This window comes from Gavia stellata, chromosome 6 (genome assembly GCF_030936135.1).
Source record: "Gavia stellata isolate bGavSte3 chromosome 6, bGavSte3.hap2, whole genome shotgun sequence".
NCBI lineage: Eukaryota > Metazoa > Chordata > Aves > Gaviiformes > Gaviidae > Gavia > Gavia stellata.
In genome coordinates this window covers 34,716,835-34,788,923 of record NC_082599.1, presented here as the reverse complement: position 1 = coordinate 34,788,923, position 72,089 = coordinate 34,716,835, and the positions used below count along the sequence as shown (strand labels likewise).

Genomic DNA, 72,089 nt, shown 5'->3' with positions numbered 1-72,089 from the left:
CCCAAACCAACGCTCCTCCCATCCACAGCCTCCCGAACAGATCATTTTCCTGACTTCGATGGATGACCCGGGGCAGGGATTGTCTTTTTGTTTGGGGCTTGTGTTGCCCACAGCACAACGGGTGAGTAACCGGGGTCTTGGCTGCTCCTGCAGTGTAACTAATAACCTCACTTTTAATGGAGTTAAAGTTACACACAGAGTTATTTGGACCTACAGAATCCACAGGCAAAATCAGCAGTTTTTTGCTGCCTCTGAAATCAAAGCTTTGCGGATAAAAGTCTTCCATTCTGTATATTTAGTGCTTATTTCTCATAAAGAATTTAAAGCAATTGTCAAGAGAAAGGAGCCCATAGAATAAATATACTGTAGGCCCCTAATTTGTTCTCAGAGCTTTACTGATGCCGCAACCCACAAACAGCAACAAATCCCTTTGTGTGAATTAAAGCTTATATTCAGTTACAACCATCTGTTTACAGTGCATAGCTTTGAGGCCTGATTCATGATGGCATAACTCCAGTTTTATAAACGGCGTTTAGAGTAACATTAGAATGATGTTTGGATGAATCTGGCTTTTTAATGTTCTAATAGTTTGCTTTTCTTTAACTGTCAGAGTTACTACCTGTTGAAAAAGTAACGGTTGAATGTAACTTTCATGGCCATGAGTCCACTAGAAGAAATGCACCGCAGGTCTCCTACAGCTGCCTAAGAAAAGGACTGTGACTATGGACTAAGAATTGGAATATGTTATAAAATGGAAGAGTTGGGCAATATACTTGGGGGAGGAGTTAATATTTTTCCTGGTGTGCTAATCTGTCACATGAAAACTGAAATGTGTGGTAGCTTTGTGGGACATAAATATGACATCTGTAGGAAGTTTATGAGTGCATCTGTACTGGCAAGCTGGTGTCTTGCTCTGAAGCCATGTTCTCCTGGCCACCCAAATGGTACATGTCCACCTGAAACAAGCCAAGCAGCTCCTCAGGAGGGGAGGCAGCGTTACTCATGGCACACTGCTGTCACCTTTCCTGCAATGCCAAAATGACAGGTCTGTGCTACACAGTTTACATGTGAACAACCCGTATGTCCTGGCTGGATGCACAAAGGGCTCTTCTGACACCAGTGACAAAATAGTGAAAGGAAATCAGTGTGGGTTGCAACACTGAGTTTCTTGTAAACCTGATGAAAGCACAGTGTTATTGACATCAGAGATCTGCTACTGATTTAAGCCCTGCCAGAGTTCACCCTTCCCTTTTACTATCCTTATGCAAAGTGAACCAACGCAAACATCGGAACCTGCACCTTGCCATTTTGGAGAACACTGGTCTCAGGAGTGGTTTGTGTCCGTTGTTCCCGGGTTAGTACATAACCTATTGCAGGATTAAGTTGTAAGTGTTCTTTTTCTTTTTCTTTTTTTTTTTTTAAGAAATACCATCCCACCTCTGGGAAACTTCTAGGATCTTAAACTTCCTCATATTCATTAAAGAAAGGAAATATCATGGACTGCAACCCTGTGGTTTGCCATCACCATGACCTGCTTATAAAGATGTGGGTCATTGTTCACCTCGCTAAGTCATGCCGTTGCAAATCCTCCCCAAGGAAGTATACACTGAGCCATTAGCCAGGAGTATCTAAAAAGGGACTAAGTTTTGTCAGATGTAGCTGTTGCACTCATGCTTGAATATGTGGGAAAATATAAGACAGTAAGTTGATGATGTATGATTCTATAAATATATAGCCCATAAAGTAATTGAAATTAGGTCTGGTTTATTTTAACTTTAAACATTGCAAAGTTAATTGCAACTCTATTTTTTTGTTAGTTCCATTTCCTACAGGTATATACGGTATAAAATCTTGACTTTCAAGGAAGATTAAATTAATACGCATTGGTTTAGAATATATTTTAAAGACCATTTTATTGGAGTTATAGAAATACATACTTTACAAATCAAACTAATAATGCATATTTTTGGAAAATATTCAGTTTGTGTCTTAATCTAGGACTTCTACCTTTCTCCTTGTTTGTTAAACAAGTTAAAAAGCAATCTCAAAATATCAGAGAAGGCACAGATGCAAGAGTTAAGAAGTTAAACTCAATACTACTTTTCTTTAGCCTCATTTTTGACATTTTTATTGCACAAAATGGGAAATTAAGACCAGACTGAGGAAATTTGATTCTTTTTTTTTTTTCTTTGAAATATCAAGATTACTGCAGTTTCACTTTAGACTGTCAATCAGTTCATTTTTTGACAGGAAAAGAAAACAATTAATAAAAATATACATATATCTAGTGTCTTTTCCTTTTTTTTCCCTATGAAATCAATCTGCCTTCACTGCTGTAGTATCAGAGTGCCTTCCTAAAGTTATTGTGAGTGGCATTACATTTTGCCTTGTTTATAGAATCTCTTTGTTATATTCCTCTGTTTAATATTTAAAATAGCTTGGAGCCTGCAGATTGATTCTGAAATGCAATAAAATATTTGACAGTGGATTAAGCTTTCTCATAATCATACTTTTCCCTGCCAAACTCTATTTTTTTATGAACTATCAGTCAGCAGTTAAGGGCTTAAGTGTCTCCCTCAGTTATAGTCATCCCTGCAGTTGTTTTCACCTCAAAAATTTATGAGAAGTGTTTTCACCTTAGGATCCCAATTTAATAAGAAAAATGTTACTGCTGCATCCCACTAGTTTAGGCAATATTATAGATGCCCAGAGGGGGATAACCAACCAAACAAAAAAGAAAAAACATTTCTGTATGACCTTGAGCAACACATATACCCATTTTATGGTTTCTATTGTATTGGTTCAAGGTTTTTACATGGAAAACTCAACTGTTTTTTTCCTAGTCTGTTCAGTGCATGTTAGTAATGACTTGTGGCCATACAACCCTGGGCTACAATCTCCTAATATCTTAACAGGGTCACACCTGCTCAGACCCTAGTGAGAAACCTCCAAGGAAAGTGAGAGTTTGGGAGGAGGTGGCCCTGGGGTCCCCGTCCCCGGCGGAGCAGTGGGGACAGTGCCAAGGAGACATGAACCAAGCTCTTGCCACCAGCACCGAGGCACTTTGCTCTCTGCTCAGCCGTTGGGCTGTTAAAGCCAGCGTGTCACCAGTATTTCATCTTGTGGCATACAATCGCACTAGTTAAATTCCTGCAGCAATTCAGCCAGGAGAGCCTTTCTTTGTAGGACCCTCTCCTCAGGCGCAGCAGAGTGTTAGGCTGCATTAGGTGGCTGTGGTGTTTCAAGATGAACATGGCTATGGTCAGCCCACAGAGACAGTCATGTCTCGGAACAAGCTTGACACAAGCTTTGCTGTCATTATTCCACTGCAGACAGAATATGCTTAACAGTAAATTACTAAAAGTAAATTTTAAGTTAGAGTTTGTAAATACACTTCAGGATCTTCTGGGCTAAAAATGTTGCAATTGTAAACAAGATGGTGCCGTAGCACGAAAGTGGTCCATGCCGCATTCCCTTCTGCACTGCAAAGCGGAGGCACTTGCTTGTTGGGCACAAGGGAAGTGCTGAGATGCTAGAAGATGGGATACAGCATCTCTCCTCACTCCCCAGTACTTCCCAGCGCACTTTGTGTTGGGCAACCCGAGTAAAGCACGGGCATGTGTGTGTGTAACCGCATCCCCTCCTCTCCCTGCCCTCTGCCCCTACCTTCAAAGGCAAATCAGACCTGATTTGACACCATTGCAAACACTATGGCAGACGGACAAGGCCAGGACTGGTTCAGAACAGCTGTAAGGTTTGATTTTCAAGTTTTTATAGTCGTATGTGAATAATTCTGCACAATCATTTATGCATGTCTAGAAAAAGGGCTTAGATGCCATATTTTATAATATTTTATCTTGCTATCTCTATGGGTGCAGTCTGTACCTGGCCTTGGATGCTGCACTTGGAACAGATCCTGGGTACATGCGAGGCTTTCCTTGGGGAAGTCAGAGGAGCTATCCTGTCCGTGGAGCTAGTCCCAGCGAGATGAGGCCTGAGCGCATTTTGTCCTGTGGTGTTATTTTCTTATACCTTATGGCAGTCTCTACTTCTGGCCTGTGTTGATACTGTAGAGAAAATTTTTCACTCTGGTACTTTATGCTTTGCTGACTTACGGTGGACATCATTCTGTTGTGAAGTTTCTCGTACGTGTGCCATAAACCCCCTTTAAATTCTCTATAAATTAACAATAGCCTTCGCAGTATTTCTAAATCATAGTGAGCGAAGTTATGCTTTGCAACTTCCTGGACAAGAATGATATTACCCTGGTGTAACGGACAAACTTTACCCTAATATGGGAAGGGGAAGATTGTGAGAAGGGACATTTTCCATAGGAAATGTGAGAATGGACTATATGAGGAACATTTGGCACTTCTCTGATATGTCATATATATTCCATAAACTTTTCAAACCCAAGTCATGAGTGGGAAGAGAGTATGAACTACAGAACAGTTGCGTAATATTTGGTCTAATATTTCTGCATGACACTTTTGGCCTGAAGTGATCTTATGAATTTGTATTTCAGATTACCCGTGGTCTTTCTCAAGAAATCTAATTAGACTTCAAAGATGTTCCCACTAAATTGAACTCTATAACTGCAGCAACAGGAATGACATCAGAACCTTTGGAAAGGAAAACGATGAATACTGCAAGAAAAAAAAATGTAGGAAAAAAGCTTTTAGGAGGCTATTGATCACGGGCCAGACCATGCCCTCAGCTATGTATACTCTATTCCCATTGAAGCTAAGGGGATTTGTATATGCCTCAGAGCAGAATATGGTCCCTTGCTTTAGATGGCAAACTTTTCCATGGCCAAATGAGAAATACACATTCAAAAATCAACATATGTTACAAATTTCAATGTATTGAGTTACCTTATATAGCTATTTCTTCAGTGAAGAAGATCTATCTATCTGCTTTGTAAAGCAGTTTGAAAATCACCACTTTTCCTTCCCAGCAGATTTTTAGTAAACCATTGCTAGCAGTACCACTTACCACTTGCATACAGCAAGCCTCTTGAAGTAAATACAGGTAATACAGAAGGGAACAACAATGTCTTCGTGGGAGTTAACCAAGTTCCACATTTATCACAGACTCACAGACCTATTCAGGTTGGAAGGGACCTTGTGAGGTCTCTAGTCCAACCTCCTGCTCAAAGGAGAGTCAACACTGCATCAGACTGGTTTGCTCAGGACTTTGTCCAGCTAGGTTTTGAAAACACTGAAGGGCAGAGAACACACAGCTTCTCTGAGCAGCCTCTTCCAATGCTTAATTACACTCAGAATGAACATTTTGCCTTATATCCAGTCTTAATCTCCTGTTTCAATTTATGTCCATTATCTCACCATGGACCTTGGTGAAGAGGCTGGCTCCATCTTGGTAACCTCCCCAAAGGCCCTGGCAGGCTGCTCTTCGGTCGCCTGAAGCCATCTCTTCTCCAGGCTGAACAAGCCTAGCTCCCTCGGCTTCTTCTCACTGGGCAAGTGCTACAACACCAACCATCTCGGTGGCCCTCCACTGAACTTGCTCAAGGTTCTCAATGTCTTTCTTGCACTGAGGCCCCAAAAGTGGATGCATATCTAGACGTGGCCTAATGAGTGCTAAGTAAAGGGGGACAATCGCTTCATCATTTTACTTGCTATGCTCCTGTTAATACAGTCCAGGATGCTGTTGGCTTGCTTTGGTGGCAGGGCTCCCTGCTAGCTCACATACAGCTTGTGTCCACCAGGACTCCCAGGTTCTTTCCAGCAGAGCTGCTCCCCAACCAGGCAGACCCTGGCCTGGATCGGTGCAAGGGGTTAGTCTCCCCAGGTGCAGGACTTGACATTTGTCCTTGCTGAATTTCATGAGGCCTCTGTCAACCCATTCCTCCAGTCTGTCAAGATGACTGGAGAGAATAGAAAGGCAGAGCTGTAATGCTAGGAGGGTAGTATCTGGAGGAGCTTTCTGCTTCACTAGGAACGGGGCTACTTGCAGACTAAGCAGAAGCTATGAAGAAGAGAGAGATTCTACTTGAACCAAAGGGGAACCAAACTGGTAGCGTTTGCATTCAAGACAGCTATGAGTGATGAGCTTTACTTCATTCCGTGGTTTCAGAGCTAAACATGGTAGGATAGTAATTCGGTATAAGACCTCTGTTAAAGGGAAAGACATGAAAATTCTGTATCAAATGAAGTCGTACAAATGTTAGGAAGTTTTATAAAAGGAATAGGAAAAGACTCACATCAGTATGTCCCTATGTAAATAGGTGGTTCATCTGCATTTTGAATCTTGAAAATAGCTCTACTCCCTCATCCTTAAGGAAGAAAAGGAGGATGCCTGTGATAGGACAGGATCAGAAACGGGCAGCAAAGATAATCAAAGATAAGGAAAGGCTTCGGTATAAAGAACGACCATGTATGCTTGGACTCTGCACTCTGGGTATGGTGACTTGCCGAGATGTGACAAGTTCTACAGAAGAGAGCGGGTGGGTCTCAGTGTCCACTCTGAATGCAGGAGCTATGGGCCACCAAGCAAAATGCTGGGTTCAAAACAGAAGGAAGTGGTTCTTCATGCAACAATTCTGACCTCAGTGGACTTTTTTTTAAAGTAAGTTCAATGGCACATACCTGAAAATAAGGATTACTGATTAAAGAAACTAATCAGATGTAGGAAATTCCCTAAGCTGAAAAATTATGGAGGCTGGGGAAAACCCAGGGAAGTCAGGTACACTTGGAGTGTGCTTACGCTTCCCATGGCAGCTCATCTCCACTGTTGGAGACAGCTACACTGGACTAGGTGGACTCTAGGTCTGAAAAATTCTAGCTGTTCTCATGGAGGACTGGTATAAAAAGTAAGTACTCTTGTCAGAACATGGTTCTGGTGCTGTGAGAGCACTCGTCACTTCTGTAAGGAAGACACAGTACTGCTCACCTTCCTTGTGAATACTGTAAATGAAATCCTATTTTAACATCTTGTAGGGAGGCACCCTAGGGAAGTGAAGTATCTGAAAAATATCATTCCAAGGGACATCTCAAAAAGATTCTAATTAAAAAAAAGATTCTTTAAGTAAGTCCCTCATACAATAATCCTTAGAATTAGCAAGATTTCCGGTATGTTATACTGGTGACTTCAGGAGTAGCTGTGTATACATTGACTACAAATTTTATATCCAATAAAGCTGCAATAATCCAGGTGGTGTAATCATAGTAAAATTATAACACTGTCTTCTATGCCAAAGCTTGCTCAAGAATAACAATTCCCTTATCTCGCTGGTTCAAAGGACATTGCAGCCTTCACTTTGTTGGAAAGCACCTGCATTGGCCTGGAGAAGCAGTAGTAACTGGGCACTGACCAAAGAGGGAGTAAAATCTGGCAAGGTAAAAGCACTTGAATTCCATGTGAACTAGGTAACCAAATGTATCAAATAGCTTAAATGATAGAAATTAAACTCAGTAACACACCTTCCTTCATGACATTTCAAGTGATGTTGACAGCCATTTGCTAACTTTTCTTTTTTTCCCCCGAAAATAACTGAGTAAATTTTTCATTAACACACTTGACAAAAAGCCAGCTAACTAGACAAGCAAAATTCCTGGGTAGCACAGGAATTTACAGTGCATTATACATTGCATTGTTTTCAAGTAGTTCAAATCCAAACTATTTTTTTGGTGAGTGGAAAGGGGATAAATAGAAAGAATATAATAGTTGCTTGCATAAATCCGTTGTGATCCAAGAGGGAACATCAGCTAAGACAATAAATAAAGCCTCTTATGTTTTGGCTTGCCAAGCAGGTCCTGTAAGATACTGTTTTTTTCAAAGAAGTCATATAACACATGTTACATCTTTTATATATCTAATCTCAAAGGGGAGCTTATGGACTTGAGATTCAAAGATGCTCAGCGTGTTCATTCCTAACATGGTCTTCAGCTGAACTGCAAGGGCCCAGCAATTTCACAGAATTGAACCTTGGACAAAATTGTTGAAACCAAAGGTTTCTTTCTTTTTTTTTTTTTTTTTTCCCCCTGGAAATTAATCTACTTGGTTTACATTTTAGGCAGCATGAAACACTCTCAGTCTCTCATATGACAATAAATCTTCCTTCTGAGAATGCCACTTCTTTTGGTTTGCAAAATGATCTGACACATTATCTTTTCTTTCTTTTGACCTAATGATTCTTTCTTTTTTAAAAAGCAAGACCTCACTTTCAAAGGCATAAGGAATAAATTGGCTAAAGAAATATTCATTTATTATTTTTAACATCATGATTAGAACCTATTTGTGAACCAAGAATCCCCGTGTAAGGTGCTGTGTCTGTCTTCCATGATTTAGGTTTAATGTGCAAGGCAGCAGTCAAAAAAAGATAAAAACATAAATGCTTGAGGAGATGAACATTGGGGAACACTTCAAGTTGTGGTTTCAACATGATAGCAGCCTAGCATTAACAGAAACTAGGGTATGTATAGGGATTTTTAAAGGAAGATCCTGCTGTGCATGAGAAATTAGGGGAGGAATCCCATTTTAAATATATATGAGAAAGGTACGTAAGACTATATCTGTATATATAGTACATGTATGTACACAGTTTGGTCTGACAGGTTATTTAGCAATTAGAGGTGGACTTCCTGATGCTGAAGAAAAGTGAATTTGGGTGGAATATGCAGACACACACACACATAAAGGTATACATGAAGAAATATTTACAAATAATAAAAATTGTCATCAGAATGGTGGTACTAGAAGGGAAATGTGTCTTTGGGCTCAGAAGCTGTGAGGGTATCAGATTTAAAGGTTACAGCAGGAGAATGCCTGCGAGTATCTGAGGACTGCCTAGTTCACCAAGAAATAGCCCTGACTTCTTAACATTGGAAAAGAGCAGAGGAATGTGACTGCATCTGACCAGGTTCAGAGATGCTCTGTTTAGCTTCACACTACAGACTTGAACTTGTTCTTGTCTGCCCAAAAAATAAAAAAGCTCTCCTCATTAGCTGTTTGCTGATGAAGCCCTCTGATTCAGTGTCTGCAATTTTCAAAGAAGGCACAGTGAGGAAAATTTTCTCTGATAGCCCAATTTAGATATGGAAAGATGCACAAGAAGCTGAGAAAGATGGGAAGTATTTATTTTAGCTGGCTTTTTTTTTTTGTACAGGAGCCTGGGTGCAGCTGCAGAACGATTCAAGGACAGAAGCCAGACCACAAGCTGTACACCTTAAACACTTCTGAAGACAAGGACAATCTAGGTAGAGAGCACCGTGTTTACACTGCAGAAGTCTTTAAAATTCCCGCTTTGTCTAAAGCAGAGTAAAGCAAAGGTGTGTCTAAAAATTCTGTGGAAGACCTATCTACTGACAAGTCCCCTGTCTCCTCAGTGGTTCAACCATGTATCTTGCACCCTCAGTGATGCTTTCAGATTGGATGTTTCAAGACTACGATCAAATGCTAGAGTCAGATGGGGGTTTGTGGGAGAGGCTGCTCCTGTATGCAAGTTTGAGAACAGACGAACCACGCTCAGGAACAGGCCCTGGGCTCTCCATATTGCTGTGGCATAAACAAGAGTCTTAGGATGAGGTTTAGGGCCCCAAAAGGGGGACTTGGCGAGCTGCAAAGCTGAAAGAAATACATCACATGCACTGATTTCAATAAGCATATGTGGCATAACTTGGCAATATTATGATTTTGTGGTTAATCATTTAGCTTTATCAGCTTGCATACACATCATCTTTATTAAACAGTAACTGTCCTTCATGAATCATGCAGTTCAAGGCCAAGAAAATAATCAGAAGCCATATTATGCTGTGGGCTGTGTAGATGATAGAATGGTCTGCAAAAAGGAAGACACTGCTTTCTGCCACCCACCACAGGTTCCCTGGGATGACGGGCCAGGAGATGATAATGTCAGGGCCTCGCTAGTGCTAATAAATCAGACTGGCAGCCTGTGTCTAGGTAACATGAATTCTGCACAGGCCAACCCAACTTGGACCGTCCCAAGACTCCCAAGCGGAAGATAAGCAGCCAGAAGCCCCTACGCCACACTGATGGTACCTGTGCTCTAAACACAGTTTCAGACCATTGGGGTTTCTGTAAAAGTAGATTTTTTTATTTAATTCATACAATACATTTAAACTGTTTGGTTTTAAACCCAGGGTAGCAGGAATGTATTTCCAAGGTTCTTGTCTTTGTTGTAGACCTGAAAGCAGAAGAAACCACCCACTTTTCAGATTAACTCCTTACTAGTTAAAATCAGTCTGTTAACAAAGTTTTTATTCTTAATTCTAATCATTGCCTTTTGGTTGTCATCATGATCTTCACTCAAACCAACTGTCCCTAATGCCGAACTGTTCTCCTCCCATCCTCTCTGTATATTGGATCAAACTCTGCACCTACCACAAAGGGAATCATGCAGGGAGAGAAATTCTGTAATAGGGTGCACCTACATGACTGGTGTCAAAAAAATGGCTGAAATCAGGATCTCTTTCCTCGTCCAGCTTTAGAGGCTGTAACTTAGGTTTCTTTCCTCTTCGGAGAGATTGAGCAGCAAGCCTTTCTCTTGTCAATGGTATCTGCAACAAAATAGCAGTTGCATTACAATAGAGCCAAATTAGGGCACTGTTGTGCCCTCACCGACAACTTTGTGGATATGAATAAAAGTTGGCTAAATACAATGCCACTAGTGTAAAAAACTCTATCATTACCCGGACATTTTAAGGTATATAGGCATGTTTTAATTGCTGGATTTTAGGACGAAGGAAGAAAGAAAGACTTCAAACAGATAACTTACCATCATTCCACAACATATAGGGTATGCAACACAGCTTGGTGCCAGGATCACTGTCTATAGGAGACTTAAGTGTTAACACTAACCTTAGTTTCAAGATTCCTATCAAATGGCAAAATCAAGCCTTAAGTCTGTAGCTCAAGTTATATGCTTAAATGATATGTCTGAAATTCAGATCTAGGTTTATGTTTACGCTGAGTTGGTGACAACCTTAATGTTCCCTCAATTAAGAGCTTTCAAGGAAAATGTGTATTTCTCAGTTTGTAGGACTGGTTGCACGTGCTTGCTCTGTGTGCCACTGAAGGCTGATGACTCCTGCCTCTGTGGAAGGAAATTTCTCAGCCTCAATCTCATCAGGCATATATTGGGATTATGTTCTTTGCGTTGATAGAAGCAGCAACAAAGATGAACAGATTGTCCTTGTGATACTTACTTACTTTTCTTTCTAGTTTTGCTGTACACGTTTTCCCAGGTTTTTCTATTGTATTGTTAAGTCCCAGACACTAAGTCACGTGATGACTGAGCTTATCAGCTGTCACTTGATTCTAGCTCACTCTGTCATCCCCAGAGCAAAAACTGGATCATGTTAGAAGCATGAACAACTAGTTTTACCAGTGACGTCTGTCAGGTGTCTTAGTGCCATAGATGTCTCTTACTGAGGCATCATGGCCTTACAGAACAAACTTTGAATGTCCTTACACACAGCATGTCTGAAGTCCTTTTCATGAGAAATTTTGTGGCATTGTGCAAAGCAGATGCTGTTATTGATTCTGCTTGAGAACAGAATGTGTGCCACCTTCCCAATCTAGTGATGCGTTTTCACCAGTACTCATAAAGCAACCTAAGCCTGCAGTGAGTGGCATAGATGAGGCATCTGCAGAGATAGTCACCCATTCCCAGAAAACCAGCTCCTCTACCACCCAACAGAGCAAGCAGAAGAGAGGCTATCGTAACCACCTATCAATCTATAGATTATATTTCTACAAGAAGTATCTTCTTGTCCCCTACAAAGTGCTAACACCTCCTGGTGCATTCATGTTGCAGTTGGGTTGGGCAAGGTAAACCAGCTGCACCTCCAAATTGTTAACTGCTATCGTGTTCCTTCCCACCTTCTCAAAGTTCAGCCTAAATATGCATTCATCTGTTTGCCTACATCTGATAAACACAGTATTCTTTGTATGTTATCTCTCCTGACACAGTATCATTCCATTTAAAAATGGCTGTAAACATATGCTTCCCTTTGCAGACATTCGTGCACCTTAATGAAAGTGCTTTATATTTTTAAAAGGAGGTGAGCATCTCTTCCTTTACTTATCAGACAAATTAAGAATTAAAAATATGAAAAATCCATATGGATTAAATACTGATTTTATTTTTTTAGAGAGCAGGTACAATGATGTTGCATTAAAATAATGCTATGTCATAGTTGTTACAGCTCTGATAGAAAAATAAACATCTCAATATACTACAGTGTCAACTCATTAATAAATATCAAAATAGAAGTTAGTAGTCAACTGAAATTAATAAACAGCTATAAAAGTATACTATTTTAAATAATAAAATATTCAGTATATTTCCAGACAAACAAAAGTAGTGATTTAAAAGTATCATTTAAAATGTAAAATAAACAGTTAGAAGTTATAAATTTATTTAAAACCTCTTCCCTTACTAACATTCTCTATGCATAAAATCTAGAGAAACATTTATCAGTATATACTTTTTTTACAAAAGGTAGTATATGTTAAATAGAAAGTTAAAAACTGTAGTATTATTAATAGCTGTCACACCATTGCTAAATAAGACACTTTAAAGCAGCTTTATTTTTTGAAGCAGTAGTAGGTAAAAGTGAAGATGTTAGCACAGTGAATTCATCCAACACTAATGCCTTCCGAAAAGAATCTTTCATCTTTCAACACTTCCCTTCAAAATATAACTGAAACAGCCCAAACACAATATAGGTATCAGGATGAAATCTTAGGATTTGGGTAGAAGCCATTATTTTAACAAATGCCAGACATTTAATTTTTTTTTTTTTTAAATAAGTAGGTACCTTTTTTTTTAAGAGTGTGTGCAGAAAAGGAAACAAAGAGAACATGCAATCCAGAGCAGTGTTTCTAAAGCTTAAGAATCTACCAATTTTAGGTTTTTTCTTTTTCTTTTTTTCTCCCCCAAGAAAGGCTAACCATTCTGAGCTGGCTTGCACCCAGTGAAACCCCACCGATTTGGCTCGCTATAGAAACTTGTTCACACTGGTTAATTTTAAACTTTTTTCGCTCTCCATGAATTTCAATCCTCTGTAAGAGCCATGAGATGTCTGTGCATCGGAGCAGTGTCAAGATCATCATTAAAAAGTAGTGTTCTTCTTAACTACTGGTTCATTTCTGCCTAACAAATAAATCTTTCCCCTCTCTTGCAAATGGACAGCCAGAACACTGGCACTATGCTTCACTCATAGTCAGAGCAGGGTAAGTGTCAGAGCAGTAAGTGTCACCCAGCACTGACTCAGCACAAATGCCTCTGTGAGAAGTGCCCTTTCCCAGCTACAGCTTACATTCCTGAAGGCTGGCTGGTGGAGGTCCTGGGGCTGGTGGCATCTGCCCATTGACTTCCCAGAAGCTTTAATGGAGGTCTGCAGCAGCCATGTTTACAGTACCTACTGGCACAGGCGGTCCCTTGCTATGTTACATGCAAGCACTTTTTGATCAATAAAGATGCAAAAAGCCTGCAGTGCTGAGGGTGGCGGATGGCCAACTGCCTAGGGCAGAAACTGTACTACCCCTGCCAAGCCAACCTACTTTGAAGAGGCTTACTGCCCTGGCAAATGGAGAAGTGTGGTCTCAGAGCACCATCTCTGTAGGGATGCTGTAGGATCATTCCCAATTCTGGGAACTGTAGGACTCATTGCACCTGCTGAGGGTGCCATCCCTCTACAAGTCCCTGCACAGGCAGCAGTACCCTTGCATCTCTCTGCCCTGGGCATCACTATGCCTTACGGCTTCTTTAGGACTAAGGGTTGCTTGAAGCTGCTTCACATGCTCACTCCCACAGTTTGCAACACATGTACATTTAGGTATGCACACTAAGCAGGAAACAGATATTATATATGATCAGACTGGGAAAATAATTTTTTCCACTGCAGTCTGAAGAATACTTTACATAGCAGGTTTTCATGACACCATAGAGAGGAAAAAATAAATCCAGTTGAAAATAATGGATAAAATGTAAACTATGACCATACAAATGTCCTTCCTTTTTAAGGTTCACTTTCAACATTCCTTGTGAACGTAAGGGAATTTCAGCTGGGCACAATGAAAATTCCTTGCATACCATGTGCACGTTTTCTGGATGAAACAGCTATTTTCCCACACACTTCTGTAGCAATGTTATTAACATACTCATGATGCTTGGAAATCACCAATTCATAGTATTTCTTCATTTTAGAGTCTTCAAAAACACCTGAAGTAAAATGCACGCTCTTTAACTGCATAAACAGGTCTTTTCTGAAATGTTAGACAAATAACCAGTTAAAGGTAAAAAAAGTGGGATTAGAATCTGAAAATTCTACATATGGATTTTAGCATTAACAAATCTGCCGTGAAAAGTCATGCTCTGTTTGTGGGACCAAATCTAAAAACAACTCCCAAAACCAATGATGAGATGCAATAGTATCTGCCAGTATATTTTTGGGTATAGGCATGCAGTCAAATTACTTGACTTTTTTTTCATTTTGAAGAAGCCCAGCGTAAGAAGTTTTATTTAAGAAGTTTGGAACGTTCTATTCTGAGGCTAGATATTTTTTCCCCTATTTTTACGAGCATCTTTGATGCATAATACATTGAAAACAAATATGACTTCATTTGTCTTTAATATCTCCCATATTAAGCACTATAGGAAGCAGAGTCCTTCTGCAATCGATGAGGAAATTCCTTGCGAATTACAGGCTGCTTTCTCATTTAAGGTCATGTGCTGAGGGAACACTGCTCCCTAAATAGTGAGGCTTTTGTTGGGCTATTCATCTCCTGCGGCAGCTCTTCTGAAAAACACGGTCAAAGGCAGAGGGAAACAAGTACCCGGCAAAGCCAGAGTTTCTCATGGATAGATTCCATCCCTAGAAACAAAGCCTCCTCCCAAGGATCCTGCTCTGTATAAGCTCCCCATGGGCCTTCTAAAAGCCTTGACCTGTCACATTAGCAGCAGCTTATTCTTTTTCACTAGCCTCCTCCACAATACAGCAAAACCATGAGGGAGAGGCAAAAACTTTTTTTTTTTTTTTCCCTTAAAATACTTTTTTTTTTTAAGACACTTTTTTTTTAACCTCAGGACAGCAAGCAGCTTACAGTGCAATTTGTCTTGTGAGCCTGCTCTATTTGACCAGAGCATTTTAAACATTCAGGCAGGTGTCTCTTAAGGAAATACTGGCCGTGCCGCTTCACGGGCAGCACTGCAATGCCAACTAAGTGCTACAGAAGAAAAGTAGTAGCAGTGTGATGTGTCTGGAAAATGGGTGTGACAGCTCAAACCTTTCTTACAAAGAACCCAGCTCCATTGTCCCCTACCCACATAATTTAACTCCCTCTAACAGTGAAAAGTAATTTCTAAAGAAAAAACGTTAGCTATCACTTCAGCAAATCCTTTAAAGGCCATTATGGGAAATACATTCTGAGGAATCTTTTTTGTTAAAAAAAAATTATCACACTGTTTAAAGAACATAATCACATCTTTTGTTATATACCCAGATATTGTCCGCTGAGCTTTTAATTTTTTTTTGTTTGTTTTGTTAAGTGAAACAGATAACCAGAGACTTTGTTTCCCACTCGCTTAAAAATACTAATGAATTGTGACAAGGGCAATAGCAGGCAAACCTTTATCAATCTTTTCTCTTTATCCCACTGAAACCAGTTGTTTGGAATATGTTAATTTACACAGGAGGAAAATGGTTCTACATGTTTTAAAAGCGAATTACTTGAGACATTACAGAATTAATCTATAATTAAGATATTACAATTAGGCTATCACTAAAATCAGAAAAGGAAACCCCCTTTTCTTTAAATGAGACACTTTTACCTGTATGGTAGAAAGCTCAGGGACTACTTTGAAGACTGCTTTAGAAATATGTAATAGTCCAGTTTACATTTTTTAAAAAATCAGTCCCTAAAATCTAAAGCTTTTACGACAATTTAATGGAAGGCCCATTGTCTCTATATTATTTTTCTCAATCCCACTTGATCCACGACCCAAGAAACTGTGAACACTCACATAACACATCATTTGTTCTGCATCCTGCCTTCCTTTCGCATGTATACTCCTCAGATTTCAGTGGGAATTTACAGAAGAAATACAGAATAGGAAATACAAATATATACTAATTTCTAAAAACTGCATATAAAGAGGTCCTGCTTTGTTTCTGTAACTCTTATCTATGACAAGTACAGACCAATATTTAGTACCAGTAATTAATGTTGCTAAAATGATACACTGCATACTGTCTTCTGAGATGATTTTTCTTTTTGCCAGCAACATTTTAATGCATTAGAGGTTGATCGATTTTCGTAGTATTTCAGCAGGGTAAAGTTAGTAAATCAGACTGCTGGCTGACTCTTCCAACTAGCATATAACAATAACACATCTTCTACCACTATAGCCAGTTTCAGGCGTGAAAAAATGCTTCTGCTTGACCTTGTAGCTCAAATTCTGCTCTCAGATAAGCTTATATTGGTCCCACTGTGCTTAGAAGAGTTTTGCCCATTTCTGAAGGCAGAATTTGATCCCACATTTATGAAGAAGTCAATTAACGTATTCTCTTGACAGAAAGACTCCTGCCTTCTTCACCTTCTTCCAAATTGCAGGTTCTTTTCCACATCACACTGGACACATTTCTCAATGCACAGTCACAAAAATTGAAGTGGTTACGTAAAGATTCACAAAAACTAATCCTGTGAACTTATTTACATAGAAAAAAGAGCACGTATGTAAAATCAGACTTACGTCTGACATCATACTGGCAAAACACTGACATGTAGCTAGCAAACCAAACACAGCTCTGGTGTAATTTATCTGCTTGCAATGGAGTTGATGCTGCTGACTCCAAAGGTGAAGTCAGCTGGCAGTGATCATCATGTAGACTATGTTGTTGGACAGAGGAACTCCCTTGCTTTCTGTAGCCACTCAGTTTCCAAATACCTTAAAATTCATATATAAATTTTTATGTTGAAACAAGTAAAAAAGCTAAAAATTACTCTTTATCAGATATAAATTATCTTTAAGTGACATCATAACGTATAAAAAACGATATATATTTAATTTACCTGTGTGTGTGTGTGTGTACAGACATGTGTGTGCATATATATACACAACTATACACCCACACCAGTAACTAAGCACTCATTTAATCCAGTCATTTTTATTAAGTAATGAGGAGAAGTGAAGAGGCTAAAGCAGACAAATCACTGGAATTTAGTTAACTGAGAGAACTATAAAAGTACCGTTTACTCTATTTAAGAGCATTTGAATAGTTTTATCTATTGCCATAATATATAGCAATGTTAATATTTCAGTCACAGTTTTTGTCCATTCCCACAGAGCACATCAGTACTAGCTACATGTAGAGTGAGATCAGTGCTTTGTCAGACCGGTTCATACCTACATGCTAGGCCATAACTAAATAAATTAGAATACGCTAAAGTGCTACATCAAAACTAATGTTCCTGAACAGTAGTAACGCACATTTCTCTTTCAAAAAAAAAAAAAAAAAAAAAAAAAATACAGCAGCTATCATTTCAAACATAGTCACATTATGTGAATATGCTTACATGTCACTTTGTTACAGTATTCAACCAAACGCATGACACAAAACCATACAGCAACAGTCAAGACTCCGACAGAGTACAGAAGGCAACTTTTAAAAAGTCGAGCATGATGGAAATAGACATTTGCAGAAAACACACTGTCTTCAGAATTCACACTTGAAAGTTTCATTTAATCGTAACTTGCTGATGTCGATATTTATTTCCTCTGGTTTGTCACGTCTGTATGTTACTGTTCTTGTACAAACAGTAGGCAAAAACATCTTATCCTTGAAGGAGAAGATACAATTTTTATCAACAATTAGCTAATTTTTATGTGCAAGAAAAAGATTACTGAATATGATGGCTCTGAAATCAATTACCTTCTTTGTTGCAGATACTCTGTAATCAGCTGAAGATTTAACTTTATTGCTACTCCCCTGCAGAATTATCTGTCTGATGATAAGGACAACAAGCAACCCGATCAGAAAGGTAACTATAAAGATTATGGAAAAGACTCTAAAGTAGCTTCGTCCAGAGAAACATTCTGCAACGAAAACAAAACACAAGTGTAAAGCCTCATGTATGGAGTAGGCACATCCCTCAAACACAGTTATATCTACCACTGCCTAGTAATGTTGCATAAATGTAACAGGAGCCTGGTAAAAGTTAAAGGAAAATAACTTAAGGGAAGTTAAGGGGAAAAGTTGCCATATGCAAGCTTTTAAAGAAGGGTATATCACGAAAGGCAATTTCAATTAAGATCCACTGTAGAAAAATGGTCAAACTATTATTCCTTAGTTCCTACAGAACTAAGACTAAGGGTTCATTGTGTTGGCCACTGTGAATTCTCTGTAAGTCAGTGAGTTTATAGCTGAAATAGAGAGGATGAATTGTTAGAGATGTGTGGGGCCAAGACAGTTTAATCTCACAAGATTACAGTGCAGATCATTGGCAAAATATGAAAGAAAATGTGGTTTCTTGAATCTTTGTTCAGTGCTCTCCTCACTGGTAAACCTCTCTCACACAGCAAGCTTTCCTTTAATTAATACTAAAGTTATGAGAAAAGTATTCAAAAGTATTCCTCATTCATGAACAACTGTAAGATAAAAAGAGTACAAAAATGAGAAGTGACAAAGGTAGCCATTTACCATGCATTTTTGTTGCAGCATGGACTGATTAAGCTTTACGAGATTTTATTTAAAAAGATTTTATTCTTCCACAGTCCTCATAACTGTACAGTTTTTTATACTTGAAAGGAATATTTAAACATTACTGAACAAGAGATAAGCGTTCTACTTCGTTCTTCCTCATTTCTGGTAATGTCAAATAATGTAAGCATATCCAAAGTAATAAAACATACAGATGCCATAACAGATTTTTATAAATATTTCTTAAAGCATTGCTCAGGCAGGATTCATTATTATTAGACGTGACTTCTCAAGGAGCTGGGAAATCTGATTTAGCAATGCTTGCCAATCACATTTCCTGTTATTATTTATCTTTTACTTTCCCTGAAGCTATGAGTGATCTTTCTCTTTTTCCTGCTTGCTTTATTTCTTATTGTAATAATATGACACACTTTTGAAAGACATTGTAACAGCAGTGAATTCAATTATTAATCCCAACAGATTTACATCTCTTATTAAAATTACCTAGAAAATGTCACATACCTGAAGTTTGGTCAATATAATGTAGCAGGTAAGCACATGAGGTTGTGCACTGGTCAAGTTTTGCTTGAGATGCATTGTTAGAATGATGGCACTGAACACAATTCCTGTAAAATAAAAATGTAATGAAAAACCTGTCTTGGTCTGTACTCCCCTTAAAGAGATTGTATCAACAGGGTGACGTATCGCTTGCACATAATGCTTTCCTGTTGTTAGTAAAAACATTGCGACATTTATTTATTTTTTTCTGAAATGTGATGGGCCTCTCAGCATTTTATCCCTGTGATGCTTCTCAGAACCAAGTAGTCAGAAGTTGTAAAGTAAAACATGTCTTTGGCTTCAAGCCACCTTCATCTGGCCCCTGCTCTGCATTTTGTGGTGTGTGCTTTTCAGGGGGTGTAGCTAAGGGTCCAGCATCCTTTCTTCAGCTGTCAGCCTCTAGTTCAGTTCTAGTCTTTCTTATCTATCAGTCTCATTGGGATACACTCTGGGACTGAAGAGAAGGGATAGGTGTAGGAAACACAGCTTTGTTAATAATTTTTCGGATGGTATGTTACGACAAAGCCACGCAAGGTCCCGCTGCTGGGAAGTTCAGAGGGTCAGCAGTACAGTGGGAGGCAGCGCTGTCAGCCTTGCCCTCTTCACTTTATAGCCTTGCAGAAGATAGACATCACAAGTGATCCTGAAAAAGCCCTGACTGAATTTTCAAAGAAGCTACACCATCTTCTGAATTTATTAAAGGTATGCATTTCACAGCGACTTTGAACATGTGTAAGCCAGGAAGACTAACTGCATTTTATCTAGTGAGGTCTTAGCAGTCACCTTTTCAGACATGGCCCAGCTTGTCTCTCCAGGATATTCACCAGAGCTCTAATTCAAATGAATATGAATAAACAACAATCCTGTTTTGATGAAATTCCCTTTCCAACTAAAGGCTGATCTCTCACCTTCTCAGCCACAGTGGGATGCAGAAGATTACATGTGCTGACGGGAGAGTGTAGAAGAGCCGTGCCCAAAGACAGGGCCTCATCGGCTCTTTAAGCCAGCACCAGCCAGTGTGCCACTGAGAGCTTGGTCTCCTCCTTGGGCTGCTCATTTCCACCTCCACCCTGTCTCTTCCTTTACGTGGGTAAGGGAAAACGGCATGCTTTAAAACTAGCACAGCAAAGACTAAGTGGTTTAAAACGGAGAATGTTGTTCTCTGGGTAAGACCAGCTCTGCTCTGCCGACCGATGGCAGTGATAATGCACAGGTATTGCTCTTGTTCCACACCTCCTTCTTTCAGCTGAGAAGCACAAGGAATGTGCGAAAACAAAGTTGGAGATTATTATGGGACTTGGTGGCATTCCAGAGTAGCATCTACTCTCCATTTTTAAAACTCCAAATGTATGGGCTTTATTTCCTACCCATAAGATTTCATATGAACAACCATCTTTTAATAAATATATGAAAAAAAAGACAGTCATAGGACACATCTCCTTTGACTTCAGAAAGCTGAAAGTTGGACACAGACTAGTGAACACAGATACAGACATGCAATTCTCTTACTTGCCAGTGTGAACCCCTCAGCTACAAAGAGAAAAGTCTCAAGTATGAATCATTTCTATTTCCTACAGTCTAAATGTCTAAGAAATATAGCACACATCTAGCCAAACAGAAATATTTCTCCTTGTTTCAGCACTACAGAGTTAAAAAGTCAAGTCTAGCACAAGAAACGTACCAGTTTTCTTCACAGGCTTTGTTACAAGTAGGGCAATATTCACACAAACGGCCAAAGCTTCTTGGATCTGTGCACTCACACTTTCCACATACACATTTTCCTCTTCCACTGCAAATCTGGCCCTTGGAATTCAGGCAGTGCTTTGCTGATTGCAACGAGCACTGGCAATGGTCACCTTCCCAGCCAGCAAAGCATTTGCATTTACCAGCTTCACATTCACCATTACCTACAACATCAGATAGCCTTAAGTCATATGCTTTTATGAAAACATAGAAAGTCAATTTTTATATGCATACGTTTGTATTGCTGATGCTTTATGTTAAACAGAGCTAATTTAGACCTTGGCTCGCTAATTAGTTTTTAAGTTAACAATTTGGGCTGACAGCATGATACGTGTTTATGGCTGCTGTTGTTAAGTTGAGCAAAAGCTGCTACCTTGATGTCATCCTAAAACGTTTTACTAGACTTTTTCCTGTTGCCTTGAATCAAAGCAGTGGGGATTAAAAATTACACAATGACCAAGAAAACAGTCTTCAGGCAAACTAAACAAACTACTCTTTAGCAAGAAAGCATTCAGTTCAAATAAACAGCAAGATTCAGTGGAGGAAGGAGTATCAAGTTCATGTGCACAAGCCAGAGTGCTTTTTTCTTTTCTTTTCAGAAGCACGTACCATAGCACTATTTTTCTGCCTTTCTAAAGGACAGATAACTGAGCTGGACAAGTGGATATGCTGTGCTTATGAACTGTAGGTTGTTTAATAAGAACTTAAAATGTACAGCCTCAAGGATTCAAAGGCTATGAAGAACCTCTTGTGGCCTTTACAATTTTCCAGGCAAAGCAGTGGGAGCTTTAGGGCAAAACCCATATGTTTTCCATGTTGTAGCACATTTAGGCAGCTGTACAACTGACATGCTGATAATGTTTAGCCACATTTTTACAGCGTGGGAAAGCACCTTTAGGAAATATAGAAACAGAGAGGACATAAAGCAAGTCTCATTAGGTCTCCTCAACTATGCCTTGGCAATACCTAAGTTTCACACAAACTGCGATGGCCCTTCTCGTGCTCCAGGGATCCACAGAGCAGCTGCAGGGAGACAGTCCCATCTAACAGACAGGATCTCCTAAATGGGAGTGAGGCCAAAGTATAGGCTGCCCCTTTTTTCGCCTGGGCTGTGCAAAATGGAGGGGGGAAGGGGATCATAGGACATCTCAGAGCAAGGCTCTGCACTGCAAAATATCCCATGAAGAGGCACACTGCTCAGCCATGGCCCCAGATGGCAGATTCCCCTTGCGGTACCCTAGGGCAGGACTCCATCACACACGACAATCTCCAACATCTCTTAGACAAAGTTCTCCCTGTTTCCTCTGCCGACCAGGGCACCACATCTCAGGCTTTAGGAGCTTATAAGTTTGAAAGGTCTGTGTAGGTTAAGAAATAGTAAATTTGCAAAGCTGGTTGGGGGGAGGGAAGAAGAGTGAGAAGATGAACCGTAATTCTTTGTGTTGGAATGAAGTATTTAAAGGGTTAGTTAACATCATTTCTCTTCATTTCACGTAAAGTTCACAGTCACCAGCAAAGCCAAACCAAAATAACTCTATTAAAGTCCATAGTATTACTCTAGATTTATCCAACTGCAGCTGAAAATATTGGTCCCTCAATTCACTCATTGGTCAGTATACAGTGAAATGAAAGGATGCAGAACAGCAGTATGGATTTGAAAATATTTAATTACTTCCGAGGGGGAAAAAATATTCTGGTAGAGGTACAGTAATGATACTGATTCAATCCCATTTTTCCTTAATAACTCTAACTTAAAAGTTCATGTTTTGTATTTTGTTCATATGCAATTTTCATTTGCATGCTTTCTTTAAAAAACATAAAGTAGGTCACAAAACCAGTAAGAATTTCTAATAACTCTCCCTGTTTATGTTTCATTTCCACTCTCCTTTTTGGAGCTGGTGTTCTGAACAGTGTTAGCAAATATATCAGTATTTGAAATCAAGTGTCACTGTATCTCTCACAAGACTGATTTAGGGTGTTAGAAAATCAGAACCTCATCTGGAAGTTAATAATTCCTCCTAATCTCTTAGTATCTCATTTCCCCATTAAACTGAAATGTATCAACTTACTTTCTGGAATAATGTTACTGTTTTATCCAAGATATCACTATCATTACCTCTGAATAAGTTTGAGATTTAAACCTAAAAATGGCTAAACTTAGAAAAAACTCAATAAAACCCCTAAAAAGCAGTGCTGAAGTTTAGAAGACAGTGCATACCTCTGTGGTGAAGAAAGCCCAGGAGCGTGAATTCCTACCAGGCTGTTCAGGACATTTCACACACTAATTCTGCACGCACAATTCTTGTACTTGACAGTCTTATATCATTGCTTTCAGCTGCATCATGTATATAAGCTTCAGAAAACAACAAAAAAAAAACCAAACCAAAAACAAAATAGAGACATAAACTCTGCAGCTTACCAGAACATAAGTTTCCCTGGTGATATGGGCAGGAAAAATCATCCATTTCACAGTACTTGCCATACACCCTGCCTAGCTTGTTGTTGTAGCAGAAACATTTTCCATCTATGCAATTTCCTTGACCACTGCAGATGGGCTGGTCCTGGTGTTGTCTGCATCTCTCAGAAGGAAGCGTATCTCTATTAGAGCTACAGTTGTCACTGCAATGGGACTGTTTGCCATCAGAAAAAGTTTCATCAGCCCATACTCTTCTGTGCCTCGCACTGTCTCCATACTGACAGGCACAACTTTTCTGCACATTAACGATGGCGGTTTCATTGAAACCAATAGGCTTAAGTATTGCATATTTTCTTCCTCCAGTTGTATCACATCCTTTCATTGTAACTGATACATTGAAAAGTACCTAAGAAGAAATAAAGACAGATTTTACAGCATTATTATTTTCTATAAATTGCTTAAAATTTTTAACACATAAATAAATTAGAATCTTACATTATGTGTGAATGTGCAATAGCTAATAATAACAAAATACACAGTGGCCATTTGTCAAATATGATATATTAGTAATGATAGGCATCACAAATACAGTTAAAACCCTAACATTAGAAGATTGACAGCAGTCTACTTTTCATGTGAAGAAAGCATAGTTCCAGAAGACAAGTTTAATACAAGTTAAATTGTCATAAAATTACCATAATCATCCTCCTGATCTTATTTAATGTGTACATTCTGTGTATATTATAGAAATACTCAGATGAGAATTGGGACTAGATTGAGCAATACAATACAAAAACAGAAAGAGATACTCTTCATAAAAAGAACCTATAATGAATGTTCTTGCTGCAGAAATGGTCTGTGCAAATAGAAACCACACAGGTTTTTTGGATGGTCCTATATACTCCTACTAAACCACAGAAATGTCTCACACCTTAGCAGTAGCTTATTTTTCCCATTCCTACAATGCGGATGGAGCAAGAGAGTGTTGCTGCTTTTGCTGTGGCCCTGGGCAGACCAAGTGCTGCTTTGGGGTGGATCTAGTGACCATCTCTTGGCCACATCATGGCCATCACCACCATGCCCCAGGACCTCACCCTGGTGGTGCCCACTGCAGCAGCAGCCCCTGTGGCTTTCCAGAGCCCTGGCATAGGACCCCAGATGATTTTGGTGGTTAGGTGACTGCCACAGAGTTTGCATCAATCACTACCAAAACTCTTTGACATCTCTGACATCTGTGATACTTTCACTGGATAGCAATCCTGTATCTCACAATTGTGGGGTTTTTTGGTTTTGTTTTTGGTTTTTTGTTTTGTTTTGTTTTGTTTTGTTTTGTTTTTTCTGACTGGTAGGCTTCTGACAGGGTATTATCACTAAGGCTATTTAGCCTGCTGACAGAAAACAACTCTTCCTTGCCTCCTCACAATGAAAATATAACCAAGAGGAAAAGGTGAGAAAGGAGCCTGAGAGAAGCAAATACCTTTACTCTTTACCCCCAAAGAATAAAGCTTTCCAAATAAAAAAAAAATCAAGAAAAGCTAAGAAACTGATTATATACAAGGTTGAAACTACCCGCAAAGACTAAGACCATTTATTTCTCATTGCTGTCTCCCCCTCCTGCTGCACCCCCACATGAGAACAGCCGAGCCCTTGGGGACAATGGTGGCTTTGTGGTGCACAGGGCTGCGGCTGCCTACACGGACATCAGGAGAAGAATGCTGCGCAGAAGCACACGCTTCTTAATGTCATATTGAGGGGGCACACAGGCTTTGTCTTGCCCTTTGCTTTTCTTCTTCTTGTTTCTTAAATGCATCACCACACACATAAGCCCTCAGTTGCCTGTACTCTTCGTGCATGAGACTCCTTCCCTTCGGTTATGGGGAAAAAGTGTGGCTACACACTAATTAATTCATACGGCAGGTGCTTATCACATGGGGAGGACAGGCTGCAGCTAGAGAATGTGCTTTTTATTCCACACAGAGCCCTGCTAGAAAACATCATCTTCATGTAGAACACACTACTGGAGGAATAGCAGGAAGATGGGAGGGAAGGGCAAATCACATCTTGTGCACGAGTTGTGAAATTTGACGGGTCTGAACACAGCAGCAGAAAGATTAAACATATTGCAACTAAATAATTATGACACCATGAACACTGACGCTTGCTAATAGCCAAAGTTAGTTTTGCACCCTGAAGAGGCCAGAGAATTCTTCCAGAATATAATACACTTTGTGTTTTGGTAAGAAAAGGAAGGAAGAAGGATTAGACAATGAAAAGAATGTGAGAATTAAGGAAAAGCATTTTGCCTGTAAACAAATACTGAAAGGAGGATTTACAGTTAAATAAATTAATCTCTTGAGGATGGCTCATTTTCAACAGCAGTAGAGGTTTAGGACCACATGCAATCTTTTACAATCAACTGGCTTGGCTTTTTATTAAAAAGAAACAGATATAAATATTTTTCTTTTCATTAAACAGAACAAATTCCAGCCCTATTTCTTACGACATGCACAAGGAACAACACTGGAGAAGAGACGAGTTAAGAAGAAAAACATAGCAAATCTCCCTTAAACTGTAGAAGCTAATCAGCAGCAAGGCATGCAGACAAAATTCAGAAGAGCACAAAATACATCTAAATGAACGTATTTAAAATGCACACATTTAATCTACTGATTTGTTTTGCTATTTCTACACACAGACACAAGTAAAATCACACCAGCTGAGACGTATGTACATGTCAAGAAGGAAAGAACTCCTTGACCCTGCTCTCCAGAAACACAGACCTCTTCCTGGCAAGTTAAGTGAATTACTCTACTACTCCAAGCAATTAAATAAATATATCAAGGCACAGAGAAGTTGTTCTGGGAAGAAAACCATGTTCTTTATATTAGCCAGACATCTTCCCCCGCATTTTCATGGTGCATGATGCTCCAGTTTTACAATCTGTTTCATTCAGTAGGTGGCACCGATCCAAATGGGGATAAATCATTTTATTAATTTGATTTATAAAATAAACTAATTATCCACAACCCTGAGTGTGCATGAAGACTACTAGAGCAAGGAGAGGGAAAGGTGGTGTCTCGTACAGACCCAAGGAACACAAATTCCAGTGATTCTTTTCCACTGAGCGATTATCTTTCAACCTCTTTACGTACAGATTTCATCACAATGAACATGGCCTTTGTGCCCAGTGGAGGACAAAGGAGAAGAGTTTTAATGGACTCTAGCTTTCAGGAAAAGCTTTGAGCCTTAGTTCTATGAGATTAGTGAGAATTAAAATAAGATTCAGGAAAAATAAAACCAGAGAATAATAGAGAGTCTGTGATCATTAATCACATAAATCTATTTTCAGTTTAAGTAAATCCCTAGAAGATTTCACACCATTGAAACCCAACCAAACAGAAAAATAAGTATTCCAGTTTCTTGAAGAACGAGAACTATCAACATACTTCTTCATTATATCCCACATTTTTACATCCTTCCATGCCAGTTTTTTTACTTCCGTCAGGACAGATTGCAGTGATATTGAAATGAAGACCTTGGATCTGGTTATCCACTTGGATTTTCACTTCAGAGATTAGTTTCTGTAACCAGAAAACAAGTCTTAGACGCATTGCATCTCAACTTATAATGTGTATTAGTGACTAACACCAAGTACGGCTACTATGTCTGACTAAAAATGAAGAAATCTTGTCTGTGTGAATAGAGGAATGAATTAAAGCATTGTTTCCCATATAAAGACCCAATTACATTCCAAATATACACAACCAGTGAACTAGTAATTCTGATAAAGAGGGTTACATTTTCCAGATAAAAACATTTTCAGCTTTTCTAAAATCGTTTTGAGGCTGTATTTTTGGCAATTTGAAAATCTATTCTAACGACTGTGTTCAACAAAAATGGCTTACTGTTTGAGAGACTACACTGCCTTTTAGCCACATATTTAAAATAAAACAGTAAACATACATACAACTATTGTTATCCAGCAGAAAAGGTTCCTAATTGACCTGACACTTTATAAACTTCAATATTTTGCATCTGTCTTGGAAAAGTTTTCTCTGAACAAACCTTAGGATGATCTAAAAGCTATTGGGATTATTCGTACTGATTTATTTGGGTCAGCTAGGACTATAGAAGTCAACAACTGGTTGATTCCCACTAGGGCTTTTTACAATATAAAATAATGAAAAAGCCAGCTACTTTGTAACTTGTATTTACTGCATGCTCTAAAATCCTACTTCCTTCCAAGAAGGAATATTGCTTCTTGACCTTTTAAAAATTTATTAAAGCTCTGTACAAACCTATGAGCTGAAAATTGCACAAAGAGATTATTAAAATTCTTAGCATACTAGTACTTAAAAAATTAGTTTAGTGGGATATTTTTACTGCTACAAATGGAAATTTAATTACATGAATCTGAACACATGTTTATCTTAGTAACTTTTTGAAAATTAGTGATTCATCTTTGGCTTTTTAGCCAGGGATTTTCAGCCAGGGTTTTCCACAACTAAGCCTAAGGTTTCCCTCCCGAGAACAAGAGTGCAAGAGGCCCACTGTCATCAAACATCAACACTAAATTTATTTTCTTATCTACTTACTTTTGCTTTCAAGAAAGCAAAACATACAAGCCCTGTTCACTGTGTGTCTGTATACTGTAAACCCCTAAAACTATGATAAAAATCTCAAAGTATCAAATCCAATGAAGATTAGGATGGGAAGGAAGATACTGTCCAAAAAATGAAAATAAGGCAAGAGCAAACTGGGGGTGGCTGGAGCAGGAAAGTCCCACAGAATCTTCCATTGAACTAAATCATTATTTTGTAAATTTTCATTTCCTCTCCTTGAATGTTTGCCCTGCACTGTGCTCTAAATACCAGGATACAATTTAGGATGGACAGTGTAAAAATGGCATACAAAAGGACTATGATCTTAAAAATTTTTTGCCAGTAATTTCCTGCAAACCTCCATATTCAAAATGAGATTTCTCTATTTTATAAGAGAAAGTTCAGTATCAGTGAGAACTTCTCTGCAATTTGATTACTCCTAACCTCTTCTGCTTTTGAATGTCTTTGCATTCTGCACAATGTTTCCAACATGACAGTGAGAAAAATATGCACAAACCCACTCTACTGACTAGGAACAGACATGGGAATTGGCGCTTCATTATAGCTAATTTGCTGAAAGTAAATAGCTGGATTTAGATTGTTAACCTAGTACAATGGATAATTTCAGCCTCCCATGTCCAACTAATTAAAAATAATGTGATGCATGTTGATACCTTGCCTATATCTTTGTAACTGATTTTTCAACATTTGGAACTTGTATGTTTGTGTAACTTGCACACCTGAACAGCATTCAGCCATCTAACCCATCATGTTCATTTTGATGCTGCTCTATGGGCTCCCTGTGCTCTAATACCTCAAATGTACTTGCCTTCATTTTCAAAGCTGCTTATGTCCCCTCTTACCGGGCTTTCATTCACTATCAAGATGCCAATTTCCACTTTCAAGCTGCCATTCCCTGTCAATCATTTGTGGAAAACTACTTTATGCTCTTTCCCATACTACTACTTTCTCTTTCCCATACTATTATTTCAGCTGAGAACTCCAGGCAAGAATTCACAAAGCCATTTCCATTGTTCTCTCCCAAATCCCTATCAAAACTCTTCCTCACTGCCGTGCCTCAAAACCCTGAGTCATTACACTGCTTTGTGCAGTGTAAATCCTGCTTTCCACAACATCCACTGTTGTCAAACTACCTCCTTGTAAATTCCTACCTGTTGTCCATTTTCTAAGAATTATACTGTAAAACCCTCTAGATACTGCACTATCTTTTTGCTCTGAATTTATTAGACAGTCTGTAACTAAAGATCTGAGATGCCAAAATTCAAATAAGTCAGATGCTTCTTTTGAAGTTACATGGCAACAGGTGCAGAGACTCAAACAGCATATTTAGAAGCATCCTTAGAAAGGAAAAAGTGGTAGCTCTTGGCTTTGAGACCCCAACAGCCTGGGAATTTGAGAGCTATCTTGGGGTAGTGTCACCCCCCAACCTGGACATTCAGAAAAGTAGGGAACTTATTCTCGTGGACTTCAGATAGAAGCCAAGATGCTGAAAATTCCAACTTTAGGCTATGAAAGGTGAAAAATCTCTGTACAAATACGGCATACAACATTGTCACTCTCATCATACCTGATAGGCTTCTACCACCAAATCATTGAGATTTGCTGCTTGTGATTCTATCTGTCTTGCAACACTACCAGGCAACAGAGGTAACAGATCCTATGAAAAATACAATCATTTATGCACAGTTTTAATTTTTAATATAAATATTGTGCTTTCAAAATTGGAAAAAGAAATCAGGTTTCTAACCTACTTTATACCAGTGGAACTGGCTTCCTTGAACTGCAAAAATAACATTGATGTTATTGTCAATCAATTTTTCAGAAAGCTGCCCAAGAGATGGATGCTCCTGCAAAATACAACAGAAAAGAGAAGACTGCAGATTAGCAGGGAAAAACCTTATATTTCACATATGACACAACACAGGATTCCAGAACCACTCCAATCCTTATTTCTAAATATACAGAGAAATGCAAGGCCTACATCCAAAAGAAGGTGGGACCAACCAAATAAACAGATCATGACAAAAAAAATCATCAGGCACCAGCTAGACTGTGACCAGCTTATCGTTGCCATCTATGCAGGGGTGCTGCAGAGTGTGAGGACTAACTCGTACAGTACTATTTTGTTGTTTTGAGTCTGATGCTTAAGAAATACGGATATGATGCTGTCCATGGTCCATCTAGAAGAGTAACAAGATTCCTGAGAATGATAGGTGGGTTCTTGTGCAAAAGTCAGGGAGAAAGTACAACATGAGGGCACTGAGATGGGGTGTGCTTTTGGGAACAGCAAGGTGAGTAATTAGAAGTTTGTTTCTCAGAAATTTATTTTGGCACCAGGGATCAGACACATCAGCTAAATGCAGCCACTGGGTCAGGTTCTAGCAATGTCAGTATTCTGTACATATCTTACTTATGGCTGACAGCTTTCTCCTTCTCTGTATGTCCAAGACCTTCCTTAGGAGTGATGCCTCCAGTCCTCACTGTGATGACCTGCTACATTTTCTTAACCACGCTTGTGCTTGAAGAAGGTAGCATGAGTTTCACACCTCTCCCCAGTAATGCCATTGCTCTATTTGGTGAAGTACCTATGATGGCATGCCCTGTGCCAGTAACCTGCCCTTCTACACTTCTCATTGAGAGATCTGACGTGGATTCGAGAACAAGAGGTTCATTGCTATCCCTGCATCCAAGATCTGAGGAAGCACGAGGGTGTCTTGTGTGGTCCCAGTGGGCTTTGTACACCTGGGCTATGTGAGATCCATCCAGCTCCAGTACTCTAAGCCAAACTGACTGAAAGTCACAGCTTATTTACCATGTATTTGTGAATACTTCTCAAGAAGTAAATTCAACACCTGAAAGTCATGACTAAACATAGATAAATGACTGGGGCCTTGGCCTGTGTTTCCCCTTACAGAGATTTCATCTGCACGTCTCCATTTATGTCAGGTCCTTCAACCTCTTTCCCTCATATACTTAGCTGTTTTTCTCTTCCTGGTATTTTTCACCATCTGCTCCATATTGTCTCTCTCTTGCACAAACACACTGTTTCCCTGCACAATTAATTTCTCAGAGTGTCAGTTGTTACTCAAGGCACCTTGCAAGCCAGTTGCTCTCCTAATAGTAATGCGAGTGCCAAGACAGGTGAGACAAAGTTATGCAAGGGGGCAAAATCTGTTTTCCATCATATTGCACCATTATAAAGAGCCTCGTATAGAAAGAACAAAGGAGTTTCTTGCTGCAGTTTGATCTTAGCCAGGGTCCATGCCTCTCTCAACTTTTCTACCCTTTGGTAAGAGATTATATTCCTTAAGATAAGTGATGAAAGGTAGCAATAAACAGGCCTTCTTAGAGCTGCAGCTGGGGAGTGTGCCATACGTGAGGGTCCAGTGAGCATGCATGCACACTCCACAGCAGTTGTGGGTGAACTGCAGCAGGAGTGGCTTTGTTGCCATTCTCAATAGCCTGCAACACAGTACTACAGCCTCCTGCCTTCTCCATGACCACAGACCACGGTGGTGGGGCCTCCATTGTGCTGTACAACCCTACAGGCCACATGCAACTGTCTGGCAGATCACAGACACACCAAGTAGTCCCAGGACACAGGCGAGTGAAGCCAGCCGTCCCGCAAATATTTCCTGCACTATAAATGTGTGAAAGACAGAGGCAGTGTTAAGGGATCATGGGATGGTGGTCAAATAAGTCAGTCCTCCTGCCTGACACATGACACTAGACATCTTCGAATTCCAGCAAAGTGGCCCTTCAACAACTCTGCAACTAATGGCAAAACTCTGGGATCAGTGGTATCACAAACGGGTTTCCAAGCCCTCATGAAACAAAAATTTATTTAGATGGAGCTTACTAAGGTCAAGAGATGACACACATAGACATGCAAGCGTTGCAGGGACTAGATCCCCAAACTACCTAGTCTGCTTACAAGTATACTCGTCAGCTCTAACTCACTAGAGTGTCCAGCTTTGTTAGTAGTACATTCAAGTCTCACTTCAGATTAGAAAGAAAAATTTTCTTTTTATTAGAAGAGACTTTAAAAAAAAGCATCAACAGACCCACACTATCTTTTTCATTATTTTAAGCATATTAAGAGATGACATAAGGAACTGTTGGTCACTCATGGAGCCTCATTTTTCTTGCTGTAAAAACCTTGCTGCATTTTAAGTATTTTTACTTATCTCTTCCCATTACTGCTCAGGCGAATGTACTTTCATTTTAGATCATCTTTCTTGTTCCAATTACATCATTCATTTTATTTTTTTAACCTACTGTGTTAAGCTGAGAGGATAACTAATACAGATGTTAAGTATTTCAGAAAGGGAGTTAATCAAGCATAGATCTAATTAAAATGGACTAGATTTCTTTCCTGTCTTATGCTTTTTTGCTGACCTCTGCGTGACTACTTAGCAAAAGTTAGAAAGAAACAGGCAGAAAAGTGACTAACTGGAAACACTTCTGATGTGAAGGTTATGCTTATGCAAATAAATAAAGCAAAGTCCTTTTAACTGGCACAAGGAGGAAATAAAAATATGCCAAAATGCAATCCTCTCAAGACTACCAGAAGCTAAGAATCAAAGTAGGAAAACAATGTGATTACAGATGGCTCTTTAATTTAGCATAGGACAACAAAATTGCACTGATAAGGAAAAAAGGCAAAAATACGTTTCATGTGATGTGTATGTTAAAAAGCTGACAGCCTTTCACGACATTTCATTTAAACATGAAATAGTCTTTTTTTTTTTCCCCTGATTTTACTTGTTCATTTGAAGTTTCCTTTTGGATCTGTATGGCTAAAATAATCACAAGCTGTATACCCCTGAGAATAAAAAACCCAGAAAACCAGTACACCTACCCTTACAGACACTAATGTGTTATCATGTAAAATCTGCTCCAGAAAATATCTAATACTGAGAAAGATTTCCATTCTACCCCTTTTCTATTACTAAGTGCATGACCGCTACTACATGTGGGCATGCAAGAATTAGCCCGTGGTTGAAAAAGGTATGGAGTAGTAGCCAGAAAACACATGGGCCAAAAGGTGCCACCACAGATCTAAGCATCTTTCAAGGTAATTTCATTTAGGTGGCTAAAAAAACTACCTCATTTCAAAAAAGGCATCAATAGCGATAATCATGGAGATTTCTTATTCTATATGGGACAGTAAAATAATGATTTTTCAACCCAGCATCCAGAAAACACTTTCTTCAGTCAGCCATCAATCTGTCATTGTTACTCAGAAAGAGATTAATTAATTTTGTTTGTATTTTATATTGGTGAGGTTTTCCAGCTGAAACAGAAGTTAATTTCTCAAGTTGGACAGAAAATAAATATAGTTGGTTTTTTTTTCTGAAACAGACACTATATTTATTACCAAAGGAAACCTGAATAGCAGAATAAGATTTCTACCTTCAGCAATTGTTAATAAGCAGAGCAAAATTCCTCTCATTTATAGCACTGAAATTAGGAAAAAAAAAAAAAAGAAAAATAGAGATAGGGACACCATAACCTGTACGTATGCTCTGCTTTGGGAAACGAAAGTTTCGGGATTATTTGCTTTAAGTAGAACAAAGGAAGGGGTTGTTTTTATCCCAGGGACACTGTAGAAATACTGAAACTGAACAGACTGGCTAGAGGGAAATAAATAATACTGACATCTGTGAGGGAATATCCAAGAGGTGACAGAGGGAGTATATGAATGCAAGAACACCAGACAATCGGAAATCCAAACAACCTTCCTGTTAGAACACGCTCAGCTCCCTCCTCTGCTCATCAAGGTCCCGAACACCCACCAATTCCCAGAAACCTCCCATGTTTCATGATCACACACCATATGGCGGCTGCTTCCTGCTGTCCCACCATCCTCGTAAACACCAGTTGCTGAGGTTATATTCAGGTCTAGCCTAACTTACACGTAGCCCTCACTGACTTCACTAGCACATTGCTGGCTTGGGCTGAACTCAGGCTATATACTTTAACTAAGTGCAGCTAGCACTGAGAATAAAACTGTAATGTGCTCTAATGATACCACAGTTCGTATTTCTGTTTTCTAGTGATTACATGGCAATTAAGTAGTGATTCCTGTTTCTTAAATAAATGATTCATATTTCTTTAAGGAAATAGCCAAAGCAATTAAAAACTACAAATCTTAGAAAAAAAATGCATGTCTTCGATCACTCATGACTACTGTATACATTCTTGAAAAAATTATTCTGAAAGCTAAAAATATCTGCTGAAGGCATATTATTTTGCTACAGTGGATTTGATACAACTTTTTGCACAGGTATGTATTACCACACATTGGTTTTATACTGTGAGATTCAAATGTATTTAATACTACATTACCACAGCAAAGCTTTGTGGCACGAAAATATTTTCTAGTCCATCATGGTTGAATTAGCTCATTGCTGCTGTACGTCTTCAGCCTTACTCTTACCAAGCCTTTTCAACTGTGGGAACTACACATCTTCTGACCATAAAGCACAACCACTACCTTTGTCTCATCAGCAGGATCATGCAATTCTTACATATGCATGTAAGAATTGCTCATCATTACGAAACGATAACAAAAAACTGCACGAAACCCAGTAATATATTCTCCTCTGCTGTGTCTCAGACTCCAAAATGCTTTATCCCAGACAAAAACAATGTCAATATTTCCTGGTGATTGATTCTTTATTTCACATCTTGCCTACCTGGGAAAATACTATCCTAATAACTGAATTAAAAGCAATGGTTTGGCAGCAATCTAAAAACCTCATTTACGCCGTTTTACACCGCTTCCCTGAGGGCAGAATATATGACATATACCTTACCATACTCGTAGCTTTGATGTACACATTATCTTTCAAATGACAGTTTCCATCATGGGGAATTACGATCCCTGCTAATTTACTATCAAGGGCCAGATGGGAAGTTTGATCTGTCATCACAAGAAGCAGTCGCTTTGCTTCTTTGCGCCATCCAATATGGCTCTAAAAAGAAAACAAAATAAAGCATAAGAAAGCAGTAACTACCTATTTTCTAAAATAATAAATAACAAAATGAAAAATGAATGTGAAAGTCTACTTTCAGATATTACACTGCTTAGCAGCATTAAGTTTAAACCAGGCTATTTAAAGCATTTTGTGTGGAAACATATATCACGTCCTACATCTGAAAACTATTACTGCGAGTCAGAGATCCACTTACCAATTTCTTTGCTTTTTGAAGAACGATCTCTCTAAAATATATACAAGTTATGCACTATACAGTGGGTAACAGCTGCCACATTGTGTGTGTCACTATTACTTAGAAATGCAAATGCATAGCACTTGTGTAATTCTCTGGGATCCAAAAAGCATTACAACCAACAAATATGCATTCATTCTTATTGGCACTTGGTGCCCGCTTCTATTTTTACTTTATATTTATTTACTTTATATTCTCATCATTCTATAATTTCCTTTTCCTACACAGCTTTCCAGAAAGGACATTGGTGTATGATCAACCAATAAACTAAAGTTTGAGTGTCTTCATGCACCTGCAAATTGAGAAATTCTTTATTATGCAGCAAAATACTACATCTATCCACCACCCGAAGAGATTAATAGCAAAGTGGCATCCGCAAGGGTGAATCTGATGTGTTTTAGGAATTCAGTGATGTGAAAGAGGTAGCAGGGCAAGCTTATATCTAAACTGGGTTAGGTGCCAATTTGTATTTCCGTAACATTTATTTCCCTGCAAGCAATAAATGGCTGCTTTAAATCAAACTTTAAAGGCACACATGAATCACCTTATATTCTTTTTCATTATTCCCTATCTCGATTATTCCATCTTCTCCTCTAATTCAATTTTTCCTCCTTTCTTGCTCCTCCTTCCTATGAGCTGTCTCATCTCTACCATTATTCCTTAACACTGCCAGGTATCTTTCATCCCATGTGAAATGTGTATCTACAATACAGTCCATGTACTCAGCCAGGCTTTGTGACTTATTCTCTAACTTCCTTTCTTTGCTTTGCAGAGAGGGATTTAGCTCACTTCTCAGGCTCATTCCCTGCTAGCTCTGAATGGGCAAGGAGCATCCCGTAACAGTAGGGATAATAAGTACACAGGGATGTGGTGTTTTTTCCAGCTTACACATTAGGCATCAGCCTCCCTCAGACAATCCTAGACAGCATTCCTCTAAAGAAGGGTATTTTAAGTTTTATTTACAAACAGGTTATATCTTAAATAATCCCAAATTCTCCTCCAGCACCGCAGAAACTTCTTGCTTCTAAGACTTCATCATTTCACTTTGTCACCTCAAAACTCCTATGTACATACATCACAGCAACCAAAATTTTAAAGAAGCTTCATGTCCTAACCTGCTACTGCTTGCAGCAGGGATGTATTGGTTAAAGCAAGATGGAGCAAGTCATAAAGTTCTATTGTAGGCAAAATGAGTGCAGATTAATACAAATTATAGTTCATGATGGTCGTTATGAATTGCACATTGTTCTCATCCATTTTGGTTCACAATTCAGTTAGTAGGAAAGCCTCCCCATTCTCATGAATGTTTCCATTTTATTGTTTTTGGAAGCATATATTATTCTAGAACTTACATGTCAAAAGTGTGGAATGTGTCCAATGAGAAACACTGAATTTTAAGGAATTTTTCCAAAGCTTCAGAACAATTTTTTATAACAGCTGTGATCACAGTGTCTATGAAGAGTGGCTTTTTTTTACCTGTTTTACAACTCATCAAAATTTGAAAATAAAATTGGGACCAAACTATTCATTTTTAGCATACTTTAGATAACTTTTTGGCCTTGACTCATTCTATTGCTCCAAAACAAAAGAATGTGTAGATAGACAAGATAAAAGAATTATCCTGACATCATCTCAAGAGATGAGAAACTCAGCAAATGCCTGTGATTTGGACAGGAGTTGAATTACTTTCCTTAAGAGGACCAGAAAGAGTATCTTATAGAGCGTTAGCAACCCCATAAATCAGCCAACTTTCAGAATTGCTATTGTACTATCAGGCATAGAAGAAAAACAACATGCAAAAGAGCCCTTTAGAACAAACAAATCCTTATTATTTAATATGCTTATAGCTTGGGAACAACTGATGCAGATCTTTTCCACCCCTTTCTGTATGGTAGAGATGGTGATGCAATTTTCTTAATATACAAAATTTATTTTTTAGTTGATTTTTATTGTTTTTAAATATAAACTCTTCAGATGCTGAGATAACACTGAAGTGCATTTGTTTTCCTTATCTACACGAGCAGGTATGTAACTGATCCTTCAGTTTTCAAATGTGTTCTTAAGTAGAAGAAATGTCAAATTGTATGTCTTCACTTAGGAACACAAGAAAAGCTTTAATGATTTTTAAAATTAATTTTGTAATTGACTGAAATTAATACATGTGCCTATTCAAGCAAGAGGCAGTTGCTTTCATTGCCCATCCTATGTTGGTTAGGCTGGTTAAAGTAGGACTTTGAAGAACATCATTAACCAATATTGAAAAATATTTCCTTATGCTCCCCTTTATCAGTTTCAATGGGAAACAGAAATGTATAGCTAAAGGGGATATAATGGAGAAGGAGGAAGAAATCTTACTATTATCAGTCCTAGAACTGACAATTTGAATTCAGTAACACTGAGCACTGTTGTATCCATATATATATCTATATATCTCTGTGTCTGAACTACCATTTAGTCTTTTGTTAATAAGCTCCTTACCTGGCACACAGCTGCTTGGAGCATCGCATCAAAACCCCCTTCAGGTGTATCAATATTTCCAGAAATTTTTTGTTTATTCACTGCATTTCTGAATTCTGCTATATTGTCAGTCAGGGATAGCACGTGAATATAACCATGAGGAGGCATACAATCTAGATTATAATCACTGTACAAAAACAAAACAAAACCAAAGTCTAACACATTCCATATTTTCCATTTGAAGGAGATGTAAATATTCCCTATCAACCCATAAAATTCTGTTACTAATGAAGATGTATATATGCACAGTAAAAGGAATACTTAAAGAAAGAAAAATAACTCCAAGTGAGATCAAGTTCAGTGGGAATTAGTTCAAATTTACTATGAACAACAGATTTTTTTTTTTATTTTATGGAAATGTATACAACATAATTTAGTTCATATAGTAACAGTACACGTGTAGTGTTTCTGTACAGAACAAGAAGAAATGCGACGTGAGCGATGGTATGATCTCAGAGAGTATATGATCCCTCTTGGAACGTCTACAGAGTGGTACAGCTTTGCTTTTCATCATCCTGAGAAAGGGCTATTACACCACAGCATTAAGATCCTCTAATAGTTTGACACATGGGCTAATGGATCAAAACTAAAATAAAACTTAAGTTCTTACATCCACTATTAATAAGTAAATGTACATAAAACTAATGTTGGGATTAGTGACAGTAACCTCATTATATGGATGGGAAACTCCATTTACTGTATCATCTTAGTTGTAAATGACACTTTTTGAAATTATGTATAAGGGGAGTGAAGTTTGACATAAGTAAGCTAATGCCACAGCACTTATAAAGGTCATTGCTCTGCGACCCATTTAGGGCAGTGGAATTTACGGCACAAGCTGAGGTGCTCATCTGATTCAGAGATGCTCATCTCACCTTCTGTTGCGTACAGTGTAGGCATCTAGACTATAGCCTGCCTGCCCCCAACTCAATTTACAGTCAATGAAGTGAAACTGGAACTGTAAGGATTAATACCTCTGCAGATGTCTACTTTTAGGCAAAATGAATCGTGTTCTGGCAGCGCTAACTGATCTCCACTGACTATATAGACAGTATAGAGGACTACTTCAGACACAGACATTTATATCTATCTAATGAATTCCATTACTAGTGCCCAATTCAAAAATCACTTAAGTTAAAAAAGAGACTTATAGACTTCACAGGACTTTGGATCCTGTCTTCCCAGGAAAGATCATAATGAGCAAGAAGGTATGAATAGTTAAAATTCACCTTTCCAAGTATTAAAATTTTTACAGACTTGAATTTGTTATGAACAATCTTGTTCTCCAGAAGGTTTGGAAGTGATCCCTCACTTCTTATATACGTGTTGAATGCAAGGCATAAAAGACATGGCATGAAAAATGAAATGCAAGCCAGAACACCTTTCTTATTTAAAATGGGAGTTCATTCATATTGCAACTGTGGAATTAGATCAGAGGATTGCTTTTGTTCATTAAATGAGCTGAAAGAAACTGCATCACATCGACAAAAGTAGAGAAGCCCTAGGTCAGAAAGTACAAAAAACTTTGTGATGAATCTAGGCAACATATATCCAAAATAACTAAGAACACAACAGTTGATTATAAAATTAAATGCAAAACATATTCAAATATACCAAAGAAGATGTTGTTTGGCTTGTTTTGCTAAAGAAAATACTGCACATTTTTTCTGATACAGAAACAGTTTTTCTGATATCACTCACCAGATTTTTCAGAAGTAATGATTGTGTAATAATTTTCAGCATTTTCTTAGGAACTTTGCTGGAGAACCAAGGTATAATGAAACAAAGACAGATTCTGAAGAGCTTTAAAAATAAATATGCATAATGCATATTTGTGTAATTAAATAATTTCTCAGTGGTACAGTAAATATACAAGGACTACATACCTGCACTGGTTATGGATTCTACCTGGATGAATGCTAATATAGGGTGAGACAGTTTTATCCACATAGGATCCAAATCCAAGTCGAAAATCGAGAGAAATATTCGCCATCTTTTTAGATAAAGCAAATCCAATGGAATTTAGTTTTTCTATATTGTTGTGCATAGAGGCTGAGACATCAACTAAATAATAAAGATCCACAGGGTATTTCTCTAGAGGACGAACTTTTAACATAAAGTTTGCTTCACTTCCTGATTCAAAGGAAACAAATAAGTTTATTTACTATTTTTGAATGGACACTCAAAAATACATTTATTTTTGCAGCAACCTCAGCACAAAGTTGTTTGTGTCAGCAAACAGAAAAACAAACAAACAAGAAAACCTCCCAAGAGTAAATGAATCCTTGAAGCATCGTTCAAAAATAAGCCATAAAGGGGCTCTTTGTAGAACGTCTTGCTTTTTTTCCCTGCAGGAGCACTGTGCAATTTATTGTAAAAATCTGACTTCTCCCCAATTTCCTTTAAACTCCTGGTTATACAAGCCCTTTGGCATTACACCAAAAAGCAGTTATGACTCACAAAGGACACAGATCTGCATACAAATTGTGGTCAGTCACTTCAAGTTTGACACTTCCAAATATATAGGTGTATCCTGCAAATAGTTTGTCATATGAGTCTAAAACTACACGTATAGCATAAAGACATCACAGCCTGAAAAACTCACGTAAATTATGCTCCAAGTTTATACCAATCTAATTCCAAATATTTGACGAGAAAACTCAGGAGGATTAAAATATTTTTTTAAAAACCAGGTTTTAATATTAAAACCCCCCATCTTTTGGCATATACAAAAGAGAACTCTTCTTTTATTTCACGATGACAAATGTCTGTCTCTCCTGCAGAACCACCTCATGTTCTCATATGTAATAAAAATGTTAGTGCTTTGGAAGCCACTAAAAACAGTCCCCACATTTTTTCTTGCCTAATATTCTGTAATGCCAGCAAAAAGAGTGAAGTGATTGGAGTATGGGCAGTGTAGGTACAGTAATGCATTACTTCAAATTGTTCATTATTTTATGTCACCCAAATTGTGAGCTCACAGAAGAAATGAGGGACTAGGATCTTTGTGTGATGAGTGCAGAATATAATTCAGCATTATGCAATGATGATACAGCAAAGGACAGGAGGAAGGGAGACATTATAGAAGAATTACGAAGGTTTTCAATAAAAGCTATCTAAACATATTCAGAAACAGATTCACTAAAAAAAACCCACCTGAAGTGTGACTTACCTATTCATGACATTTACTAGTGCATATGACATTGCTAGATAGCATAATTAAAGTACATGTAACAAAGATCTGACCCAGAAAAGTTAAACATGCAAAGTACTTTCTTCCAATGGTCTTTGAACATAATTCCACCTGAAAATGTCAGGATTTGTCTGTATCAGGTGTTGCATGAAGAAAACAGAATTTCAGTGTGCTGTAACTTATGTGTTTCCTCTTCGCCAGTGAAAATAGAATTACTTTTTGTAAATGACCCTTGCAGCTCTCCAGTTTGCATATAGCGAGCTGCTGAGTGCAGCTTTTATTTTTTCCCATGTAAATCCTGACAGTTGGGTATATGTAAACAATAATAAAAAAACCCAGTAGCAAAACAAAAACATCTTTGTCTGCATGATTATACTGTACCAAATTTCTGTTTTGAGGCACAACTATAGCTGTATATCTGTGTATTACCCTGGGGGATAAAATACGGGCAGGATGTCTATATATCAAAAGTTATTCCTCTGGAGCCCTCGGAATTTCAGTCTTCTGCCTTCCTGATGCAAGAACTTCCACGAAACATATGGAACCCCAAGCTCAATTTCACTCTTTACTGGCAAATAGGTTCATTAAACCAAAGTTTAGAAAGCGAAGTTTTTTTCTATGAAGCCAATATGTCTTTGGAAGTAAGTGTGATTATAGACACTTCTAGAGCTAGCTCAGTTCCCGAGACCATTTCTCAGTACAAAACAGAGTATCAGTCATTTCTTTGGTAGGAGAGTGGGGAAAGGAGAGGAAGTGCTGATGTTACTTTCTCAGTTTTATTATAAAGGTGGAAAAAACAGAGTTCCTTTGTGCTTTACACTCATGCAGATCCTTCTTTTTTCCCTTGTAATTGACAGAAAATTATCTTTTATACAGCAAAGATCAGCAAGATACTTTCCTATTCACTTAATGTTTTTCTATCAAAGACTGATTGCTCTTAAAGGAGATTTTTCTTTCTCCAACTGCAGTTTGCAAGAGAAATAAATAAATTAAATTTTGTGATATGAAACACACCCTGCATCCCTTTATAGCACCTTCCACTTCTGCTGTTGGCTACAGCTATTTTAGAGACAGACAACATACATTGATTTAACTTGAGTTCAGCTGAGGGCAAATAGAGATATACCAGAAAATCTCAGATCCATAAAAGGACTTGTAGATTTTATTAGGGCCAGGTATCTCACATTTTATAAATTAAATGTTAGGTAGTGAATACCTAAGTCTCCTTTAGGAATCCAGTTCCTTCTTATATATTGGCTTTGGAGTCTTCATAGTTGTCTAGTCAATGCACTTAAAAGTAACAAATAATCAAGAAGCTTATCAAATGATGAATTTAGGAATTCTAGCCCAATTTACTTTCAGTAAGGAATACAGTTTACAGGCATGTAAGGGAAAACTATTTGTGTAAGTAGCTAAAGAAAAAGAACCAAGAAATCACAACAGAAAACAGAAAAGACTACCTAAAATCCCTTTTCCACTTACTACTTGCATTATTCTGACCTTCAGCTGTGTTTGACAGAAACACTTCTTGCTGAAGACTGTACTTGAATATGGGAGCAACACCATCATAGTCCTACAATATAATGTTATAGCATCATTCTTCAAAATAATTATTCCAGCCGCTTCTTCAGAAAATATCTGTACTTAGTAGTATTATATTTAGTTTAAATTAACTATAATATCAATGTGTTAGAGACAACCTAACCTGGACGCAGTTCGACTGAAACTTTTCCTGGTGTCACTTGTGTATTTGTTTCATGGTCACTGGGTATTGTGACATGAACTGTGGGATTTTCTACAAAATCTGAATGGCAGCCTCTTTTCATTAAGTTGAAAACAGTGTCACAGCGTCCCTTCTGTGTTGCATCGGCCATGAAATCCTGTTTTATAAGAGACAAAAAGTACAAAGCAATCAGAGCTGAAAAGAAGAACTGTAATATCTTCAAAGGAAAGAGAAAAACAAAATAATAGTCTTTGAAACAATAAAATATGCTACTATAATTGCATAAATTGTAGAACGAGTTCATGGAAGCCATATGTTTTTAATAAGGGCAATGACAAAATATTTAAATTAGAAGTTAAACCTAATTGCCACAATGACTTTTTTCTACAAAGGACACAACTTTTGTATGAGAAAGAGTATCTTGCACAATCAGAACAAGCTGGCTTTGGAGAAAAAGGAAACTATGTACTGTCACTATGTCACTAAAAAAAGTTCTGTGCTATGCTATGAGTTAGTTATACTAAGAAAGTGTCATTCACATGACATCAAAACAGGTTAGTTTTCAGAGGAATCCACTGGTAATGTTACTCAGGCTAATATTTAAAAGTAGCAGCCGAAGTCAGCTTTAGATTTATCTAACCTGAATTTGTCTATCACAGATATTTAAGTTTTACCCCATACCCTACACCAAATCCAAAGACCAGCTGAACTATATCATTTCAATCCCCAGAAAGAGGAAGCTACGTAGTACAAGACTGGACAGTTTAAGATGCCACCAACATAAAAAAGCCCCTGTAAAAACAGAAAAGTGATTAGTAGTAGGATGATCTCAGAAGCAGCACATCCTTTGTTGCAGTGAAAGGACAAAGTTGCCAAAATTGTGCCAACATGATCCAATGCAAAATTCCTTCCTGACCACAAATCTGATGATTAACATGATCCTGATAGTGCAAGGAAAAAAGAGACAAGATCCTTTGTACTCTTTCAAACCATTGGTCCACCCCAGCCACAGCTGGAGACCAAACAATGGACAATCTCTGATATTTCAGTGGCAGATGGGGAAAATAAGCAATCAAAAAGTGCATACAGCCAACTGTGTATTAGAGAATAGTCATCCAGACCCTGAAAAGACCAGAGAAAGCCCCTGAAGAATGAGACTGAACAGTCATTTATCTTGTTTTCCGAGTTCCAACTCATTTTTGTAGTCTACCTCTGATATATTTTTTCCATAACCTTCTTTAATACAGACAACAGAGACAAGTTTTTTAGATTACTGCTATTTATATACCCTTTCTGATCTATATACATTTTGAAAAGGTAGATTTTTAAATGTATAAAGAACTCAGCTACTCTCACTGTTACCACTAACAACTGATAGATATGTAGCATTTTCTGAAGTTCTCTGTGTGGCAGTATAAAGTCAAAGCATCTCAAGTGTTCCTCAGGGCTGATTTTCTCATTAAATATATTGTTTCGATGAAGCAGGCATGCTAAGCTGAAAAATGGTCCTGTAACTTTACTCTGGAAAATTTCTATCTGCATTAATAAGGGTTTTGCCATTCCACAACCATGGACAGGTGCATAGGTGAACTGGCTATCAAAGCACGGTCTAAGAGGGTTGGGCAAACCCTTGGCTTTCATGAACAGCTCTCAGATTGACATGAGAAGTAAAGCAAAAGAAGCGGGGAAGAAGTGTAACCTGGTCAAATCTGAGTGCCTAGTTAGAAGGAGATCTACTGCAGCTCCATAGCACTGGAAAGCTAAGCAGTGCTGTTCCGTGATAAATACAGATGTAGCAGGATAAAATTGTGCCCTTTATAAGACAGGACATCAGGCCACAATAATGGACCACTCCACATTGTAATCCATTGTGCTGTCTACACATGCCCTAAGGCTCCTCTTGGAAAACAAGCCCTCCATGCCTCTACTGCATTACTTTTCCTTATACTTGTTTCAGACTAAGTTAATCATTCCAAGACACAGTATCTTGGATAAAGTTACACCAGTGCCTTACACTCCTTATCTCTTCCAGGCACACCCTAGGCATTTATCTACCTTCTCTGCTAATGAAAGCTGCTACACAGGTAATTTGCATGTGACCTTCAAAAGCATATGAGTTTGCAATTGCCATGATATTCTTAAAAACCTTGCTCCTCTGAAGTGCTTAAAATGGTCCATCCTTACTTGAAATCACGTAATCAACTTTTTTCTGTGAAACAAACCCAGAAATTACCATATTCTTACAGTTTAAAAAGCAATAACAATTTCAGTATAATTCTTGTTACCTAAGGTCTATCTCCTGTGATAAGTTTCAGAACTGATAGTTTCAATGTCAAAATAAGAAAAGTATAATTTTTTCCATTTGTGACAAGGTCATAATATATGGCGAGGTCAAAGTTAACTCCACCGTTAGTAAAACCTGTTGCTAAATGCAATAGGCATATATGTATAGACTTGCTCTGATATATAATGAGGACTTAATATAAATTACTGGTAATTTTGCTTTTGAAGCCAAAAACTGTTGAACTCTCAAAGCTAATATAAGCCTGCCAAAGCTGTCTACAAAGCAGATGGAATGCATTAAAAAGTTCTCACTTTATTTAAAATTACTGCAATTTTCCAAATAAAAGATTGTATTTTCTCCTTTGGAAACAAAATATATTTCACATGATTTCTCAGGTTCTGTCTCCAGAGGTCATTTAAAGATTTTCTTGCTATTTCTCACTATAATTTTCACAGTTTAAAAGTCTTTTATCTTTATAAAGATCAGAAGGAGCTAAAATATAAAGTCAAAAGTAAATAAGCAAAATGCCATACCTCTTGAGCACACCATCCACATTCTGGACCCAAAGCAAGACACTTTGTGCATGTTACTGCATTTGAAGTGGCACATCTGTTTTCCGCTGCAATGAAATATAAAACCAAACATTCATGATTTATGATGATATGTGGGAATTGTAAAATACCTAATTTTAAACCAAGATTTCAAAAATTACTTCACCAGATTAAGAGTGATGACAACATATCCTAACAGAAGTAGAACAGAACAAAGGCAGCCCGGTGAGGGAATACTTCCAGCGGTTTTTTTATCTACAGTCTAGAATACATGTACAGATTGACTAAACTCCATTCTCAAGGCCAAATTTTTAAGATCCTGATTTAGAATAATTTTGAAATGAAAGTTTATCTTTGGCGTGTACCTTGCTGATTTACTGCCTAACAGAAAAAATTTACCAGGTAGCTTATCTCTTCATAGACATTTTCCTTTTAAGTAATATATACTTGACTGAGTTATTCATTATTCACTCTGCATGGAACCCAAAATATTTTCTCACCTTCTATAAATATTCCCCCTCTGCATTTTCTGGAATGACTGTTTCCCAGAAGAGGCAGTTTTTGTTTTTGTTTTTTTTTTTTTCCAGAAGTGAATACAAATTTATCCAACATTACATGTGTCACAGATTGAAGACACATCATTATGTACTAACAACTGCAAAAATTGTGCCTACTAACAGGTCTATCAGCAAAATCCTTTATACCCTTTTCACAGTTTTGTTTCATAGGTCACTGCTTAAGTTACTACTCTTTGCTATGAAACTTTGGCAATTGGAATTGAGAAGAAGAGATAGCCTTTTCAAGGGACTTGGTCAGCTCAACTTGCATGTCAGCATTAGCGTATCCTTTCAGCACGTTCAGCACAAGGCTCTTGCAGACCAGTGTGCCTCTACATGAAACAGAATTTGTCTGCCAAGAGCTATGAGGAAGGCACATAATAGGAGTCTTCAGTGCATAGCACAGTAGTAGTGCTGTTTAACAACACTGTGTAGTGGCATATTCAGCATGGCATATTATACGATTATGAAATATACTGGAAGCAAAATAAAATTAATTACTGCATACTGGAAAGGCTACATCTCTTAGTTGGTCCATCATGATAATGTGCGTATCATTATACCAAAACAGTTTGAAGAAAGGTTTGTTTTTCATCCAAAGTTTTTGCTACATGTACTGTCTCAGATTATTTCTTTCCAACTTGCAAAAATGCAAACCATCTCTCTTTTTAGAATAATGAAAGTAACTTCTCACAGTGAAAAACTGTATTAGGAAAACACGTAACAAAATACCTTTTTTATCTTTATTTAACTGATTTCAGCTATGAATTCAAAGATAAGATCCCGTATCACATGAACAGCTAGTCCTCAACAGGTCACTTTGAACAACGGATGATCCAAGGAACTAATCACAGCTTGCAAGATATTAGTATCAACAACCTATATAACATTATCAGTATTAAAAAAATAGAAAAGCCTAGTACAGCACAATTGCAGCATTACACTGATAACATATAGGTTAGTGGCAATTTCATTAATTTCAAAGGTCAGGCCTATATTTCTATTTTATATAAACTGCTGTTGACAATTTTTGCCATTATTTCTATTTTATGTAAACTGCTGTTGACAATTTTTGCCACGCAGGCAATGTGAGAAAAGAAATGTATACGAAAAGGAGAGAAACTCTTACAGATATGACCACTGAAAATAAGCTGAAAAGCAGCCCAGGAAGGTGGTGGAACAGAGGGAAAACTGATTAAAGGGTGGGAGAGGTGGGCAGGGATAAATAAAGGACGAGTCACTAAGGAAAGAGAAAAGAACAAGATAAAATCCAAAAGGTTTTTATTTATTTGTTATAAAAACAAACACAGCAAGTTTGACTTGGATGTGAAATTAGAGCAAGCTCATTTGGCACTGACACAATAAAAATTCTTTGCATTTATAAGAAGATGGCAACAGAACTTTATATCCTGCAGTCTGAAAGAGCAGACCTGGAGGCCATAGAAAAAATTACCGCAAACCGCAGGAGAGGAGAATGAGGGTGAGGATTCCAGGTAGGTACTGACATACACAGGGTTGTAGAACTTGCCACAGATCCCTTTCTAGACAGTATTGGTAAAGCACAAAGACATAGGATGAAAAGTTGTTGAAGGAATAAAAATAAAAGGAATGTAATTGTTCTTGGCACAGAAACGTCAATCCCATCTTCGATTCGATACCGAAGACAGCAGAGATGAAAGACATTACAAGAAAAAGAGAGTAAAGTGATGGATTCAGTAGAAGTGTCAAAGGACAAGGAAATATAAGAATTGCTAATGTGCAGCGTAACAGTGGGTAAAGACCACCATGGGACAAAACAGGGAGGACATGACATGAATTTTGAAGTTACCAATCCAGTAACATCCACCATAAGAGTCAGAGCTGTGCTAATAAGAATAGTTGACAGGAAGAAAGAAGAGACCTGTCTATCTAGCTATACAGATAAGGAATAAGCCAAATTAATTCCTGGTCATCGTAATCAGTAAACCAAAGTAAATAAAATAATGAGTTTGGCCTAATTAATTTCCTGCAGTAATTTCTGAGACTCCTTTCTTAAAATGTATAATCCTATCTGCATTAACACACATTTCCCAAAATTAAATGCCATTGACCATGCAACAAAACATTCATGTCTTACTGTAATGTGCACTTGCTAAAAAAAATAGTATGTGTCTATGACTGGAACAACTGTACCATATTTCCAGATGCATTGGAAAAAGAATTGTCCCATTTTTTTTTTTGTTAGTTTAGGTACTGAATCTATCGAAGCTTGATTTAGTTTATTACAGAATCACAGAATCATTAAGGTTGGAAAAGACCTGTAAGATCATCGAGTCCAACCATCAACCAACACCACCATGCCCATTAAACCATGTCCCACAACGCCACGTCCACATGTTCCTTAAACACCTCCAGTGATGGTGACTCCACCACCTCCCTGGGCAGCTTATTCCAGTGTTTCATCACTCTCTCAGTAAAGAAATTTTTCCTAATATCCAGCCTGAACCTCCCCTGGCGCAACTTGAGGCCATTGCCTCTTGTCCTGTCGCTAGTCACTTGGGAGAAGAGACCAACACCCACCTCTCTGCAACCCCCTGTCAGGTAATTGTAGAGAGCGATGAGGTCTCCCCTCAGCCTCCTCTTCTCCAGACTGAACAACCCCAGTTCCCTCAGCCGCTCCTCATAAGACTTCTTGTGCTCCAGACCCCTCACCAGCTTTGTCGCCCTTCTCTGGACATGCCCCAGTCCCTCAATGTCCTTCTTGTAGTGATGGGCCCAAAACTGAACACAGGATTTGAGGTGCAGCCTCACCAGCGCCGAGTACAGGGGCACGATCCCCTCCCTGCTCCTGCTGGCCACACTCTTTCTGACACAGGCCAGGATGCCATTGGCCTTCTTGGCCACCTGGGCACACTGCTGGCTCATATTCAGCCGGCTGTCGACCAACACCCCCAGGTCCTTTTCTGCCAGGCAGCTTTCCAGCCACTCGTCCCCAAGCCTGTAGCGTTGCATGGGGTTGTTGTGACCCAAGTGCAGGACCCGGCACTTGGCCTTGTTGTGGTAAAACATGGAGGGGGGATGAGTGTGTCTTTCTAAACTGCTAAGGCAGAAGAAAAGATCTTAAAATCCAGTTTGGGTTTTCAATGCGATCATGGCAGATGAAATGCTTTAACAAATGAAATATACAGTGTTGCTGGATGCAAATCTCTTTGCTGATAAATCTCCAGTCTCAAGAGCCCCATTTTCACAACATGAAGTCACGGACTGGCAATTGACAGCCTTGGCACCATTGGCTCAAAAAGCTGATTTTTTTGGACTAAAGAGAAACTTGAAAGAGGTTTATTAATGCCTGAGATACATTCTGGCTACATCACTACTGTCGTTCCCAAGTACATAGTCCCTTATAGCAGTAACATTTATGGACAAGCTTTCATTCACCAAATATTTATTATTTAGTTATAAGCCTACTCTAAAACCATAACTGATTAAGTATAAACTTCTCAGTTTCTTTCAAAAGTCATATGCTAAAGCAAGAAATTTTTTTTTATGAGTTGGCTAACAAAAGAACTGAGATTTTTCCTGCCACTTCACCAAAAACAGAGTCCAGACAAGACTGAGTTATTGTTCAGCCAAAGCTAAGGGCAAGTTTCTACTGGCTGAGTTATAACTGATGTATGCCAAAAGGTATTTTCAACAAGGGCCAAATTTTGTGCTGGGAACTGCACAGGCATATGCATATAATAAAAAGTGAGTGCAGCAGGTTAAACTGCACTTTTCCAGCCTGCTCCACAAAATACAACCGTGCTCCAACGACTGCAGCTATTTACAGTGATCACAGGTGTGGCAAGTCTAAACTCTCAGCAACAAGAGGGATCAAGGAAAGACAAATATCACATGCATTATAATCATATCCTGCCTCCCTATTATGTAAATAACTTTATCATGATCAGGGTATTTATCTCAGAGATGGAATAACAGTAACACACACTGGCGTTTGAGAGGGGATGTTAAACAGGTTTTCAAACAGGCAGCACTTTGTTCAAGTATAGCCAAGAATTCGGATTTGTATCAACTTCACTGTTGGTACACGTTTTTGCTGGTTTTGGAGGGTGTACCATTTGCTTTCTTGAAAGAGAAAACCAAAATATAACTAGCAGCTTATACTCCCTGATCATGGTCCTCAGACTGTTGAACACTAGTTAAGGCAAGAAGATTCTAAATTATCTAGCCTCTACCGTGCTTTTTTTCCTTAAATTCTGTATCCTATCTTGTTCTAGGGCAGCAAGCAGCCGGCTGTCCCTCTCCACAGATAATGTGGCCTTCAATAACGTGTGTGTAGCATCACTTCTGAGGAAAGTTGCAGCATTTATGCAGTATACTGCAGTTATCTTCACCTTTCTGTCTTTCTTCAGGAGCTAACCGGGACTCCTTGAGAGGGGACAGGCAGTAACTGTCCCAGCTAACACACAGCTTCTCAATTCACTTTGGCTGAATCTGCAGATACAATGAAAAGCATTGTAAAAATGTTACAGAGGGGGAATTTTTTCCATGATTATTGTGTCTGACACTTACTTGCTCAGATTACAAGGAAAAAATGAGTGCCTATGCTTTAACTGCCAATCCTAAAACCTAATCCTGGAATCAGGGTTTTCCCCCCGCCTTTTTCCAAACAAGCAATAATTCTCTCTACCCTTTGTGCACAATGCCATGCTTTAAAAACCTGCTTTGTCACCACCAGTTTTTCTAAGAGGGTTACGAGGTACACCTCAGAATCAGGTTAAGAGGCCCTCACCCTTGCCCAGAAAAGATTTCAACTTGAAAACTGTACATCTATTACGCTTTATAATAAATTCCTAAGATTACTTGAGCAAAAATACCAGTCCCCTTTTCTTCCCTCTTCCTTTTTTCTATTACATACTGGATTTGTTAATTGGTTTCACTTCTCTATTAATGGTTGTCCACTTTAGTTTCACTATTCAGACAGGAGCTAAGGTGCACACTGATTTGAAAATATCCTTTACCAGGAAGAGAAGCAGCAGTAAACTAAAACTCGGCATGTAAGAGACACATGTGTTTCTTAAGAAAAAGAAGATGTGTAAAAGAAAGGTGCAAAACATGACTGGCACTGTTAAATCCTGAGCCCTGGAGAAATACTTCTGTAAACCTGGCAAGTGAGCAAAAGGAAAAATACTTCTGTGACCATGGCAAGTGAGTAAAAACATCTTTCCATTAACACAAACAAGCAAACAAAAAAAAACCCCAAACCAAAAGACACCCTAGACCTTCTTTTTCTACCAGCCATTAAAAAAAGAACAAGTCAAATGTTACAGTGTTCCTAAAAAGAAAAATGGAGCATACTGGAAGAGATAAACCATAATGTGGTTATAGAGAAGATGAGATATAAATGAGAATTAAATAAGAAGTATACATGCACATCTGGATAAATGCAGTGAAAAGAATCACTAGCGAACAAGTCCTGATGACAGATATGGGCTCCCATTCCTAACTCTGCCAATATCCCCCTGATACTTTTGGGGTTCCCCAATTAATTTGCATTACCATATGAACACAGTACCCTATGAACATGAGGGGCATTACTAAGAGTGACATGAATGATATAAAAAGCCATCAAAATGCAAATGCAGCAGCAGTCTGCCTCATTGTTCATGCCTTTGCAAACTATGCGGCAAAATAACCAAGATCTTCCCTTTTTGCACATTGTGCAAGCTCTGAGTGACGCCACTCCAGAGAACTGATGCTGGATATCAGCTGAACAAGGCAAAATGGAAGGGGAAGGAGGAAGAGGGGGAGACCTCTGTCAACACAGCATTAGGAAAGCTCTGGCAGAAAACGACGGTCGTAGCTGATGCTGGAGGGCAGCAAATGTATGAGAAGTCTGCTGTGTAATGGCACATGGAGATGGAGTTCCCAAGCACTGTATGGACACTTCCGTAATTAGGGAATGATACAGACACTAGGCTTCAAGGAGGTACTCTTGACACCTCTCTGAAGGCTACATGTGGCTTTCTTAGCCTCATCTCTCCGAAAAGTTCCATCACTTATATGAATGTTGCACATCATTCAAGAGGAGAACTTGCAGAACAGAAGCCTCACACAGATGCATATAAACTCAAGTTTTTCATTAGTTTTTCATTTATATATCAATTTAGAGGTTTTTTTTTATTTTGTCAGAAAGATGCATATAGCAGCATTTTGGTAAAGGTACTGCCCAAAATAGCTACTGGTATAGCAGTTAGGACTCCCAACATTCAAACCACGGCCTCAAGCATGACCTTGACTGCGGGAGACAGAGCTATTGACTACTCCAGACTGACTTTGTTCCCAAGCCACAATACAGAATGAAAACAAGCAATGTAACCTTGAAATTTTTCACAACACATGATTCTTGTTCCTTGGCCAACTTTACTTGTAGCCTCTCCTTTCTATGAAACTTCCTGCTTTTATGGGAGATGGTTAAATTTTGTTGATGCAATTCATGCCTGCAAACAATGACTCAAAGACTATTCGGTTTCTGAAACCAACTTTTTCTGTCTCTTGCAAATAAAAACATACAGGACAATTTACTCTGATTATATCATTAGAAGAGACTCATTTCCCACAGCCATTAGCTTTTATGGCACAGGTTTGATGGTTCTGTTTGCACAGCTTTGCACCAATAAAAATGCAAAGCATACGGAACCAGAGAGCTTAAATATTTCTTTATTAAATCCCTTGATTTAAAGGGAACTTCAGGATGCGTGGAGCTGTGTTAATTCCCTTGTTTCCTAGGAGGGAACATGGGCATGGGAATCATTATACTCTAGTCATTTCCAGCTGCTAGAATCTCCCTTGGAGTTGGCCAGCTTGGATACAGTCATGCTGTTCGAGCGAAGCCTGGAACGGCTACTGCTGTATTTCATTGCTAATTTAATTTCTTGTGTATTAGTAAGCACTTGCTACTAGCAAGTAGCACATCAACAACCTAGAATGGTCAGTATATTCCTGTGTATACTATAAAGTCTTTACCTAAATATGAGGTCATGATGAATATAAAGGTAAACACAAATGACTAATTTTTGCCTGTTTCAGAATTTCAAACTTGAATAAAAGACATGTCCAAGCTGTATCTCTCACCATCTTCTATAGCTCCACCTCCACAAACCAGCACCTCAACTCCAAATCGCCTCCCTAATCCACCTTTCTATTGCATATCTAATCTTCACCAAATTGTTGCTTTCTGCCCCGTAAGAGCACTACCTCTTCCTGCTGCTGAGCTTTCATTCACAAACCCAGAAGCAGTGCAGAGGATGGGCAACAGCTCAGAGCTGTTTCTTCTTAAGGAGTATCACCATAGACGACCTAATCCACAGGTTTCATAGTCCATAGCAATGCAAACAACTCACTTCACTTACTTTTATCTGCATACATTGTGAGTTGGAATAAACTTACTCCGCGTTTCAGACCATAATTCTCAAAGCTGAAACCCCTCAATTCTGAACACAAAATGATCACAAAATTGTGCTTCTACAGAAGTTTTTCTTGAAACAAACCCAAAGCCCCAAATCAAAAACTGTGCGTATGTGTATATTAGGAAGACATGTCAGGGTTAAAACAAAACACTGAACACATAATACGCAGTTTACAGTCACAGTGAGAAAACCTCAAGAACATTAAAGAAAAGCTAAGACTGGTATCGCGTCAGAGGGGATAACCACCACTCTTTAAGGACTTGTAGTATGTAGTGCACAAGTTTGGGAGGAGCATTTATTCAGCAGGGCTATTTTAAAAATGTTATTGCCTTCTGGAATACAAAGTGTTTAGTATTTGTTATTTCACTAATTTGCTTTTCAATGGCGTTTTCAATCTTCAAACATGGTTATTGGCCCTGAGACAAAGAGAATGTGGTAAAAACTTTCTGGGATTTTCTTCTAAATTAATTTTGTTACTTTTATGCTCTTTGAATGCAGAAACAGTTAGATGTCGTATTTTAATTAACTGTGTGATAACACAGCACAAAAGACTCTTAAGATCCCATTTGATGATTAACAGTTGAATGCAAAGACCTTCAAAGGTGAGTTAAAGTACAGCGCTTTTCTGAATATATAGATAAAAATGGATGAACACAAAGATCTTATAAGAGAATACTGAGAAATTAAGTTTCTCACATAGGAGATACGTGCATTGTTCACAAACAAAAAAACCTGAAACCCAACCATATCTGCCTAGGAACGGACACTGGCCAACCTCCATTTTAGGTTTATGTAAGCCTGTTAGGTTTTTATAATTTGGGGGCAAAGATTACACAAAACATGACTGCAGGCTATAAAATATGCAGACTCACATACTAACTATAGCTACTGGTGCACATATACTGTTTGAATGCAAGCTTCTGCTGGTGCTTTTGCAAGTAAGTATTCACACATGTGTATGGTCTGCAGGTGCAGTTTAAATGCTCTGTAAGGGACAGCCTTCAAACATGCAAATTCAAGATTTTAAACAGGTAGGGGTTTATTTCATGTTCTGAAGTAATGCCACAACATTTCTGACAGTAAAATGCAATCCCACAGTTTTGCTTATATTGGAAGAGCAGGCTTGCTGATGTCATTAGTTTTATTTAGGTCATTTTGCATTATTTGTGCCAGAGTGTAAGTTGTCTCAAGTTTTCTTATTTCCTGGGAATCCTGTTTGTACAAGAAGATGGATGGGATCTTGGTTCAGCTTTCCAGGAAGAAGCTCACATCTGAAAGAAGGAAGTTGTTTTCAGCACAGTATAACCCCTGTCACCCTGCAGAGATTACATGGAAATAAATCATACTCTTAAGTACAGTAGAATAAGTGGAATTCACTTAGCCTAATTCCCTTGAACACCGAGAAGGAACAGAACTCATTTCGGAAAGGGCAGGTACAGGTTTAATCAGACTTGGGCTACTTTCGTGATGCCACCATACCTGATGCAGGTGTATTCAGAACAGAGCTACAACAACAGCAAAATACCAAAAATACTTAAGTTTTTAAGATTTGAACCCAATGAAATACTGCTGCTAACAACTTAACTCCCAAGTCAGTGGGGACAGAAGGACTCTGAAGAAAAATAAAAATCGAGCATTCAGGAACATCATTCCACCTGCCTGAAGCTACAGAATTTTCCTCCTCCAATAATTGTAGTTAAAATCTCTGTCTTAATATATTTTGATAATTATAAATACTTCAGGCTCATTACTGTCACCATGGGTAATAGCAGGAAGAAGTCACTGCAGGCACGTGACAATGAAGTCATGGGAAGCATAGAAACATATGAAGAAAAAAGTCAATTATGAGCTTTGCAAACTTTTCAATTTAGGCAAATACAGCCTCAGCTAGAAGTTGCTTTTTTGGCAGCTTTCTAATGCCGTAAATTCTGATCATCCTGAAACACTTACATTTTGCCCAAGGGGTTATTCTTGTTCTGCCACCAGAACAAGGGGGAATCCTGAATGGCTGGCAAAAAGCTTACTTTTCTTCTTGAAGAAAGGTTCCATTACAGTGGACAGTGAACTAATTCATTAGAGCTCTACTTCCTTCCCAAAAGCTAAACTAAATAGCCCAAGTCCATTTATGTAAACTGCCAAAAGAAAAAAAATGATCTTTTAATGAAGTTCAAGTGCTTAGAAAAGAGTAACAGACCATATCCTACTTTGTCCATCATAAATCATGCCTATTTAAGCAGATCAGAAAGAAGTATTACGTCTTTCCACTGGTTAGACAGAAGTCAGCAATTAGTAATGGACACATACAGGAGCTCTGAAGACAGATTTTGCTGGAAAGGAGGATGTAAGTAGAAAGAGAATCACCGAGGCCTTAAGGATTCGATTAAGAAAACCACAGAAAGTTTATTAACACAAAGGAATTGATATTATTCTCCAGAATTTTATTTTCAGTACATTCAACTTGAGAAGCCTGATTTATACCAAGACATCTACACTACCAGTTACAGTAAAAACACAGGATAGTTTGCATATATGATTCTTGAAAATATAACATATGATTTTAGTGTCATTAATGTATTTTAAGAACACTGAACAAACTTTAAAGCTCAGGACACAAAGCCATTCCGCCTGTCCTTCCTACCCTGACAGAACTCATTAAATCCCAATGACTGCCTAAGATACACCTATCCCAATACTAAAAAAGTATGGTTTTGCTATATGCAGTTTTAAAAATGTACATTGATGATAAATAAAATAATTCATGTAGGTAGTGTAGATTTTATTTGGACAATAAGGCTAATGTTTCTTACGACTGGCCTATTCTAAAGTGAGATTCGTAGCTTCTCACTAAGGACTTACTCCCAAAAATAATGATGATGAATCTGACTTTCTGAAAAAGTCCTGGTAAATATCAGCAGCCCATGTCAACTTACACAATTTGTAAATATAGTATTTTATGTTTCTCTTCTCATACCTCCTACCATAGATTAGTAACTAATACAAATTGTCCCAAATTCAAGACACAATTAACATGGACATGTCATCATGAGTTCTTTCTAGGGACTTGAAAAATATTACCAGCATTCACGCACTTTGTGAAGTGTAAGAGGGATTGTAATCTGATGTTTTAATGTCCTCTTGTTGAACATACAACCAGATGAGGTCTTATTTTCTTAAACTTCCATAAAGCTCACATTGTGACATCTTTCTGATGCTCTGGGGAGGTAAATTAAACTTAGATTGTACTTTAATGGAAAATAAAATTTATTCATTCAGGCCTGTTGGCTAATGGGGTATAATTCCTGCTTACTCAGTTGTTGCAGTTCCAGCCCTTAAAGTTTAAGGACCAGAAAAGAAGCTATTGCCTCTTCAAACTGCTATACAGAGTATTTCTGCTGCATGCAATCCCCAGGCTGCCTTCACAACTTCCTTCAGCAACAGCATGTCCTAAATGACAGAGACAACCTTCCCAGAGCACCAAGAGTATGGTTATTGCTCTTCGGTTGGTAAACTGCCCATCTCCTCTCTTTCCCATTCTCGCACCATCTCAAACATCTGTAGCATGGAAACATTGTAAATACTATACATGCAACCACCAGTATCATTCAACTTGCAAAAACCATAAAATAAAAAAATGTACCACATAAAACCCCTGAAGAGACATGAAATTGCAATGGATTATGAGACACGTACAATCTGCAAAGCAAATTTATGCATACCATTGGCATAATATGCTCCTTGGGCAATGTGCAGATAAGCAAACCTCCCCCTCGCTATTCCTCAGAACTGCAATCTACAGCCCTCTCAAACACCCAGGTTGGCTTTCCCAAAGATGGTCCAATACCCCTAGGGAGCAGATCACCCACGCAGACTCAGGAAATTAAAAAAGGGTTTTCTCTTCTTCTTGGATTGTTTTAGGAAAAGCAGAACTGTCTCAGTGCTGAGTATCCCATACATGACAGTTTTCTTCCACTGAATCCCAGAACAAAATGGGCCAGCACAGAAATCAACAAACACCAGTTAAAGCTATCATGATATATCATTTATTTCAGACTTTTTCTGTGTGTGCAGGGACATTTCCTGACCACCTCCCTTCAAAAACAGTTCTTCCATGGGTGGTTTGAATGACTTTTCCTATTCCTTTGAGAAATAACACAGTAACGATTTATGAAACTTTCTAACTAGAGGGAACACACATGAGAATCAGACATGACAAGACTGGCAAAACACCAAAGACCCAGATGAGGAAACATTAATGAATCTGTTTGGCATCAGAAGTCATGCTATTGGGATAAATCAATTAACAGTTGTTCCTGCCATGATCACAGATCCTCTACTTTCCCAAACGCCCTAACTGGTCTTTCCAAATGACACTGCAAAGAAGACTGAAAATACCAACTTTTAAAGGGTCAAGAGATTTGTCAACCATGACTATGCAACAGAAGTGTTGTGTGACTGTTCTTCAACTCTTAAATTAGGGATAAAGATTTTCATGCCATCCCATCCCTGTGTGCATATCACAAGTAAACTCTGTTTTGAAAATTTTAATACATGTAAAAACTGTTCTTGAGACACTGCTGAGATTTGAACCAACGTCCTCTGTTAACCTTGACCAGTCAGTCATTCCTCAGTATTTAAGGTGTACATATTCCATGTGCTTATACAGCAGATAAAAACCGAAGAGTTTCAACAGTTTAGTTTCTGAAAAAGGCAAGGGAACTTACTGTCTCCACTGAAGTGAGCACACAAGTGTTTAACACAATGCATACATGTGCTCTCGCTGCAGAATCCAGCTTTTATTCAGTTCACTGGTTTACATCTTTAGGAGTTTGTCAGGTTTTAGTGTTCAAATATAAATTTGGGATCTGTAGAAATCACTATGGAAATAACTCCATTCTTAGGTCAGGTATTTGTTTTAGTTGGCTTGCTGAACTGCAAATTTCCTTTGGTGAGACTTAGTGAACAAGGGACCCTTTGTAGATGGCGGCAACACTAACCTTTTTATCTGCACTTACAGAACCTTTAATTTGGGACTTGCAACTTTACAGCGTTGTTCAATTTCCTTTTGTGTTCCTCGTAACTCCAAACCCAGGGCCAAATTCTACCTTTACTTATGCCCAAGCAGTAACTCACATATCAAACTGCAATTTGCAGAACAAATACCTCAGGTAGCATCAAACCGTCCATTTTTCAATTAGAAGAGCCACAAATGCTCCAACAAGAATGAATAAACTTGAGTTCCATGTACATTTCATATTAATTCCAGTCTCTTTTAAAAGAATTGGAGATTCAATGCAACAGATACGCAGGTTCTGCCAACTCTGCACATAAATAAACTGAAATTGCTGATGGCACGGGAACAGCACGATGCTATTCTCCATGCCCAGCACTGTCAATGCAGAAGCAAAGAGGAGTGGCTGCTTCAACAAAGCTGTGCTGCCAAATAGCTGTACATGGAGCTGCTGCCCAGAGTCTCTCGGAGCAGCCTGCAGAAGTTCAAAGAATCCAGGTGGTGCTGCACCAGCTGATAGAGCTACCACAACCAAAAGTAAAAAGCACTAAACAACAACAACAGCAACAATAATAATGAAAATTTTCATGTGTTCATTCACAGAAAAACAAAACAAAACACTCTGCTTGCTTCAACTGTGGCTATAGCCTGTAAAGTGATTATGTATGAAGGAAAGAATTCAGTGTGACTTTCAGCTTTCATGAATTAGCAGAGGTTTCAAGTCGAGGAAAAAGCAAGGTCTATCTGAGTTATGGTCTGCCCAATCTGAGAGCTGTTGTTACAATAAACACGTAACCCATGACGTATCACCCATGTATATTTTCATGATCAAGCACAATAAAGACAGCAGGCATCCTTTGGAGCAAAAGCCCCACGTACAATCTTCCCCTATGGCATTCTGTTCTCATGCATTATTTGCACTAGTGTGTACCCAGGAGCTACACTCATGAGCAAGCACAGGACTACACTCAGGCACGGAACTATCCTCTCCATAAAGTTTCAATTAGCCTTTCAACTCAATTACGCTGCATAAAAAAGAATCTGGGATACTAACTACAAGATGTCATGTTTCATAAGAAATTTAATAATATTATATTTTATTTTTCCTATTGACATTTAGTTTGGTTTTGAATTCAAAATATGAAGCCAAAAAAGCAAAATAAATTATCCTATGAAAGTTAACAAATTATTCCATTGTTTTTAATAGCACTGGGCAAATCCCACTGAATTAGGCATGAATTTGTCACATATGCAATAAGGCACTTAAGACTAATACACTGTTCCCATTGTAAATCTTATTTTTAGAGGTTACATATTAACATTTTAAATTAACTCCAGGCTTAAACTTGGAATATGCATTTATTCCACAAGGGGAAAAAAAAAAAAAGGTGATTGACAACTTGATCTGCTTGTCTGACCACTACTAGTTAGATAAAATCCTTTGTGAAATACTTGACGAACCTGATAGCTCCGATCAACTGCTGTACGATCTAAGGTACATTTGCACAACTCCTCTCAGCCTGCGTGCATCAAAACTGATGCCCGGGGTTTGGGAAGCCTTTCCACAATTTGATGGGTTACCCACATTCACCAGAGCCTTTGCCACCACCAGTACCACTGCTACCAGGGACCTTGTCAGCATACACGTTACCCCAAGGTGAAAAGAAGACAGTCCCGTAACTCTATCCATTGTAAACCCTGCCACTAAATGCCACATGAACGATGTAAACCCGAGTGTTTGCATGCCTAGGAACTGTCCGTCCGCAGTTTGTGACGCCCCGGGGGCTCTGTGTGCCGCATCTCGGAGGCTTGCAGAGGGTGACCGGGCACTTCGGGAGCCGCAGCACCCTGCAGCGCGGCACTCCCCGTGGGCTCCCCACGCTCCCGGGAGGCTGCCACGGCTCCGTAAAGGCTGGACGCCCCCGGGACGGACAATTAAACCACGGGCTCGCACTAGCGGCACTCAAGCAGCGTGAAGTTTGGGCAGGCGCCAGCCGCTCGAGCCCGGTTCTCCCCGCAGGTAACCGCCGCCCGGCAGCTCCGCCTGTCCGGCCGGGGCGGCGTCTGCCCGCGGCACCGGGCGGCCCCAACTGTCAGGGCTGTGCCCGGGGGCAGCCGCCGAGCCTGGGCGTGCCCCCCGCCCACGCACGGCCCCCGCGCGAAACCCAAACCCAACCACAGCCCCGACCAGCCAAGGGCCCGGCGAGCAGCCCGAGGGGCTCGGCAACTTACGGCGCTGGCAGAGTCCCGGCACGGCCGCCAGCAGCCGGGCCGCCCCCAGGAGGGGTCCGGGGCCGCGCTGGCACTTGGGCACGGAGACGATCCCCGCGGTGAGGCACGCCAGCAGCGGCACCCACATCATGCGCCGCGAGCGGCACCGTTCCCGCTCCCGCTCCCTCGCCCTCTCCTCGGGGCCGCGTCTCGCCGCCGCGGCGCGCTCAGTCCCGGCCCCCGCGGGGGCGGCGGCGGGGCCGGGGGAGGGGCGGCGGCGGGCCCGGCACAGGTAGGGCGCGCGGCGGCGGCGGCGGCGGGGCGGGCGCGGGCCGCCGCATCTCAGGGGCAGCGCCCGCCGCGCCCCCGCGCCCCGCGAGGGGCGGCCCCCCGGCGGCAGCAGTGGCGGCGGCGGCGGGGCCCCGGCTGAGCGCGGAGAGCAGCTCCCTCCATCCGCCTCCAGCCCGGCGCGCAAGGGGCGCTCCGCCGCCCGCCCTGCCCGGCCGCGGGGAGGCACTTGGCACCGCGCGGGGAGCGGCAGCGGCCCCGCACCTCCCTCAGAGAAACAACCGCTCGGCGGCTGTCCCCGCCCCCGCCGGCTGCCGCCCCCCGCCCGCCCCCGCCGCGCACCCCAGCCGGGGCGCCGCGCCGCCAGGTGGGCGCCGCCCGCCGCCGTCCCGAGCCGCCGCCGGGGCCGCTCCTCCGCGCCTCGGGGCCGGGGTGGGCTGGGGGGGAGGCACGGGAGCGCGGCCGGCGGCCCTGCGCCGCCGCTGCCGCCCAGGCCGCCCGCAGACCCGTCGGGCCCCGCCGCGGTCGGTGCGCGCCGGGCCCGCGGGTCCCCCCGGTTGCTAGGAGACGGCAGCGGGGCAGGTTCGGCGGGCGGGGGCGGGGCCGGGCCCGGCGATGAAGTCACTGCGCGCGCCCACGCCTCTTTGTTCGGCGGCGGCTCGCGGCGCCCATTGTTCGTGGCGCCGCTGCCCCCCGCCCGCGGCCGCCGCGGGGAGGCGGGTGAAGGCCACGGGCATAGCGCTGCGCCGCCCGCCGCCCCTCGCCCGCCGCCTCGGCCCCGCGCGGCGGAGGGCGGCCCTGTCAGCAGCCCTCCGCCCTGCCGGCCGTTGTGGCCCTCTCTCCGTGTGAAGCCGGCCGCCGCAACCGGGCGCTCGTGCGACCCTCGCTCCCGCCTCCTCATCCTCACCCCCCCGTCGCTGCCCGCGACCGCAGAAACACCCCCGCCCTGGAGCCAGCAGCGCGCCCGGCCCCTCGTGCGGGCCGGCAAGCCGCCCTCCCTCAGCGCACCCCCTCACCCCCCCGCCGCCGATTGCTTCACGTTACCTAAAAATACCTCCCCTCCCTTTATCGCTCCTATCGCCCTCCCCGAGTAATTTCTGCTCGGAGTTTCCACCCCTTCGGGCGAAGTGGGAGTAACGCAAAGGTTAGCCGTGCCCTGGGCCGGGCGGAAAGTACGTCGCAGTGCGGGCCAGGAAAGCCCCGCCGGGCCTAGGTGCGTTCTCCTGCCCGCCCGCCCCGCCCCGCCCCGCTCCGCTCCGCTCCGCTTCCCGGCTCTCCTGTCGTTAATTTTGTTGCTTTCCCCTCGAGGGCTTCGCTCCCAGAGGAGGCGGTGGGTGGTGTTTTCCCGGCAGGTGGAAGGCACCTGGGCACCTCGTCCTGTCACACCGGGTTACCGGCCCCACCGCGGGGTAGGTGCGCCGGCCTCGGGCCGTGGGGCCTCTGGGCTGAGCACAGAGGCAGCGACAGCCGTCACTGCGTCTTCATTTCTGTGACTACTGAACGGATGTCAGTGCGTGCAGGATCCCAAAACGGTATCTCGGCGCGGCGTCCCAGTCTGCCTGTGCAGGGTACAACGTTCATAAATCATGCAAATGCAACTAGTGTAAACACCGTGCTGTTTCACAGTCTTTACGAATGAAAGAAGCATTTTCAGACCCTGTGCTAAGCCTCGCGGCGCTTAGATAAGGATGGCTTACCATCTGCACGTCAAAGGTCAGAAACTGAACACATGCTGGGTTTGTTCAAGGTCGCTGAGGAAGAGACGGTAATGGAGCAGTCCTACACTCCCACTCTTGTGAGTTTTTAAACACTGTATCATCTTTCTGCTTTGTCTTGGAAAAATCCCCCTTCAGACATTCGAGTGTCATTCCTCAAGTGGCCATGGCCCACATGGGGGTATGGTTTGTGAGAAAGCCATAGGCAGTGATGGTAACATAAAAGGGTAGCAAGTACAGGACTGCAAATATTGTGGCATTCTTGACCTAAAAGCTCTATGATTTCAGAAGTCACAATTTGAAACAATGTAAGTGGTGAGCTACATGTCCCATGGGAGCTCAGTTGGGTGCTATTCTTTGAGATGAGATGCACTTGTGACAGGTGAACTAAACTCAGTTTGCTCCTATTTGACACTATAATGTCTAACTCCTGGGTTGCAAGTTCACAGTGATTCAAATATATCTGGAAAAAAGGGTGCAGGATGAGACATAAAGAAATTCAAGGAAATACCTTTAAACAAAACGCCTGCAGGAGCAAAAGTTGCTGAAACTGAGATTGCTCTACTTTGGGATTTTCGCCTGCGGAGTCTAAGTAGCATTGATAGGGGAAGAATACAGCTAATACTCCATATGGATATATTCTGTATGAATCTCTTTATCCGATCAGAATTTAAATTATCATAAGCATCATAAAGAAAATGTCTTTGTTCTCAACAACATGAATTATCTTGTGAATTTCTAAGCATAGGCTATTCACCATGCAAACAGAAAATGGAGTGCTTGCACATACTACTCCTTATGAGAATGATGTCCAAAGATTTGGCATTCTGGGCAGAAGGACAACACCTGCAGTCTAACATGGAAGAAAAAAAACGGATAATTTTGAATATAAAATCTGAGCATAAGGTAACCAAAATGAACACACTCTATTCATTAATTTAAACACTGAGGAAAAGGATGCCAATATTGGGTGAGAGCTATGCACCCTGAGTGGTAAAAGTCACCGGTATCAGCAGTAACAAAGAAGCCAAGAGCTGAAGGTGCCAATAGCTGAGGCCTCTATCAGTTGAGGCCACTGTAACTGTCCAAAGTATTCTGCTGGTTTATGAAAAATGCAGCTTCTCCCTATTTCTTTAGCTTCATTCCTCCCATGATGGAAGCCAAAGACTTAAAAATATTTACTTTGCAGTGATAGCATCTAGCATCTTTGAATATACTGTTGTTTAGACAGTGTTTATAATGCAATAATATAAGCTGCATCTCAAAGAACATTATGCAGGAGATTTGAATAATAATTCTAGTTTTACAAATGGAGAAACTGAATCATCTAAGGTTGCATAAGAGTCTTTTAACTAGGAGTTTAAGACCACTGGAACTGAATTTAAGTGTCAATCCGTTGTCCTATCCATAGGGCCATGAGTGCTTGAAGTAATGTGGTGTGGGGTCTCTGTTCTTAGAGATATTTGAAACTCAGCTGAACAAATCCCCAAGCAGCCTGATCTAATTGGACCTGTTTTGAGCAGAGGGCTGGCTGGGCCTCTGGAGGCTTTTTCCAACCCAAGTTATTCTATGAATTTTTATGGTGGAAAGCATGTAATTCTCTGTTCTTATATTACATGTATACCAAATTTCTTGAAGTGTTGTAACTGTGCTTTCTTTCCAGCATTTACATTTGCTTTACTGAAAACAAAATATAATTGTCTATCACAGTGCTGGCGAATAGCCTCTCTTTTCAGGAAACAGTTTTGGAAATGTTGCATCTGCAATGAATGTTCACTAGAGCTGGTCAAAAAACCCAAAGCATTTCTTACAAAAACCATGTTCCTTTTTTGGTTGAATGTTTCCAACCATCTTTGATGTGCCATTTCATTGGGGAGAGTCCAAACCGAGATTGCAAAGGGAAGAGTGATGGTGTTTTACAACTTCTAATATAAAAACTTTTTTAAAATGGAAAATGCATTATGTGTTCGTTAGCCTGTCACGTGATTTCTTACATTATCATGGCATCTTAGACACGATTAAAATCCCTACGGAAAGCATTTTGGTATACTTAAATTAATTGCAGTTTCCTTCAACTTCCCTATTTTAATAATTTAAAATCTTGCTGGAGTATAGTAATTGTTTTGGTTTTGGTGGCTTCACTTGGTCCCACTGACATACAAATTGTATTTCTTTGCTATATAACTAAATAAAAGGATCACATGCTTGTCTGTCAGATACAATTGCATTTGCTATAGCTTGGGTTCTTTTTTTTTACACAACATTTGAATCTAAACTGCATCTGTTTCATATAAAGAAGTCAGTGTATTTTGAAAATCTTTCATAACCCATCAATTTAAAATGATGGAACAATTCAAATTCAATAGCTGTTCCCAAGAAACAGATTGTCAAGGAATCATAGGCCTCTCCCCAGTAGTGCGGACTATGAACAATCCACCTATGCTGTTTTTTATATCCAGTAAAATTCTATATAAAATTCAAACTTCCCTGTGCAATACACAGAATTTTTAACAAAATGTAATTTGCCATTTTGATAAAGTTGCGATGCATTTCCATATAAGATATTAAAACTATGCACATTGCTTCTCGTTTCTAGGCTTTCATTTCTACCAGTTTTCACTCATTACCAGTGAAAATTGGTAATGACATCTTTCAAAATAGAGTATTTACTCCCCAAAATAGTATTTTTCATTATTTTTTTCATTAATGCCTGCCTTAGTTACCAGTCCACACTACTGAGCTTCCTGATGCACATGGCACAAAGAGAAAATGGTGAATTTTAAGGAAGAGCAATAATCCAAAATGACTGATACTCTAGAGTTTTTCATGAAGGCTTCCACTGATTTCACATGGGCATTTCATGTGGGCTTACAAATCCTCCTTGGGTTTGCAACTTGAGCGGTTTCAGTAGGCCTGCATGAAACAATCTGGCAACACCTGAAGCATTATCTTTTTGCATTTACCTTCTTGACTCCAACAGTTTGGTCAATGTTATGCAGAGACAGGTGGCATAATGCCTTCTATTTTCCATACATTCAGCCTGGTGACTTGTGTATACTGTGTCTAACTGTTCTTACTGATCATTCATTTGTATGGGTTTAACTATAAGATGATTTTTTTTCTGATCTGAGTGCCAGCAATATTCCCTCCCTTCTGCTTTTCTTTAGAGAATTACTTGCAAAACCCCAGCAGTACACTTCTCTTCCTTTCTTATATAACCAAAGAAATTATAAAATTTGTATATTAAAAATAAAGTATGTAGTCCTCTAGAAATCCCAGATCTTGATCTTGTGTGCTTCAGTGCTTGCCAGAAGCCCACTGGAGAAGTGTGTGTTATAAGACAAGACAATAAACCGGAGATATTTCACACCTTTGTGAGAAAAAAAATTGCAATGCAGATGGATTCTCAACCGAAATGGTCAGCATGCAGTTGAGACAGAGACAGCAGTGGCTTCTCAGGTGAGAAGGTATCAGTCTGTTCAGGGTTTACTAGGTCAAAACCAATGCTTTAAGCTCTATACAGACACTTATTTCCTAGGACACCTGTAATACAGACAGCTGATCTGTAAATTAGCATTGGAGGGGGTTGTCAGTGAAGCTGCCCTTGTCCTCTGTTAAAGAAAGAGTAGGATGATTTTTCTAGAGATAAGTAAGCATAAGAAATTATCTATATAATCCAGCTAAGATGGTCAAAAGCATAAAAACATGTATTGTAACAAGTGGTCAAAGCTTAGGGTTGTTTATTGAAATGCTCTAATAATCTCTTTCTGGAAGTATTTGCTGAAAAACCCCAGCAGTACATTCAGTTGAACAGATGTATTCTGAAAGAAGAACATTTTAATTGTTGTCACATGCAGAGTTTTAAAGAACACTGTTACACTAAGATTTTTCGGTACTTCCACTATGCTTTTTTATGTGACGGAACTGGTATTTCAGATAGAAGTGTTTTCTTCCTTTTGACAAATAAACTTGTGGTGTGCTTTGAGAGCCTTTCTGACTTCAGACAGAAGAGCTCCCCTGTGGCCTGTCTTTAAAGTATAAAATTTACCTGGGGTTCTTCTAAATGCTGTCATTAATATTTTCCAGATGTTACATCACAGATTTACAGGCACTGTGGCTTGATTTCTGGAAGGAATAGGATAGAAGAGCAGTAAGCCAGATAAGTTATTTCATTAACCTTATTTCAGTGGGACTTTTGCCTGAAGGACTGAAGAACAGACCCCGTGTTACTAATCTTTGTGCCATTTTTCTGTTTTCCTTCACTGACTAACAGAGAATGAAGAGCATATCATTTTACTTAGTTTTATATTCACAAAGGACTGCAGTTCACCCCAAACAGTCATTACAATTTGGATGCCAACTGTATGGTTTTCCAGCTCCATGGAGGATGGGTGAAGGCCAGGTTTTTCTCTTGGTAGATGTAGGTGTAGATCTACGGACGCTAAGGCTGTTGAGCTCTTCCGGAAACATACATTTCAAAGGACATTTGTGACATAAACAAATAGCATTTTCATTTCTACAGAGGAGCAACAGCTACTGTGAAGTTCAGCAACAGTCATGCACTGTTACCGGATTTTTTTTTTTGTACTGTTGCAAGCTGAAACTATCCACGTTACCCTGGCACTCCATGTGTTTTTCTTTTTTTTACCTCCACCCATTTCCTTCTGTTCTTGTTGCCTGTCTTCTACCTTTCTCACTGGTACTTGAAAAAGGTGTGTAATCTCTACTTACTGCTGAGAGCCAGCTTAGGTGCCAATCAAGTGACTGTGTTACACATTGGGATTTTTCAGTTTCTTCTTCCTCAAAATTTAGTTTTTCCTCGTTTTTGCATTGCAGACTCTTACTCCCATTCTGCCTCCCTCCTCACCAGCATTAGAATTATTTTTTTACTCTTTCTTTTCTTTTTTTTTTTAAGTCACTTCAGATGGATCCTTAGATACTTTACAGGCCTCTTGCTTTCTCCATCTTCCCCCTCTCTGCTTCTCTCACTTCCTTAATGGAGTCCCAAGGTCATGATTGCTGCTGCTACTACTATCTCAAGCAGTGCTGCAGTTTCCCCTTCATCCTCTCTCTGTGATGATTTTAGCCCTTCTCTGTCCCCAGGATTTAAGATACTGGGTTACCAAAGGGGGAGATGAAATATTCCATAATAATACAGTAGGACTGACAACATTTTGGAAAGTTTTCACAGAAAACTCCCAGGTAAGCCCCTGTCACCATTAGCTCACTCATATTTCTTAGAGGTTTCCTATGTAATGTTTTACAAGGAACTGGTAGAAAGAAAAAGGTAGAATATAGTGGAGAAATAGTAGGAAATATTTCTTGGGACTTCTGAAAGATTAAAGTTCCTCCTGAGAAACTATTGAGGAAATTAAGTGTTAGAGGTTGAAAGGGAAAGTTAAGTTGTGGTTTAGAAACAGCACTAGTATTGTTTAACAGAAATTAAAATTAATTTTTAGCACAGTACAGCCTTTATAGATCAGACGCAAAAGTATCCACAATTATGATGCGGAAGTTTGTAACTGTGTGATTGATGACTACAAATCATTTCTCCTGTCCATAGCTAAGCTGCTCAATCTGGTACATTGAGTGGTGTCCGATGAGTGGAAAAATCCCACAGGCAAACTCTGTGTGTGTGGCAGAGGGGGAAAGTGGGAGGCATGGGGAACAGGGACAGGGAGTATATGTTTTTTCAGAATTATCAAAGGTTTTGAGCCTCTCTGATAGGATTTCATCTGGTCTTGTCTTCAGTCTTGAAACGTGGTGTGTACATCACAGCCAGGATGCTCTCTGTGGGGTATTTATCTGCATATCCCCTCCCCTCTCTCATCATATCCCTGCTCAAGACTCACTGCTAACGTGACAACTAAAATTAATCAATAAATGTTTAATGGTGAAATTGAGAAAGAATGGAGGCAGACGAGGGCATTTAGAAATTATTAAAAACCCAACAAAAACATTACTTACTGATTTTTGTAACCGTTTCAAATATGTGTCTGTATATATGTCTCCTTGCCTCTCACATCCTGCTTATCCTTAGATTGTTATGACTTTGGCATAGGCACATCTATGTTTGGGCAGCACCTCATACAAGTTCATCCCTACTTCTGAAATTTTTTTTATTCATATCAATAAATCATCCCTTGTCTAATTCCAGGATCCAGTAGAGCTGTAGTTATTGGTTTTATTGTTTTTCCTTCATGCTATAATAAAGCTAAGATTCTTTTTAAAATATTGTATAATTAACTTGTGGAATTCATTGGCTCCAGATAAGACCTTTGTAGAATTTAAAAACAGATGAAATATTTATATGAATTTTATGTACCTTTACACTAGTCAGGATAAAAGATTATAACAGAGGTAATCTTTCATGCTTCAGAACAAGAACCAACCGCTGTCTGGGCCTGCAGAGAAATTTTCCCTGCAGCCATATAGTGATGCGATTCTTTAAAGATGATTTCTACCTCTGCTGAAGCATCTGGTACTGACTGTTAATGAAGTCAGGATAAGGCATGAGAGGGACTATGGGATTCATGTATTGCTAAGGGACAGACACCACTTTGTTTGGGACAGACACTTATAGCCTGAGTTGAGGCACTCTAGGAGTAATTGAATTCTTCAACAATATTTAAAGAGTCAGTATAAACTGAGGACCAAAATTAAGGTCATGCAGTTAGCATATACTTGATAAGAGCACACAGCTACCTTAGGATTTGCCAGGCCTTATCTTTTTATCTCAAATGGAAAATATTCTACATAATTAAGTTACAGCCAAACTAGTAATTTGTTATTTTAGAATTTAGTTAATGTGATACTTCAATGGCAAAGAATCCTCATGTGACATGACACACTAATGAACACTGGAAGGTGAGGGGAAATAGGGGTTGCAAAATAATTTAGTAAGCCTAGCTGTGTTTGAAGAACCATGTTTCTGATTAGACTTCATCGGCACCATTTTCCATCACAAGTGGTCTTTAATTCTATGCAACGGTTGTGTAAGAGACAGACTATAAAATCAAACAGAAGTGTTGAGGTTAATGGAGAAATTGCTAGGTGAAGCTGTATAGCCTATATAGCATGGGAGGTCAGAAAAGATGATTATAATTCTTTCTCCATTTCAATTCTATCAACCTTCTAAGTGTCCACACTTCTACAGGTAATTAGCAAAACTGTATGACTTGGCCTTGGAAGAAAAGGGGACACAAAATAATAGTTTGCAGGATATGTGTCCTGGCTGACTCTGAAACAAGTAAGGATTATATTACATCAAAGTAAACTAAAATTTCACCATGCTCAACAGAGAAATACAGGTGCAAAACTGAAGCAAAAGAGAGAACAGCCAGCACCATAACCAGTACAAATACCAGTGACATGCACCTTACCTATGCACAAACAATCATAATCATAAATGCCATGGAAGGTTATGATCTCAAGAGACGTGATCAAGGTAATAAACTCAAATATAAACTGTGTGTGTCACAGAAGACATAGACACATGGACCTCTTGAAGGGACAGAAGAGAATGACTAGATCTTTTGCTCTCAGCCATGAACTGTCTCCCAAGGAATCCTGCAAATACACTATGATCACAGCTCAAAAATGCACAGTTAGGAATTTACTGATTACTTGTGGGTTTTCATTTTTACAATGGGGGCCAAAATGATGCTGTCACGAAGCTTCTTCCCATGTGTGGGTGGAAACCACTAGTTCTCTGTAGACTCTTGGTTTATTTTTTAGTGCATCATTGTCAGTTGGTCGGTCCACTTCCCTATAAGAACATGAGAGGTGTCATTCCTGTAGGAGGAGAGGGTAAACTGAAAATAAAACAGATCAGATCCTATGGAGAGTCAAAATGGAGTCAGATGTATAAATCAGGATTAAATTTCAAAACCAAAACCAGCAGAAATACAGTTCTTTGTTGTCCAGAAATTCTTTGAGCCTATGATGGTATAGTTTTTTTCTCTTGAAATATCTCCTACTTAATTAGTTCTTTTGTTTGCTGTTTGTGCTCCAGGACGTAAAACATACAGGATGAATATATCACAGAAATTATAAAAAGAATGTGCATTAGTATTACTCTAACACTAAAAAGTTGAGTACAACTTTATTTCAAACCATAGGTTGATTCGCTGGTAGTTTTACATTTGTACTCTGTGGCCACATCACTTCAGAGCCCTCTTTCTCTTTATTCAGATCCTCACTTTATATTCTACAGCCTACCAAAAAGTTTTGGTGAGATCCACTTACATAAGGAGCAAAACATAACATTCACTGTATAACGTTATGAATTCTAGATGCATAGATACATTAGAAAAAGGTTTCCCAGCATATGATTTCATTATGTAAAACTGATAGTTCATTGAAATTCAGTTTTTTATAATAGATTCAAAATATCTGTGCAAGAAGTTCGTATTGACCATCTAGTACAGACACCATGAGTAAGAAACAACGATTGTAAGTTAATTGATGAAAATTATAGGTAGTTGTAGCTAAATAGAGAGTGGAGGCAGAATTCTGCCTGTTGCTGCAGAAAGGAGTCAGTGGCCAGGGTTTTCTTTTCCATTGAGCTCCTACTATTTTCAAGTAGCTTGAATTTCTGAAGGGTGCCTGGAGAGAGCATCCTCTCCTCTGTAGAGAGCATAAGACCTACACAACCTGCCTGCTGCCCCCGTTGCATTACCCAAATGGTGGCCAGGCACACCACCCCCTTTTGCTCTTGAGCCATCCATTGCTCAGTAGTTTATGCTTTCTTTTATATTGCTTCTTCTGGCTTTCTTCTTTTACGAAAACCAAGTAATGAATACTATTTTTTTCCAAATTTTTAGATTGGCTTTCAAATCCAAAGTATATGGAGAGAGAAGAAATCATTCTTTCCGGAGCGCTATTGGACAAATGGGGTTTTTTTTCCTTGCTTTGTTTTGTGTTTTTTTTTCTTCCAGAGCAAATTTTTTTTTTTCCCCTTTAATCTCTTTCAGCAATAGTGACTGTGGAGGCTGCCTGTAACAATAATAGGCAAGCATTTTTCCATTCCAAACACAGGAATGTAGTCTGATGGTATCCCTCTAAAGGAGTATATGAAACCTTTAGGTGGCAGCCAAGGGCTACAGTTTGAATCCCTAGATTTATTAGTTGTGTGGTTTATGGTCTCTACTTCAGGTGGCACAGAGGATATGATGAAGAATTAATTTCTAATCCATCCAAAAGTAAAGCAGAAGGAATTTCACACAGGTGAAACAATTATTGAAAAGTTGGATCTGTCTGGATATACAGGAATGCAGCTGGGAACCCTCTCTGTGGTCTGCTGTGTTTCTGTCACCCTCTGTCTCCTTCACA

General features: G+C 39.6%; 1 protein-coding gene across 1 annotated transcript; it reads right to left on the bottom strand.

Annotated features, from left to right (window-relative positions):
- Positions 1-17,702: 17,702 nt before the first annotated feature.
- On the bottom strand, positions 17,703-60,786 carry ITGB8 (integrin subunit beta 8). The gene is made up of 14 exons (XM_059818794.1): positions 60,775-60,786; positions 45,512-45,597; positions 42,677-42,851; positions 39,665-39,911; positions 37,740-37,905; positions 34,847-35,005; positions 29,777-29,872; positions 29,593-29,682; positions 26,850-26,984; positions 23,407-23,809; positions 20,926-21,151; positions 19,209-19,312; positions 17,919-18,082; positions 17,703-17,825 (listed from the first exon to the last, which is right to left on the bottom strand). Exons 3-14 carry the CDS (start codon positions 42,843-42,845, stop codon positions 17,703-17,705), a joined length of 2,082 nt encoding a protein of 693 aa, XP_059674777.1. The 5' UTR covers positions 42,846-42,851; positions 45,512-45,597; positions 60,775-60,786.
- Positions 60,787-72,089: the final 11,303 nt, after the last annotated feature.

Excerpts from the sequence above, each read along its gene's own strand:
- ITGB8 (XM_059818794.1), bottom strand. The coding sequence starts at position 42,845 with ATGGCCGATGCAACACAGAAGGGACGCTGTGACACTGTTTTCAACTTA. Across the intron at positions 37,906-39,664 it reads AGAATCCATAACCAGTGCAG|TGATTATAATCTAGATTGTA; the intron begins GTATGTAGTCCT and ends GTTTTTGTACAG. Across the intron at positions 18,083-19,208 it reads TTATATTGACCAAACTTCAG|AATGTTTCTCTGGACGAAGC; the intron begins GTATGTGACATT and ends TTTTCGTTGCAG.